The sequence below is a fragment of the Melanaphis sacchari genome, unplaced genomic scaffold (assembly GCF_002803265.2).
Source record: "Melanaphis sacchari strain LSU unplaced genomic scaffold, SCAv2.0 Contig0_pilon_pilon, whole genome shotgun sequence".
Classification (NCBI taxonomy): domain Eukaryota; kingdom Metazoa; phylum Arthropoda; class Insecta; order Hemiptera; family Aphididae; genus Melanaphis; species Melanaphis sacchari.
In genome coordinates, this window is record NW_020270366.1 from 23,486,128 (window position 1) to 23,558,216 (window position 72,089).

General features: G+C 26.9%; 3 protein-coding genes across 3 annotated transcripts in view; all 3 read right to left on the reverse strand.

Annotated features, from left to right (window-relative positions):
* Positions 1 to 664, reverse strand: part of LOC112590890 (dnaJ homolog dnj-5-like) — a 7,721-nt gene extending 7,057 nt beyond the window's left edge. The window contains exon 1 of the mRNA XM_025334486.1: positions 280 to 664. The gene's annotated coding sequence lies outside the window, so the exon portion shown is untranslated. The remainder of the gene's footprint in view (positions 1 to 279) is intronic.
* Positions 665 to 6,249: 5,585 nt separating this feature from the next.
* On the reverse strand, positions 6,250 to 11,974 carry LOC112591745 (probable serine/threonine-protein kinase yakA). The gene is made up of 3 exons (XM_025335666.1): positions 11,689 to 11,974; positions 7,015 to 10,190; positions 6,250 to 6,606 (listed from the first exon to the last, which is right to left on the reverse strand). The coding sequence occupies exons 1-3, from the start codon at positions 11,713 to 11,715 to the stop codon at positions 6,345 to 6,347; spliced, it is 3,465 nt and encodes a 1,154-aa protein (XP_025191451.1). The 5' UTR covers positions 11,716 to 11,974; the 3' UTR covers positions 6,250 to 6,344.
* A 20,593-nt stretch (positions 11,975 to 32,567) lies between these two features.
* LOC112596988 (hydroxymethylglutaryl-CoA lyase, mitochondrial) lies at positions 32,568 to 39,964 on the reverse strand. Its single transcript, XM_025342884.1, has 6 exons — positions 39,556 to 39,964; positions 35,048 to 35,214; positions 34,705 to 34,828; positions 34,418 to 34,630; positions 33,825 to 34,013; positions 32,568 to 33,162 (listed from the first exon to the last, which is right to left on the reverse strand). The coding sequence occupies exons 1-6, from the start codon at positions 39,622 to 39,624 to the stop codon at positions 32,881 to 32,883; spliced, it is 1,044 nt and encodes a 347-aa protein (XP_025198669.1). The 5' UTR covers positions 39,625 to 39,964; the 3' UTR covers positions 32,568 to 32,880.
* Positions 39,965 to 72,089: the final 32,125 nt, after the last annotated feature.

A 72,089-nucleotide genomic window follows, 5' to 3' on the forward strand; every position in this document is an offset into this window, starting at 1 on the left:
GCTGTGGGTAAGTATACAGGCCGGTATTACACAAGAGACACCAAGCGGAAACCTATCACAGCAAAGTCAGTGGCAAAGGTGCATAAGATGAAAAATAATTGAAAATTCAAAAGTAATCAAATTGACGATGACGAATGGGATTCGCGAATAATGTACGGTCGAACTGACCACTGTCGATTTTTTCATAACATTATCCTTTACACTTCCGTTATTGATAAGAAGCAAAAAAAAGAGCGTACACGACGGTCATCAGGCGGACTAACTATAGGTACTACTCACAAAGATTGTTTTCGATTGCGGCGGTGTGTATTACGTTGCAGCTGGCCGGTTGTCCGTCGCGTATTTACATTTTTGGCGAAGATGAAACGCGCACAAACGGAAAAGCGTGTACTAAGCGTCGTCGTTATAGAAATCGACGGGAAACGGAAGGTACACAGCGATCAACCAGCTGGAGCATCATCGGGGCCGAGTGAAACTCGGTGGTAAAAAATAATTCGTGTGAATAAAAAAAAACGAGTTACAAACTTAAAGAGTACAGACCCACACACGCACGACCGTGCGCGTACACACACGCAATTAGTGTGGTAAAATCAAAACAATGGTGTCGGCCATGTTTGCGATTTTGCACGGGTCATGTGCACGGCGAGTCATCGATGAGATCCCCCCACCACCGCCGCGCGATAATGAAGAACGCGACCGGAGAGCAGGCAGCAGCTGCTGCTGTTGCGGCGCACTAGGCGGCTGGTCGGAGCGCGATTACCGTACTGGGCGGCGCGTACCATAATTATTGTACGCAGTGTTCAATGTGTTCATGTTCCCTCGTCGTCGTCTAACGAATAACGTCTTCGTCCGACAACATTATTATTCGCATCGAAAAAAATATTATTAAAAATAAGCGAAGCGATCTAGTCCACGACGGTACGTCATGATTCAAGTGATTCAACGAGGTACTCGACAACTCGTCAACAACAACGTTGACGATAATATCGTAATAGCATAATGCCTAATAATAACAATATCGTTTTTAAATGTTTTTAATGTTTGTCGCGGTTGCGATAACAGCGTTACTGTTTTTAACTAGTATTTATGATGTATTGTTGTTATGCAAATCTATAAACTTACACGTGCCATTTGTGTATTTTACTTGGATCACATGATATTACATAATGGTACACGATCTAAGATTTTAAACGTAAACTGGTCATCGCCCATCGGCACGTTTACAACTTTTTATGTCCACGCATTCTCGGTCAACCGATATGCTCGTTGGTTGTTACCTGTAATCGACGTTCTGGTTGAAACCATAACGTTGGCTGCTGGTCGGTCGACTTATTACTTCACCTTACTGTCGAAGGTAACCGTTCTTCCGCTTTTAGAGGTTATGGTTTAGCGCGCGTAAGGACCGTGCCGACGATTGTGATTGCAGTAGCAGTGTTGCGTGCTGTGCACGTATGTTTTGTCACCTAATCTAGTCGATCTAAGGAGAAATACTAACCAGTATTTAAAAATTAAACTCCTTTTTGGATGTTTTTGTTTACGAGTAAAACAACAGTTTCAATTTTCGATTTTATGTAAATCCAACCACGACTGGGCAGAAGCGAACGGTTATAAATGATTAGTTGGAAAATCATTCAAGTAGACCCTTACAATAAGTAACTGATCTCATGACGCAGTTATAAATAGCTATGTAGTGTATGAGAGAGTTACAGCTAACAAAATAAAAAGCATGTGTGATGTGTTTTTTATTCGAATGAATTGATTTTTCTGATACTTTTGGTTTGGTAAATTTTATTTTTACTTCATTCGTATCTAAATATGTTTCACTTGTAATTTTTGCTTTATATACCAACTATATATTATAATTTTATCTTATTATGTCGAATATTATGCCTACTGCACTTGGTCAGTCGGCAGTACGAAATTTGAGCCATTTTAAGCGTTATTTAATACTGGTATAATTTCGTGACGGTTAATAGTATAATATTGTGTTTAAGACTTTGTGGATGAGAGATCATGTTTGAGTAGATTATTATTATTTTATTATAATAGCACTAATAGCACTATTGTCTATAAGTCAGAAAGCCGAGATTCGAAACTTCCTGTTTCTAGTTAACGCGGGTTTGCGCTTTATACTATTAAGTAGGCGTACAATAATTTCTAATAATTTCGTTCAATTTATTTTTTGCTATTATTTTTTAATAGAAATTGTTTAAAATTTGTTGTTCCAGTACTTCTATTAAGGCAAATATTTTATTTTATGTTTATATTATTACATGACATGCGTCAAGGTATGGCATTAATAATGTTAACGGAGATTTGCGTTTGATTTCCACGGGTTTCCTATTTTATTTTTATTTTTAATTCGGATCAGTCAACTGAATTGTTGTGACTTAAATAAATAAATGATATTAAAATTTGATATAATTATACTACTTAGTACTTTGGAGTTTGGAATCAATAAATACCTGCAGTTTTTTATTTTCAATGCGAAATGAACAACTATTGAAATAGATATAATACCTATTATACCTATTCATTCATGCATTTACTTCGCTTTCGGACAATCTTGTAAACCATAAAATAATATACATTTGTATTCGTAAAACGATTTATGAGAATATTAAATTAAAGTAAAACAAAATGAAAAAAGAACTCTATGAAAATACTAACTTTTTGGTGTTTATATAAATGTAATTATGAATAAGTATCAAATTATAAATATAACCAATAATAATTATATTGTTTTAGATTTGGTATTGCTATCAAATTAAAAACGTGTTTAAATTAATATTACTTAAACGATAAACACATCTAATAAATACATAACTAAATGTAATTACTAGTTGTGATTTGAAATATATAATTACATAAATATAATATTAATTATTAAAATATATTATAACATAATATAACATGAGGTTAACGTTGGTGGGACAGATAGGGCACTTGCCCCCCCCCCCGCGCTTCAAACTAAATTCTATTTCTTATACCAAACGTGTAAATTTTACTAAATCGAAAAACAAAAAAAAATTATCAATTGCCCCCCCTTCCTAATTATAAAATCCTAGTTACGCCCATGTAATACAATATTTTTTAATTTATACTTAAAAAATATAGATGATTTAAATAAGAAGATAAAGTTTTACATAAAAAATGTTTAAATAACACACATTTTATTATGTCATTAGACAAGATATTAAATTATTTTTAATGATTTGTGCTAAGTATTATTTAGGTATATTAACAGTTTATAAAAGTCTAGGATACCTAAAATATTATTTATAAAATCAAAAATTATGTATGCAAAGTAATGAGTACTATATTAAAATGTTAAAAAAGTCACAGCAATAGAATGATAATTATAATATACAAACATGATTGGTATCTACTATCTAGTATATAACTATCAAGCAAATATCGATAGGATTTCAATTTTGATAATTATTGCTATTATTATTGGTAAGTACCAAATAAGTATAGATATATAAATTTTATTATAGATTCTGACCGAAACGTTTGTAACATTTTTTTTCGAATATTACATGTAGATAAGACAAATTTGTAAATAGTTCGTAATTATAAGGTATTATATTAGAAAGTTTGAATTTTGTACCACAAAATAAATAATACCTAAACGACTAAATACAAGAATAAACATAATATTTTAATTATACTGAGAAAAATCCCACTATACACAGCCAAGAAATTATTTGTTTTACAAAATAACTTCTTTCATTTAATACTAATTAGTTTAGTATTCCACAGATACTTGGATTCTATGACTATATTTACGAATAATTGCAATATAATTTACGGGGAATAATTGTTTTATGCTACGATTACAGTGTTCAATCAAATTTAAATAAATAAAGTTAAATTTTTAATGGCTCAATATTGAATATATGAAAAGAATTAATTTCGTATCCATTTTTAGATTAATTTATTAATGTTGGTTACTCATTTTGAAGAAATCTGAACCTTAAGCTTTTAAAATGACAAACCATTAATCAGATATTAGAATACCTATTAAAAATGTTGAATGTAATTTGAAACAATTGGAATACACGTATATGAGTAATATACCCAAAAGTTAAACATTATTTTAATAAGTATATACTATTGAATGACGAACTTTTCTATGCTTGAGACAATTTTTACATAGTTACTATGAATATACTTATTTTAATTAGTTCACTATAACTGCAATATGTTTTTATTTATGAAATAATAATAAATAATTTACTTATTATTAACTGTGTTTTTTAAATAAATGATGTGCATTCCGTGAACATAATTGAATATGATAAAGAGTACTCTTTTATCGATTGGGCTGTTATACTACTGTGCATAAAAAATAAATAAATATTACGTGATTCATTCGCGCAATAATTTTTTTTTAATTAGAACTAGATATATTGGAATTTATAATTATTTTTTTTATACATTTTAATAGTAAAAATATTAATAATATTGATAATTTAAAAAAAAATTAATAGGAAAATCGGAGAATATATTATAAGTGAAATCAGCAATGGCTAATAGAAGTCATAATAATTTTTTTATTAAAATCTACAGATTTAAAGACCATAATGTATAATGAGGTATATATTTGTGTATAAAATATAAATATATTATAAAATTATGAAATAAATAATTAGATTCGCTTTAATACAAAGTGAAATGGTAAAAATAAAGAATAGTATCGTTTTGTAAATAAATACAATGAAATCGTTTTTATTCGAGTGAAACTATAAATATGAATAAAAATGTACATATTTAATCGATAACACTTCTTCCATGGCTTGTGTGTACCAGACATATTATGTAAGCAATTTTTTATGACCATGTATTTTATAACTGATCTACTATTCAATGAAACTAACTAATACCTGTATACATAATATTAAATAATCAATAAACTAAATAACTATACAGCTGAATAATATAACATTAATAACAGATGATAGTTTTATAATATTATGATTTTTGTTATTTACGTATCATAAATTTAGAAAAAATATTACAACGGTATTATTAAATTTGACGGAGATTTCGTTAATATATATCTCTATTATCATATAAATACTATATTTGGCTGAAACTCTCTGTAAATTATATTCAAAGGAATGCTTAATAGAACATTTGCTATTTTTGAGCTATAGGATTACACTTTTTTCTTACGAAGCATAAGAATTCGGTCTTTTCTAGGTCAATCATATCGTATACATTAGACACGTATTAAAATATATACCTATCTAAATACTTATATCGTGACTTTCTTTTTAAACCTTTAACTTTTTAAGTACGTTTAAAATTATTTAAATAGTGGCATGTTTACGATATATTTTACAGACCTATAAAAATAAAAATATGTTTGACATTAAAGTAGGAAATTATCCGCACATAAATTATGTACCTATTGGCTATTGTAAAATATTTACTTAATTTGTACTTATTATCATTTATCTATTTTATATGGTACATTGTACAAACCATAATATTATGTATGATAATGTTTCACAACAGGTATGTACATCTGTGATATTAATATAATGTTATATATATATAACATTATATTGCATACAATTTACAATATTAAAATCACATTTGTAAGTTGTAACCATATAATAGTGGATAGTATTGCAAGAATAATTGAAAAAAAATTATTAGTTTAATAGAAAAACAATAAATTGGTAAAATATATGAATTAACTACATGTCTTATTATATTGTATTAGGTAAATTATATATTATTATAATACCTACTACATTGTCAGAGTTAATTAATAGTAAATGCTGTGCATGTAGGTATACCGTTATATGTATGTTCTATGCGATACCTAGTAAAACGTAGGTATATTTACATAACCTAAGTATTTGTTTAATTTTTCAAATTTATGTATATATTTTTTTATAGAGAATATAAGGTACTGTATAGACTATTCTAATTAGTATCAATTATTTATAAATTAATACAAAAAATTCAATAATTTAAGCGTATAAAAAAATGTAATTTTTGTTTTATTAGAATACTATAAAATTTTGTTTTATATTCTATTTTATGTACACTTATTTCGAATTCGAAGCATGTTAAATATATTTTTAACTTAGAATATAAAATTTACAAGTAGTATATTATAAAAATATCTACCTTAATTCTTAATATTTTATGTAATCTATAATAATTACCTAATGTATAACTCATTAATAAAAATATTTATTTAAAAACAATAGAAAAATTTATTTGTAGTTCTTTTTTTTTTTTGTGTATAGTTTAGGAAATGATTAATAAAAAAATTGCGAGTTTAAATTAAACTTTAAGAATAACACGTTTAACAGATCAGTCTAATTATTGGCATTGGCAACAATTGAGCCCGAGAAGTCGTTCGTCTTGCTGTAACCGGATACGACAGGAGTATTATCAATAGTGCTATTTCCGGATACATCCACCTCCTCTTCGGACGATAGGTTGTCCAAATCGTGACTCTGTGAGTTTGACTCTGCTACATCTACGAAAGTCGCACTCAATTCGCCGGACAATTTGTTGACCTGATTGTGTGTCACGTCATACATGTAAATTTCCTTTCCATTTTCCTTACCATTTGGCCTGAAAAAATTATAGTTGATTTATTTATTATTAAAAATACGATTTATTGTAGGTTACCATTTAATAAATTTGTGTTTGAATGAATTAAAATAAAAGTTAAACAAAAACACAAACATTATGTACACCCCCGGACTATAATTTTGATCATCGGAGTTTGTACATCATACATCTTGTATAATACATATATATATATATATCATTATTATGTAGATATAGTGAATATTAATAAACATGATGTGTTGTGTGTTTATAAACAAAGATAATAATTAGTTGTTACAATTATTTTGGTACCTATATATGTTATAATAAAAATATATATACCTATTTAAATAACTTTTATTATTTCAAGGTTTTTATAAATTGAAAAAAAAAACGTCATATTTAAAAAAATGATGATAATATACTCACTTAGTGACCAAAAGGATGACTGACTGTTCATCAGAAGGTGTAATTTTTTCTTTCTCCAGCCAAGTCTTAAAATTTTCTCTATTTGGGTCTTTAACAAGATTTTTCACAATATCACCAACAACAAAATGAACTCCTTTCACTTTAACTGCGGTATTCCTAGATGGTCGGGACTGGTCTTCTGATAAATCGTAGCCCACTGGTGATAATATAACTACACTTCCGATGGATTTATTTTTCAATAACGGTGAATCTGGTATCGGGAAATGGTTACCGTTAATGTTCAATGGTAAAAAACGATTATATCCGGTGTCGTTTAAGACAACAGGGTCAAGAGTTTGAGACTTGGGTCTGTCGATGTATGTATTTTCAATTTTCCTTCCTTCTTCAGTTGAAGGGTCGTACTTGACGACTTTCATTTGGACATTGGATTTATTCGGAGGTAGGACTACCGACGGTATCGGAGCGCTGCCTTGGCCGTATAAATTTTCTAAAGCTTCAGGTGGTAAATTTTCGATTGGTATATCGCCAACTTTATCGTAGTCTAATATTTGAATGTCGGCGTTACCGAGAATTCCTGAAGAAAGGAGCTGCTCTCTTAATTCATCGGGAACTTCGTCCGGAAGCGATGCGATATTTTTTAAATCTGGTTTTTTAGTCTCATTTTTAGCAGCTTCAGTAGTAGTTGATTTGGGAGTTGCCATTGTAACAGCTGGTGTACTGCGTTCTTTGTACTGCGTCGTTACAAATGATGCTGGTTTTTCAGTTGTTTTTAAAATTGATTTACTTGTCGTGTCAATGGTATTCTTTATCGTACTTGGACTTAATTGTTCTTTGTACTCTTGCTGTTGAACATTAAACGAATTTTGTTGTTGGTTTGATACTTGCCATGGGCTATCATCGGGACGAAAATAATTTTGTTCTGTTTGTGTTGATGGTTGATACCTATTATATGTTTCGATAAATTGGCCAGATTGTGCTGTCTGCTGATTTGGCTGGAGTTCATAACTATGTGATGGAGTAATTTGAAGTTGTGGAATTTCTGACGGTTTTAAGTCAGGAATAAATTGCTGTTGTTTTACTGTCTGGTATTGTAAATTTTGAGAAGGTTTTATTTCTGGTGAAAATTGCTGTTGCTTAATTATTGGCTGTTGTTGGAACGACGTTGGATTATTGTTGACTAGTTGACGCGTCTCGGTGGGTTTAAACTGTTGCTGTTGCAACTGTTGTTGTTGAAATTGTTGTTGTTGAAATTGTTGGTGTTGCTGCTGTTGTTGTTGTGGAGAAAAAGCTAAATCAACTGAGTGTTTCGTACCGGTTGGATGAATGTTGAAATTGGGCGATTGAGGCGGTAATGGATTAGTTGGTCGTTTATCGACCGGTACAAATGATGGATTAGGATTTAAAGGTATATTATGTGGTGTTGGGGGCTTGCTTGGTCTATAATTAACAAAGCCTTGATTTTGTCTATTATCAAATGGTCTGCTTTGAATTGGCCGATTATTTTCAAAAGGTCTATCAAATATTGGTCGATTATCAAAATGACTGTCTTGGATAGGACGACTTTCAAACGGTTTGCTATCAAAAGGTCGACTCTCAAACGGTTTACTCTGAGGTGGACGACTTTCAAAAGGCTTATTTATAAATGGTCGTTCATTATTTGTTTTTATCTGTACAGGTCTTTCTTGGAAATTACCTGGATTTCTAAGTGGTGGATTTGGTTGAAAATCTGATGGTAGTCTTGGATGATTAATGAACTGTTGATGATTTTGTTGATTATTAAATTGTTGATTAATTAATTGTGGACCATTTTGTTGATTGTTTAATTGTTGATGGTTTTGATGGTTATTAAATTGTTGATGGTTTTGTGGGTTATTTAACTGTTGATGATGTTGTGGATTATTTGGTTGTTGATGATATTGTAGGTTATTTGGTTGTTGATGATTTGGTGAGTTACTTAATTGCTGATGATTTTGTTGATTAGTAAATTGTTGAATATTTGGTGGATTTGTCAACTGTTGGAAATTTGGTTGATTATTAGATTGTTGGTAATTTTGTTGATTTCGGAAATTATCTTTGAACTCTATTGGTCTTTGTTCAACAATACCTTCGAAATTATTTTGCTGAGGTTTAAATTGTCGATTTATGATTGGTATTTGACCTTGGAAATTTGGCCGAGGATTATCTTCACGGAAGTAGTTTTGTACTGACTGACTAGGTTTTCTCAATTGCTGTTGCGTATGGTCAATATTTGGCTTTGGAGTATTAAATCCGTTAAATTGAGGTTGATTAGCGATATGTGGCGTATCAAAATTATTATTACTCCGTTGATAGTCTGGTGTTGGTTGAACAAAGCTTCTTTTAAACTCTTGTTCGGTCGATTTTTTAACTTTATTTTGAATTTCGCTTGCTTCACTAATAGAATCTCTTTTTTGTGCTTCATTTATTGACGGGCTCCAGTCCGATTCAGTCTTTCCAAACGTTACTTTAAGACCCGTTCCGTGGTAAATTTCAGAATCTGGTTTTATAATTGTTCTATATGTAGTACTGGGAGGTGGAGGTCCCGTAACATAATTATAAAGAGGAGACGATTCCGTAGAAATTACTGTTTCACTTTCACTGACGGCCTCCGTACTAGGTGTTAATGCAGGTACAGGTGGTTCGTATATAATGTCTTCTTTATCACCATATGAATTTGGATTTTTTTTATATTTTACATAAAAAACTTGAACAGGTTCTTTCTGTGGTTTTGTTACAGGAACAGGTGGTGGTGTTGGTGGCGCTGGAAGTGATTCGTTAGATTCTTTTATAATTATTTCAATAATTGGTTCCGGTTCCTTGTAGTAGTCTGGTTGGTACGGTGCACCATACACAGCGTTAGGTGAACCATAATTTGACGATATACCAAATTCAGAACCACTTGCGTGACTATCAAAATCGATTTTTGGTGTGGCTGAATGATTTGCATTTAAGTAGAGTGGATCTTGTTGCGAGTAATGCACCATGGGCTCCATTTTTACGGCATATGGAGGAACAGAACTTTGTTTGTTTTTCCATAAGTTAGAATTTTGATCCCACGATACGGGCTTTTGGTGTTTAGGCCTGTCTGCTATAAGTCTTGTTTGGTCGACATTTTTCAAACATAGCGCACTGACCGTGAACGTGATCAGCAAGCAGACCTAAAAATATATTATATAATTACGTTATTATTAGCCAAAACAATAAGCAAGAGAAACGATTTGAGACTGACGCATTAATTATATAACAGATATTTTAACGGTCGTTCCATCGTTTAAACGACCGATTAAGATTATCTGGTGCAGTAACTACAATAATAAGGGAAGACAGCGAACAATGAAGGTGATCTATAGTGTGAATGATGAAAAAATTTCTTAAAAAAAAAAAATGGGCAAAAAGACAATGAGAGAAAACCGTGTGAATTCTTTACAACTCAAATTAACAATGGTCAAATTGTTGAAGTCCTGGAAAATATCTCTGACATCACTTGGAATAGTATTTCCCGTATTGTCATGATGGTGTAATTTTGATGATGTTACATTTACCCAAACTGGACATAATGCATTAAATAAAAATATAAACAATAGAGTAAAAGTATAAATAAAGTATTTATTTTTTTTTAAACGGTTAAATATTTAAACAGAACTAATTGTAAGTATTAAAAACGAATTCATTTATATTTTACAGTAATGAGTTAAACGAATAACTGAAATTAGAAATTTGTAAGTACACACTTTTATTTACATCAGTAATTTTAGTTACGTTTTTTAAGCTTACAAAAAAAAAAAAAAATTGTTTTCGATACTTTGACTATCCAATGAGTGTAGTTTATAAACAAATTAAAAAAAAATAAAATTTAATTAGTACCTACATCAACACAATAAAATATTAAATTGAATTATTGAATATTAATTTTATAAATTTCTTTAATGTACATATTTTGTTTAAGTAAAATAAAACTGTCATGATATTATTCAAAACGAAAAAAATTGACAAAATTACACTTTTTTGATGTTTAAAATTAGTTATGACTTAGTAATTAAACGTATTAAACTTACCGTGACATTTGGCAACATTTATAATTACTAACTATCCCTACTCCCTCTCATTTTAATTGATCTTGTATAATATATACAATAATAATTTTTAGTAAGTTCTATATGGAAATTTTTATAAACAATTAGATACTCAGTATTTATTATTTATAATAATAATATTACTAATTAGAGAGAAGTTTCTTTTTATTAAAATGTTATCTTATGAAACCATCAATTTCAAAAGTAATTTATAATATATTGAATCTATTAAGTAAATATAATATTTTTAGGAATTTTTATACTGTAGATACATAATGTACCTACATTTTACATATTTTTGTCTGCAGATAATTATTTTGTTAATTTTATTATAGTTTATTTATATTATTCTTAAGTATATTTTTTTTAACAAAAATAATTTACATATTTTATAGGTAGGTATTAAAGTTGTAACATTTACCTATATAATAACTATATTTTATTTTTCATTTTAAAAATCTCAAATTCAAAATATCTGAAAGCAATTTAAACATTGCTAAAATAGCATCACTACTCGTATATTATTATAATAAATTTGATATTGTCATAAAATATTATTAAATTTATTTAACAGTTGACTTACTTGCAGGAGTTGTTTTGGCTTGGCCATGATATATATCCAATGATTTGTCAAATTGATTTTAGATATTCTTTAAATACATAATTTTCAAAACATAAGATTATTTGAAAAAATGTATTAAAAAGCTTAAAGCAAAGATAGCATCGCACGGAACGCAACCGTTTGTCGTAATAGTTGGAAAGTGTATACGTAAAACAAAACACTGTTGTACGTATATTTAATAATACCGGTAACACAATTTGTTCACGGAAGGAGTTTTGACCTGTGCAACCGACTGTCGAAAACTGGCCACTTTCTTCTTGGGCGCGATGTTCACACCCGCTACCATGAGAGATGTCCACGGTCCCCTACCTAAACGACCTACACATTAATTTGATTTTTTCCTTGTATTGGATACTTTCGTTCGGAATGTTCACGGCTAATCCTCAATATTGTTTTCCTTCTTCTTCTTTTTCCCCTTCAACAGGTATATTTTCTGTGTATGGCGGCGGTGGTGGTGGTAGTTATATTTGATGGAGGATTTCTATACGGACAGATAATCACACATGAATGTGAATCTTTTTATCTTTTTGAAAGGCAAAGGGTCTGATTACTTTTTATTATTACACCCGATTGTTTCACGGACATCAACATGTCGTCGTCGTCGTAAACGATGCATTAATGGTCTTTCACTTTTTGTTTGGAACGACAATGCCATTCGAATCTTTCAATCATTTATCTTCTGTCTAAAAGCAATTTTAACGATAGGTATTCAGTTGATTTATTATATTAATTGTTTGGCCGGCGATCGTTCGGGGAGAAGGCAATAATAAGTCTACGGAATTCACTAATGCCAGCCGCGCGCAGCTGCTGCTTTCAGACACTATAGAAAAAGTTATTAAAACTCAAGATCTTATCATCGTATTTGTTAAATGGACTTTAAATTAATTAGAAACATAGATCAAAATATTATCAATGTACACTTTCTTCATAGTATCGCCATCAAAACAACAAATATATAATACGTGTATTTTATTTGTTATAATCGTTATAGATATTATTAAGTGTTAACTAATTGGTTTGAATGTTCATTATTGTTATATGTACCTATGGTCCTACGTTTAATTAATTCTTTTATATTATAGGCGAATATCTGCAATAAACGATTGATTAAATAAACCCTATTGAAACATTGAATGCGTTTCTGCGCCATTCCACGTGTTGCAGAACAACTGCAATAAAAATAAATAAATTAAAAAAGATACTATAGTATACCAATATAATAACTTTCAAATCATAATTGTACAAAAAAAATATTTATATAATATTGATGTACGGAGTCTTACGTAACAATTATTACGTTTTATTACAAGAATAAACAGCAAAAAAAAAGTTTGTTTAAATTATTAATAGTAAAAGTTAATACTACGTCAAGATTGACCGTAAAAACAAATACTGCCTATACAGCATATATACCGACAACTAAGCATATTATTTTCGACGATATGTTCAAAACATTTTGAATCAATCGTAATTAGTCGTATTTTCAAAATCTGTGATGAAAAACTACCAGTTACAAATATATCGTTGAAAGCATATTATATTATAGCCAAATTTGCAATTATTTATATTGCAATCTCTTCGATGAAAACCGCGATTATAGAATGTACGCTCACAAATGTATAGATACCTTATTCATATTGCGACAGTGGTAAATACGAAAATGTTGAAAGCAAGTAAACACAAGTACACAAAAAAGCAACATTGTAAATTTTCAAATTTTCATCTTATAGTATAGTAATGTATGTATAATACTAATGTATATAGTGTATGTCTGTATTAAAACACGCAATAGCTTGCATACACTTATATACCTATGTATAAAATGTATTGTACAGTCGGGACACAGACAGAAAAGTATAAAAAGTGATTAGCCATACACATACTATGTCAAAAACTTACTTATTAAACATCGAAGGATTATATACCTATATACTATGTAGTATATAGTGTACCTGTACGTACCTATTATTATTGTTGCTATTATGAAATAATCTATTAGTGTCAAATTATTATTATCACCGAACGAGCACCCAATTACATCATTATATTATTATATTATAATAATTTTTATGTTATTATTATGGCATCAGATTTTTTATTATCTAGTTATTACGTATGGCCTGTTCAATTATTTTGTCTATTAGTATATTATTATTATTTATTATTATATATTGAAATAATATATACGTAGCTCATTCAGTATAACAATCTGCGTTACGCAGTTGCGCGGTAGTGTCGAGTTTGGGGATTTAAACACCCCTTTTGTTGACCGTATCGTGTTTTAAATTCTATATGTAGGTTATAGCAATATAGCTATACTATATTAGCATAATACAAGTTTTATAGGGTAGCATTGGAAGAGCGCTTCTCGGAATGCCATAACGACTATCCACTCCCAAAACACGCTCTAAATCGAGATTATTTTTTTTTTACCATTATTTAAAATTCAAATATACATGAAAACATAGATACCACCAATCCAGCTATATTTTATGTAAGTGAAAATTTGATAATGTTATTTACTTGAGTAGTTTATTTTTCATTGTGAGCCAACAGTTTTTACATGGTATATACTATTGAAAATACTTTTAATGTGATTAAATATTATTGAATCTTTGCTGTCATTCCATATTATTGATTAGAAAACTTAACTATTTGTTAGATTTTATAATGATTTACTTTTTGTGAAATAAAAAATTTTAAATGCAGTACTTATAATATAATGTGACAAATTATAAACCTTTGTCAACATTTTATAAAAAAACAAATTTAGCTATACTGGATTACGGCTATTATCTATATCCATATCTTTATTGAAATTAAGTTTTTATATGGTACAATTTAACAGTATTCAATACGTATTTTATATCAATTTACTGAACTAGAGTGGAAACTGTATCTACCTAATCATGACCAATAAATTACTGAAATCATTGGCCTTAATTATTACTATTAGTCGTAACTATTTCTTACTTTAAATTAACCTAACATACCTATATGAATTTATAATTATTAATTATAATGCATAATTAAAATATCTATATTGTATGTTAATTAATTATAATTTACGAAGCTAGTTTGAAAGGTTTCACGATTCCTTGACTAATTATTTTCTATGTAACTTTTTGATAGTTATAAATTATTATAATTTTTTTAAATACAATTATATAAAAATGGAGTAAAAATGATATAGAAAAATAATGGTATATATATTTTTAGATTGTTTTTGAAGTTTATGAATATAATTTATTTTTATTTTTCCGGTGTAGTTTAAAAACCATACGTGAAACATATAAACATAGGAATTTATACTACCTCAGTATGAGATCTATAAATATTACATACAAAACACATTAATGTACAATATACTATCACTTTTAACTTTCAACAAAATCTTAATAATTTTGACCAACGATCTCTGATGAATACGATTGTTTATTATTCCGTTCTGATACCGGTACCTTTTAAAAATATAAGCCTTGCTTTCAATATCATAAATTATAATGTTTTAAATGTCTAGTTCAGAATTAATGATTCGATACAGAAGCCTGCACTGTATACCAATTACCGAGTAGCAGGGACAATATATTTATTTTAGTTTCAGATTCTATTCATTGATTCTCTAACGCAACGGGCGCTAAGATTTTTTTATCGTACTTACATGATTTTGGTTTATAATTATATTTTTTTCTTTTAAAAATAAAATATATTATTAATATACAAATAATAAATAATAATAATCGTTCGAAGTTTATATGGATATTGGGTATAATATATAATTAAAATTCATTACACCTCCCTTATTAACAAATTCCATTGTGATATTGCAGCAGTAGACAGCCAGTGTAATAAAATGTGTCTATATATTTAATTTTAATTTTTTAAGTATTTAGTATGTATAGGAACGCAATTAAAAATTATTAAATATCTATATGTCCTACATAGTAAATAAATATTATATTCTGTTGCCGAACAGGTAAAAAATTACATATTATTATATGAAAAATATGAAAAAAATAACCGAAGTTAATGTTCAGAACGTTTAGTTTTAAATTAAAAGTTACTAAAATAATGGCTTAACTTTTTTTTTTATCATCTAAATCATATAATAATGGTTATAAGACTTTCAATTTTGTATTAAATAACTAAGCATTTTATAATAAATGCAGCATATTATTATTCCTTCTGATTGCACATTTTATAGTAGTTTAGGTAGATTATAGGTTTCTGTCTATTAAATTATTCAATCGAGAAATACTATTTGTTTTTATTTGATTTAAAATTTTTGTTACATCTTGGCTGAATAATTTTTATTAATTCTAACTGACTTGAGTACTTGACTGTTATTTGCCAAACTAGCTAAAAAGTATAAATTATTACAATGGAAAATGTATAAATCTATAGTGAAATTTCTGTTTAAATTGCTATTTACTATTATCGATTGTCCTGATTTACTTAAACACTTAAATTAATTGTAAAAATAAAGTAATATTTATCACTCATTAATTAAAACAATATTGATTATATACTCTTCTGGAAATTTTTTTAATTTTAATGTTTACTGAAAATTTAAATAATAATATAAACTTATTCGATAACACATTATGTGATTTGTCATAAAATATTCTCTATTTTAAGTTTTTATTTTATTTAAATTTATTGTTTAATACTATCTAACTTTTAACTAATTTAAATAATATGTGCTAAATATTATTTTTTATTTTTTAAATTTATATACTTTACCATGGATAATTCTTGTACATTTAGAGATACCTAGGTACTTATATTTTATCTGTTACGTATACATACACTTATTATTTAAATATTTCATTATAATTTGAATTTATTTTCGTAAATAAAATTATTATGATTATTAAGTTAAAAAGTTTGATCAAAATTAATTTTTTAACTATATAGTTAATTTCTCAATGCTCACCCTTGTTATTATATTTGAGTAAAGGAAGTGCAGTTACTTATATATTTAAAACTACGCACGATATTGTTATATATTATATACTACAATATTATATGCCTAATATATAATATGGTAATAAGTACATTATTGTAAAGACTATAATAGTACGTGTGCTAAATAAATTTGGATTCACACGAGACGTATATAATTATTCACCGGTAACCGCGCACACTTCGTAACTATTATTATTTAGTTTTCTCATTATAATATTCCTGCAGCAGTCTGTACTAGCAAATGCAGGAGCTATTATATCATCAATGCAATACCCAAGATATTTCAAAATCTTTTTTCTTCCCGGACAAGCGTATTATTTAATTTTTTGTCCACTTGTATTCTAATATAATTTATAACTATAGCAGATAATATTATTACATATTATATGCGCATCGGCGCATCACGAGTTTTCATTATTATTTGCTCTATAAGACGAGCATTATCCGTTTCGCAGGATTTGCGTTTGGAATAAATTTTGTATAAAATGATGACCGTATAGTATATTCATACAGAAAAATAAATATTATAAAGACCATTTAGAAACAATAAATAAAAATAGTTATATGAACTATTTAAAAACAATCAAAAACCAAACTTATAAAATATTGATGACAATTAATTAAGTTGTATACCTACATAAATATTTAATATACTAAAAGGAATATTAAGGTAACTCGCCATAGTTATATACTTGCTATACCTGAATATTAATGGTGATGTGAATGGTACCTATGTATAATAAATTATATATATTAACGGACAGTTTATTTGCCGCTCGCGGTTTCTCAATACTTGATTTTTTTTCTATTTCTTTAGGACATGATGACATATCTAATAATAGAACATGACTATGATAATGACCGCAGTGAGGAATTCGTCCGTACCTACTGCAATTCCACGAGTAGATACATATTATTATAGTGATCTGAATTCGTTTTTATATTTTATTTGCACCTATATACACGGAAATTTGCAGTATCTGAATAGGTACGTTATACATTGTATACATTACAATATTTTGTCTTTGATGTATTTTTATTAATAGATAATTGTTGATTTTTTATGTACCTAACTTAAATTTATTTTATTTTTTACGCATTAAGATACCGGATAGTGGATACATGGCAAAATATATTATTTTTTTTTTTGGAATCTTAAAATTTATTGCAAGACTTTGCAGTGTATTTTGTGTTTAGTTACGAAAAAAAATCATTATTAAACATAGATAATGGTATATACTGTGTAGGCCGTTTAGGTAAGATGCATATGAACTAAATCATGCGTGAACAGTTAAACCCTTAATTAGTAGTTAAAATAAAATTTAAAAAATGGTATAGGTAATTGTTTTATTACTTATATGAAATTTTGACAAACTGCTGTTCTGATTTATCATCATTAATCTTATTTTTGAGTACCTACTAATATTATTAAAAGTTTAAGTATAGGTACAACTAAATGAATGACATTTGATTATTTTGCGCTTGATCGATTTTTCTTGTAAAATGATTGTTTTAAAAACAATGAACTTTGTTTCTATTAAAGTAAAAATATTAAGTGTTTAGTAGTATGTATCTACTATCTACTATCTAGTGACTATAGTATGTAGTATTTTTTAGAAAATATTATATAATATATATCTTGTATCTAAAATTTATAGATAGATTTTTTCAAGTATCACATCCGTCCCTGCATATACCTACCTATATATGTAAAACCTACGCATATTCTTTGCATACTTTTTAACTACATTCACTCGTCACTATCCAATATACATAAATATGCGCATGTATGCGTAATCGAGGTGCAATCTAATACCCATGTATGTATAAAATATTGTTACGAAGTAAACGTCGCGGGGCACTATCAGAATGATCGACGAAGCGATGACGACTATTCTCGCTGTTGAAACGATTACATGTACAAAGACGACGGACATTTTTAGATGCACGTATCGCAGATGCCGTGACGTAAATATGGGCGATAAATACGTTTTACGATCGGCGGAACGCTGTCGCGAATGACTATAATATGCGGTGCGATATTATAGCCAACAGTGGTGAAAGGGGAAATAACATCATAACTCACAATACGTGCCTGCCGCGAGTGTAAAGAAGAGCACCAGGATTCTGGGGAAAAAATCCGTGTATATAGTGTGTGTGAGCGTGCGGTGCGTGTACGTGTCTTTTAATAATATCATCGCGAGTCGATTAAATGGTCGTCGTGTATATATAATCTGAACGAGAAGAGAAATGAAAGTATTAAGGTCGTTGAGGTCAATCGTCAGTGTATATGTATATAAACATATATATATATATATATATGTGCATTTCGTACGGTCGTTCAGCGTGGGTACATATAGGTATGTAGATGTATATGAAAATACAAACAGTCACTGCTACTGCCGGCGGGAACCTTGGAATACGAGAAGAAAAGTGTGCACGGTTCCGTGTATAATATATAATAATAAAATTATGTGTACACACGCAAAATGAGAGATTCTGCACGCGTTAAGACAAAAAAACGACTCAGCCGACCGCGTCACAATGTTATATTTTACCATTATTATTATGATGTATTACTTTACGGAAAATTGGTGTACGTCACGTCCGCGATCTAGTTGTCCGATAATGCGCGCCACCTCGTAAATATATTATGTAGGCATCAGCTAGGTACGTCGTGTGCCTTGTAGTTTTTCGTGCATAATAAAATACGAGTAATAACAGTTGTAGGTACTGATAATATTATAATGTGTATATAATGGATGCGGGTGGGTAGGAGGCCCACGCGTAGTCAATGAAGTCGAATTAAATATTATAGTATAAAAGTGCTGTTGTGAACTGTGAACAGTTTTACACCGTCGCTTACGAGTAATAATGATGATCGCGATATTACCGCGGAACTTAGATTGGTGAACGCGACGAAATAAAAAAAAAAACACCGATTTTTGTGGGTCACACGGTACTTCCGATGTAATTATGTGTGTATGAACGATATGTGTTCGTAAGTCGCGATGACGAGCAGCAAAAACATGAAATATTAAAATGTAAAAAATGTAGACTTTCACTCGTAAAATTACATGTACAATACAAACGAATCGATTAGTCCCGATGTCCAGTGCCGCCATAGATATACATACGTGTACACATAATATCGTTGTAATGGCTATCATACGACGTATATATATATATACATATCAAATATTATGTATATTCAAATATATGTATGTGTGTTATGTATCGTGTGTTTTTGTAATCGTGAGTTGCGTCGTCGCCGGTCGGCAACAGTTTGACGACGCAGAGATCATCGTCACCGCGTCTCGCACACCGATGTTGTAATAATGATTACTATCGAATGAAAACTAGAAGTAAGCCACGTGTAATACATATAATATTATATTATGCGTTATGCATCATTTCTAATTTTTTACGAGTATACGGTCCGAGTACGAGGTAATACGTCTTCTCAAATATTGCAGAGTAAAGGGCGTTCTAAAGAAACAGAAAAATATGAAACGACTCTCAGAAAAGTAAAAAATGTATTAATAACCTTTTTAAAGAAAATTTCTACTTCATCAAGTTGCTATGAAATATACAAAGTGATTCAAAAGCCATGCTCATCCCCATTTTATCTATTCAATGAATTAATTTAAATTCTGATTTTTGTTATTTTTAAGTATATTTTTAGACTTTATTTTAAAAAAACTTTGATTTTTTTATAACTTGTATGTATCTGGGATAATAGATTTGGAAGATTAAGGTCTAAAATTATTTGAAAATTATAATAGGCATCTATACCTACCTAATAAGTATTAATCTATACTAATATTTTAATATTTGTAATATTTGTAAAATTTGTCAATATTGATTACCTATATAATAAGCTCTAGATACCTATATTAAATATGTTATATATTTTATATTTGTGTAAAAAAATTTTTAGAGACTATCAATTATTATCCTTGCTATATACATTTTGATAACTTAAAAACTACTAGTTCAAATTTTAATCTCGATATACTTATAAGTTATAGTAAAATTTTCAAAAAAATTATCTGCTTTATAATTTACAGAAAAGAGGTTGAATCAATACAGTTTGTATGACACTCCTTAAATGATTCAAATATATATTAAAAATTATGATCCTTAAATACTCGTAAGTATTTATATTTAAAAAATTCCAGAAATAAAAATTTTAATTAATTTATAATATTATACGAAAAAATGGGGGGGGGGGGGTGAGCATAGGTATGTATTATTACGCTCGATGAATCACCCTGAACACTATACACCTGTTTATACAACACAATGACAACGTATCATATGGATAGATATAGGTTTATCAACTGCAGCTGCAGAGACGGTTGACGATGTAATGAATTTTTCAATCTATGTGAAATCTCAGCGACAAAATTTCTTTCGTTGCAGTCGATTTAAATCGACGTAGACATATATATATATATATATATATATTATATATATAAACATATATATTTAATAATACGCGATTCCGGGCGTTAGGGAGTGCCGAACTGCAGCTGCAGCCGTTGTCTGTTGTGTAGTGGCCAATCTAGAAAACAATTACGTAGATATGAGTCATTATTATGTGTATAATATATAAATATGATTTTTATTTTTTCACTTTTACGCGGCGACTGACCAGACCGCCACTACTGTCGTTGCCACATGCGTGTGCTCATGATGACAAGTGTGACATATCGGACGAAACTATTGTTGTGCCGTGTTGTTGTGAACAACGTTTGAAAATTAATAATTCATTCACGTGTACATATATTTTGCAGTGAGCAGACACACATATCGCGCGTGCCGGCAAACAAGAGAGAAATAACTGCGAGCCTAAAAACGAATAACTACGATGATGCGTTATTATTTTTTTATAATTTTTTTTATATATATATACATACACATACATTTTATTTTTGCTTTCTTGCAAAACAATCGTTTTCACTTTTAAAACGACGGCCACTACACCCGCGTCAAGTGCGGAAGTGAAAACCAAATGGCACGTCCGCGGAGACTATATTAGACGCGAAAAGTTCGATGAGTCTTACACGCACATATACCTATCGGAAACTCGACGAGAAGAGAAAGGAATTCGGATAAATAGCCGCTAAAAATGCAGCACATGCGTGTAATAACTTATATTATGTTGATGACGGGCAACGATTATTAAATCCACGATGGAAATTGGTGTACCAATTATACTTACAGTGGTATGACCCGAGTCATCATTGGCTGCATCGTAAATCGTAATTATATTACAACCTTTACCGTAATAGAGCAAATGAAGAAGAACGGTTTTCGTAATAATTGTTGCTGGTCACCGCGAGTACTCACCATAATATAGTATAAGATCAGTAATGATAATAATAATAATAACACTATTACGCCTGATGAATTTAAAATATTTATTATTTCGATTGTAACGAAACAAAAATAACAGAAATCAAATAAATTAAAGTGAAAGTCGATATGATCAATTACAGTATTATTATTATCATTATTATTATTAAATTGTGTTTATCGATCGTTCTATTTTTCCTTTTTTTCTTGTCTCCCATCACACGTCATTGTTAAGAAGACGCATCATATACTCATCATACTCATCGTTTTACACATAATATTATACGACATAATGATAAATAAAACTGTTCGTTTATACGCATGGGAGAGTCCGAAACCGCGCTAATCGAATAACGAGCTTCATAACTGACTTTAATTTCTTTTACATAACAATAAAAACGAAAACGGAACTTATTAAAAACCATATATGGAAAACATTGCCAATTTTTGAAAAGATTATCTTTAACTAACTTTTTAAATAATAACTAAATGGAAATAATTTTTGTACATTATATTATATTATATGTAATTTAGTTTTTTTCTAAACATTTCTATTATAACTGGTGTTTCCATAATAATTACTATGTAGTTTATTATACCGAATAGTATAACGGACGCTTTTCAATTAAAACGGTCTGCTTTTATAATATTGAGTCATATATATAATAAATACTACTATACATGTGCAATACAGATATATACGCACATCACTTACCTAATGAATAAAAACGTGAGTAGGTGTATAGTAACGGTTTATTAAAATTTATTAGAGATTATTGCATGTGTCGGTAGTAAATTGATAATCATATATTCTGTGCGTTTTTATTTTTTCGGCAATATGATTAAATATATTATTGATTATTGTTATTTGAATTTCGAAGTAAATGAAAGTTTTAGAATTCAAATCACTATCTCTTCTCGTTTTTAATTTCCGTAAATACATTCTCGGTGTTGAAATCATTTACTTATAATAATATAATATTTATATAAATTTAATATTTCGATGAAATGTGAAATGTTAAGTTTGCTAATTGTTCGATCGTAATAGGTTATCATATTATAGATGCTTTATTTTTACAGTTATAGCTATAAAATATTACACTCGATTGAGCAGCAATAGTATTAATTATATGAAATACGTAATAAAAAAAGATCAAACGTTAGATTTACTTTAGCACCCAGTTCCCATCTATGTATATAATATTATGATGTATTCAATTTTATTTTTAATCAAATGAGATATTATTTAATTACCAATCAGCGTTTATTGACTTTGAATTGACTTTTATTATTATACACTGAAGATGCATAGTATATAGTTAATGTTATTATTTTAACATTATATTATGCACTCGAGTATAAAAATATCATAAACATTATACAATATAATAATTTATTTGTAATCGTTATAAGGTCCGTAAAGAACCGGATGTCAATTGATAAAAAAAATCTAATTGAAAATGAAGAAACTTTTTCAACATAATTTTTTTAATTCAAAAAACATATTAAGTTTTATTGGCGTTATTTTGTTGACCGAATTTTTTTTTTTATTATTGTTATTATTACCTATTGATGTTATGCAAATGTCATTTAAATTATAAACATTCACTATAAGTATATATTATTTTGTCCTTAAAATATTTGGGAAATATTGTCGCTGTACGCACGTACCTATAAAATGTGATATGTCCAATAATAATCTCCAACTTTAATATAAATTATATTACTTTCTAAAATGATTACTGACCATTTTCATTAATCCAATTATTTATTATGTCATGATATTTTTCTTTGTTCGATATTCTTTTTTTGCCTAGCCCATTTTAATTTAAAAATAGATTTTTTTTATCGAGTTTATACCTTTTACCTATATAAAAATATAATATACTCGTGATATATTAGTATTGAACAGCATTTAACTGATAAACAAAAAAAAAAAAAACAATATTTTACATTGATTATGACGTGAGGTCTGTGTCAAATGTTATTCAAACATAGGTAAAAATTATACCGTTTTATCAATGGAACTTGTACACACGATTTTATTTACCTATATATAGGCTATAATACGTATTTGGTTTCTCTCCAACGCGCATTACAATTAAATTTTCTGTTTGGATCAACTAGAAAGCTAATGCTTTGGCGATTGTACAAACATGGACATTACGTGTACTTAATTTCTAAAGAATGGAGACATTTTTCGTTATTATTATTTATTTCTAAACATTAAAAATGTATTTATCTTATCTGTACACGACGTACACGTGCTCCAATCCTTGTTAGTTTTACTGAAATTAATTAAAACGAAATATTGGATGAAGCATACTCTGAGATAGTTATCGAAATTTATTGTAAAATATTCGTATCACTCGGAAAAAAAGTACAGAAAATGATGTTGTTACTGCTGTTAGATTTCTATTCGATAACATTTCCATTCAACGTTCGTTATTTTTCGCGTGTAAAATTATTCCCAGTATAGTTAATACGGATCATAGAAAATAAAATACCGACAGCGTCGAATCGCCTAACTTTAACAATAAGTTTATAAGTATAAACGACGTGCGCATGTACACGGTTTATGAAATAACAACATGTATAATTGGTGCGAATTCCCGATGATTAAGTGTTTTTACATTTTTTACCGTGTACGATAAATTTAATAGATCATTTTTGGATCTCGTGTCTCGACATTTGAGCGGGAGATCATCCACGATATTGTGTTTTAAAATAAATCTTAAAAACCGTGAGAAAATGTATTTTTCGCAGACATAAGTACCATGTACTGCATAAGTAATAGTCCTATCTCCGTGTTACAATGTACCTTTAGGTGCTGTAAACTTGCACATAATAGTATAATAGTTGTATAATATATAATAATATATGGAATTCTCACAGAATATGTTATTCGGATTTGATTACGAGTGTTCTAAAACAATTGCTCCGGCAACATATGTAATGAAACAGATAACAATAAAATAAATGCTATTATAATTTTCTGTTTAGCGTTGCAGAATCGATTTTCATAAGCGGCCGTCCGACGCAAATTTCACTGCTACTCAACACCGCTATTCGTGTTTTACACAGTACACACGCAGACATGCAGTCTTCAGCGCATAAGTCACTCACCCATATTGTACTATATCGGAGGCACGTAGATAACGATCAATATAGGTACTTGTAAAGTTCACGTCACGAGAAACATATCCAACGAGCAAATTGCATAGGTTTATTGGTTTTTAAAACGTTCCTATAGAAAATTGTGTACATAAAGACCTATCTCATAAATATAAATATACGCAATGTATTATATTATTATATGCAGACAATTTCTAACAAATACTTCAATGATTTTCGAGATATAATAAAATATATAATATGCTAAAAAAATTCTTAAATTTGTATTAAAAAAATAAAACGGGTATAATGTATTAAACAATTTACGTGATATTATTTTACTTACAGAATTACGAATTTTCGTACATTTTTTCGATATATCACCGAATGGATTTTATTGTTTTAATTTTTATATTATTAACATAACAATTTTATTCTCAGAATATTTTTGTATTTATTTTTTTTTAACGAAAATCTCTTTTATTAATTTTTAGTATTTTCAGCATTATCTTTTCTACTTGCACAGAGGTTTAATTATACATATTAAATCCAAATACTATATTAATGGTATAATTAATTATTTTACAATTTCACTTATTGAATTAAGTATAATTTTTATATTTATTTTAGCAGTAGTTTAGCTAGATAATAATTAGATTGGTATACACATTATTTATGATTAATATTCTTAATATTTGTTGAATATTTTTGAACTCCGATACATATTGAAAGTGTTTTAACATTTTAAATAAAATCAGTAAAAAAAACTTTCATAAGATGAAAAAAAAAATTTACTATTTAAAAAGTATAGAGTAATTTGTAATTTTTAAGGACTTATAGAGTCAATTCATTGCTCTGAGAAGTAAATTTCTCCTCGCACAAAAATAAAAAGTAATATGATAAAAATAATAAGTGAAGATATAATGCCATATTAATAAGTATAAGTCTATGAGTACTCAATGAAATAGCCATCAAATTATTTTATGATATGGTCTTCCGTATTTCATTTTAATTTCCAGTAAGGTAATGACTTACTTTTTTAAAAATAAAAAATAAATACAATTATTTGGATGCAATTTTAAATGTATCTGAAAAATATTATTATCAACCTTTTTTTCTAGAAAATAATTAATGCTGTCATTTAGTTAAATAAAAATAAATTTAATAATTATGAACATCAAAATTTAACTATAAATACGAGTATAATATATTATAATAGTTCAGAACATAAAAATCAACACATTAATTTTATTTTCTATCAAAATTAACTTTTTGAAAATATTCATATAGCCTTAGTAACCTTGTACGACTTGTGCATAAATGTTAAGTTCTAATAAAATATTTTATATTCTATTCCTCACCTTTATTTTATTTTTCTATGTAATATAATAGCTATTTGGGTGCTAAATGCAATTATAGATTAAAAAGACTTTTATAAAATTATATTACTGCATATTTGTATATTAAATAGGCATATAAGTATAATTATAAAACATTTGATGATAAATAAATCAAGTACAAGTTTAAAATTTAGACTTCAAGTACAATTTTTTTGTTATCAGTATAATTTTTTAATTATAGACCGCTTTACAAAAAACAATTTGAACATCATATAGGAAATTATTATATAAGTATATGACACCTTCTTCCCATTCAATATTAATAATTACATTTTTGAATTTATGCTTTGCCTATCCGGCAGTCGCCTCATATAAAATGTTCTCTAAGTAAATATAAATAATTTGATTTTAGATAGTAAACCAGTTAATCAGTTAATTACTTTTTGAGATGAATATTTTCTATGTGATAAAAATTCGTTAGTAAATTTAAAATTTGATAGGTTGATAATTTAACTAATACTTTCACAGTTTGAAAAAAAAAAATAGTAAAGTATTGAGACGAAAAGATAAAACTAATTTAAACATCATAAACAGACTGTTTTATTTAAGTAATATATGTTCAATCATAATCTGATGAGTAAAAAACTTTCTAAAAATGTATGAAAATAAAATCTAAGAATTAACTATGTACTTTATTGCAGTATAAGTATTATCGTAATTATTTTCTTTTGTATACATTTGATTAAGTAATGAAATTAAATAATACATGTACATTATATGATTCTTATTTTGAAATATGTTCCTTTTCTATTTATAACTCAAAACTTGAAAAACAAATAATAACTGTAATTTACGTTGTCGATCAAACCTAGATTATAAGTAATAAAAAAGTGGATCTACGCGTTTTGGCAATTTTAACGCATTAGAGTAGACAGCATAAAAATAATACGGATTACAACTTAAATAATAATAAGGTTAATGACTTTGTACCTTATGCAACTGCAGTTCCATATTATAATTTATTAAATTAGCATAGATCACATTAAATACAGCTATAGCCTGTAGGTAGCAAAATTTATGTCACGATACATTAATTTATGTTTACTAATTATGTATATAAATATGTATAAGTATCTAAAGTTATACAAATGAATTTAGCACAACCTGAGCTATTATTGGTAATAAAGAGTCAAGTCATTAATTTGTACTATCTTGATATTTTATTTCTAATGTGTGAACATCTAATGTAAGTTATATTAATATTTCTTAAGTACCATGTCCGATCCGAGATTCAGTTCAATTCAAAGTCGAGTTGAAATGGTTCGTATATCGGATATTTGAACTTACTGTTCGGATCGTTTAAATTAATTCAAAATAAATATTTGGGCCAGATCAAAATCAGGCTATTTGTAAAAAAAATTTGGTCCTAATTGGGCTGAAAAATGTTTTTAAAAAAACAAATGCTCTTTGGTAAATTAATCTTTTTACCTTTAAACTAGCAAACAAATTAAAAAATCTTGCTTTTAATGTTATTAAAATAGACGATTTATGGGATCATTTGACTGATCATAATATGTGCTTGTGTGCGGTTGTAGTACGCTGTGAGATGGGAGCCCTTGAACAGCTGAACATTTGACGATATTTCTAATATTTATTATTTTTAATTGGTTAACAGTTTTTAACCACTTCTATTGAGCCAAACCAAATAAGTAATAATATAAGTTCATGATTGAACTAAGCAGTTGATATAGGTATATGTATTAAAAATTTAAAGGTTAATCTATAGAGACATGGATATATTCTTCATCTATGTTAATGAATTTAATCCGTGATAAATAGTAAAATTAATGTAATAAAACTTTTGATGAGAATATGTACTAGTGCGGAATTCAGATTGTTTATTTATGTTTATTCGAAAGCCAATTAACAACCATTTGTATATTAAATGCTATACATACTATATAGGTACTATTAAGTATTAAGAAATTTGTAAATATTTATTTCTTATAAAAACATTAATTGCTAAAAAAAAGTTTTATTTTTTTTATAAACTTAGTACCTATTAATTTGTTTTTAACAGGTTAAAGTTTTGGTATCAGCAGGTTTAGTAACAGTTATAATAGCTATAATAAGGTATTTGAATATTTTCAAAAGTCTTACAAGACGTTTAACTGTGTAAGTGAATTGAATTATAATATATTAAATAAACTAATAAAAACTAAAAAAGATAAGAAAACATTTCTTTGAAAAATCACTACCTAGATATATTAGAATACTGAGTCTGAGCACGTAAACCTCTCAAGTTTGAGTCCACTCCTAACAGCGTACTTGTATTATGTGTACGTTAAACTATTATAGATTTATGTAATAGCCATCATAGTCCATCACAGAATTTTTAAGTTACAATAGTATTAAGTTGATAAACTGAATAATAATTAATAATTGATATTGCGACCATTCTAACCACTGAGGTAACGCCACAAAATATTGGCTAAAAACAGAAATCACGTAGTCAGTTCGTAAGAAAATCTTTGATTTAATATGCTGTTTATAATAATTGTCGTATCGAATTAGATTCGATCAAACAACTTGTATATTTTTTCTGGTCAGATCGGCTTAATTTTTGGATTGTTGTATTTGAATAGGTGGTTAAAGCTGATTGGATCGGATTCATTTTTGTCGACCCGTGTAGACTTTTTAATTTCAATTTTTAATAAGTGTTCGAATTTTTTATTTTATACGAGTTTAATTTTACATAATAAATCAATTTATTTTTATTTTTATCTAATAAAATAATATTTATGATTTGTATTTTAGCACAATAAAAAAATAAGATCATTTTTTAATATATAATATAAGTAATATGTAATACATTTACAATAAAGATAAGCAACGAAATATAATGAGGAAGGAAACCATTCAGTGATAAAACCCAACATGATTTTTTTGTTTAATATTTATAATAGTATACATTTACTAGGTATTTTAGTTCAATAGTTTTCTACTGTATAAGTTCTAGAATATTTTATTTTTAGTCGATGTTCAGAATTTATATAGGTTATCGTGTAATGATTTTATTGTTTGTATAGTTTAATCATTTTAAAGTGGTGATTATTGGTTAATATCGGTAAACTGCTATAAGTTTAAAGCCAGTGTGGAAGTTGGATACTGACAAACCAAGGTGAATTAATTATCATGTGTAAATAAATCATTTGGAAAGCGTGTACATAAGTAATACAAACTTTGAATTACTTCATCCAAATTTGGACCGCATAAACTCAAATAAGTCTTAAGCTAATTAATTTATGCACAGTAAGTTTGGTGGGGATTGGAATTTTTAAAACTACTTAATATATATATATACTACAGAAATCTAAAATACAATTTTAATGTAAATCCGGAATGTTTTATTTATATACTCGACCTTGTGATAAACTGCATATTATTTTATAATAATAATCATTATTAAAACTAACAAATGATTAGTTTGCTCGAGAGTTTATTAATCTCACCTTAAACACATATTCTGATTGCGTATTTTCAACCGATAATTGTAATTTAAAATTCGTTAGAAATTAGAGATAAACGAACACAATATAATCATTCCACATATTAAAAGTTCATTATAACTGAGTGTCTGAGTAAAATATGTTGGCTTGACAAAAAGTAAAAATAATTAAATGATTGCTAAAGAAATGCAAGCTACATACTTACCAATTGGCAACTGTCATTTTTAAATGCTATTGTATTCACTAAACAGTTAGTAGTATATGTAGTGTATACCTTCCTCGAATGAAGGTAGTTAATACTATATTTTCGTTAGTGCTATTTTCCATATAAACTTATCTCACAATATGAAAAGTGGATTCTGTGGTAAACACAAAATGTGTTCTCACGAAATAGGAATAATTATTATTTTAATTTAGCATTCTAACAAGTGTTATAAATTTACTTTGTGACAGAACGGAAACACGTGGCCATACCTCATGTTATGAACTTTTGTATAATTACCTACTGCTAATTAGAAATAGTAATTATATTATATCACATAATATTTTTGCAGTATATTATATTATATATATATATATATATCAACAAAACTTCCAATAAGTAATAATATAATATTATATTAATTGTGTATTTTAATTTACTTTTAATGACATTTTCTCTTAGATTTAGGTAACAATTTAATTCATTCTATTGAGCTGTTGAGCAATAATATTCAGCAAACGCTGTGAATTTATAATGTATTCGTGTGGTTTTTTTTGTTACTCAGATAGAAGGAATAATTAAGTTTGGACAAATTATATTTTACATTACTATAGTTAGTTGTTACTACATAATGCATTGTATTGTGTACTTAATGTGTATAGTGTGAGTACAAAAATATATTTAACATATTTTAGGTCATTAGGACCTCTGGAAACTATGCTCATGTTTTTTAAACATTTTTATTTATAGTATTATAAGCAGCTTGGCCACTAAAACTAAAATTTTGTTTTCAAATAAAAGTTTATACTGATAAATTTGACTTTTATTTTTGGTACCATTTTATTGTTTATGTTTTTGTTTTCTGTAACTTTTGTTGATAAATATAAGTATTTATAAAGAATATAGTATGAGATAATAGTATGCACTGTTTAAATAACTAATTTTTATTGTAGAATAAATTGCATATATATTTAATAGATTTTTAATGCATTCAGTTCATAGAGTTTTCAACCGATCTAAAAAAACGAATTTATCGCACATATATAATGTTAAAAATTATAATTAGCGTAGTAAACACTTTTAAAGGTTTCAAGCTATTATTAGAGTTAACATTATTTTTATTTACGTCGAGGCCAAGTTGTTTAATAAAAATAAATAATAATTACGCTTTCACAGCATTAAATTAACATAATAAATATTTCTATTTTAAATTTCTTATATTAGATGCTTTTAAATTAAGTTTTGATTATTATTATTACTAAAAGATATATGAAATATTTACTTTATTATAAAAGTTGTAATTTTCTATATTGAACGCCAGAATTATTTAAAACCTATAGTGAACCTAATATAAGATATACCTAACCTATAATTGTAATACTCATACTTATATAAATAATATCTCAAAACTATTTTAATTATCTATTGACTATTAATACTTTTCTTTTTTTCTATTTATTTTCTTTTTCTCTACCAATATGTACTTTAAACAAGTGATTATTAAATGTAGATCATACAAATGTAATACTAATGGCTTTAATAGTTGAAACAAAAATTTTTAATTTCATGACCAACAAAAAAAAAATAAAATTCCATATTTTCAGATGCTACATCAAAAGACTGAATCATACATTTGTATATATAGATACACATACTATCTGCTTATTTGAGTTTTGTTTCTGCAATTTTTTAAATATTTTTGACAATAAACACTTTTTGTTTATTTAAAAACATTATTAATTAAATGTCTAAAACAAAAATGATAAATAAATAGCTCTATTTAATGAATAGAACAAAAATCAATGCAATTTGATTATTCAGACATATTTCTTTGTGTTTTTATTCTTCTATACTATAATTAACTACTTCGTCAATTGGATAATAAAAAGCTATCTATAATGTATTATCACACTTGTTTCCAAAACTTTAAAATCATTAAAATACACGATTTCGATTTTTTTTTTTTAGTTAAACGAATATTTGATGACTACTTAAATCGTATATAAACCAAAGCTAATTATTCACTTGCTCTTGCTCTTCAATTTTTTGGCCTAAATTTAAAAATAATTATTTTTCAATACATAAAAATAAGCAACTTCATCATGCATAGCAATACATAAATATGTAAAACTTATTGGTTTTAATTTTAACTTTATTAAAAATAATCGTTTATAAAAATATATTATATAATATTATGTACTACTTAATAATATCGCTCTAAAAAAATACATTCACGAATGGAAAACACAAATTGTTTTTAACAAAGAAGTTTATACTTATAAATCGTATAGTTTGGGTGATACAAATGGACGCAATTCGATGAAATAATTTAGAGGAGCGTATTTAAGAGCTAACCCTCTCATGATCCAAGTACATCTCTCTTTCACGAATTGTGCCTATTGTCAGATGATCGAGTACTTGTCCATGTGTAATGCATATGATAATGAATATAATAATACGGTAATAAAATAAAATATTATAAAAATCATCTATAAACGATAGTTAAATATAAAAAAAAATTACGTTTAAAGTCACATTCAAGACAAATGTAATAGATTCAGTCTTATATAAATAATTAAAAATTCACTAAATTACACAAGACGATAGAGATATTTCGAATGATAATAAGTGAAATAATTTATAGGTGTTAAGAAGATCGTTAGTTCTTGAGCGATGTTTGATTTTTGTAGGATTGCAAGAATTTCATAGGTTTTTCTTTTCCGGACAACGCTCTGGCCACTTTCGATTCTGTACTTTTTCCCAACTCCTCGCAAATATACCTGCCAGCACTCAATAAAAGGTCCATGTCCACACCAGTTTCGATTCCCATTCCTTGCAACATGTAAATCAAATCTTCAGTGGCCACGTTACCAGAAGCACCTCTGGCGTAAGGACAGCCGCCAAGACCAGCCACCGATGAGTCGAAGACTGAAACTCCCATCTGAAACAAGAAAAATAATGTTGTATTATAATATTATATGATACTATGAGGAATAATATACTGCTATTGATATTGTCAAATACAAATTAAGTGATGTGGCTAACCACTATATTTATTTATTAATTATTGGGGCTAAATATTTAATTATTTTTTGTTAAAATTCCCAACCACATAATCACCTACGTAGGTCTTGGATTGCATAAACCAAGGCTTACGTAGGAAACTGTAATTTTTTTCAATTACTTTTCATATTGTAACTATTCATTTTTATTCTACATCTGTTATCTGTATTACCGACTTATGTGTTTACCTACTAGTTTCCACGATATCAGAGATCTAATGCACCACTAGACAAATTTCTGGTGTAATAATAACATATCAATATGATAATGAAGTCTGTGAATTTAATCGATCGTGTTATTTCAATTATTTAACAAATTAAACTCTCTTCAAAAAGCACTTAGGATATAAGGTAAATATGTTTTAGAATAAGTCAATAAAAATATAGTTTTCCTGTGCGAACGTAATCATAAAATATAATATGTAATATTAAAGTGTATCCAAAAACTAGAAATTTTGGGATAGGTCAAGTCAAAGCATTGGAGTAAAGCTTTTGATTATTTTCACAGACTCGAGTAACAGCTAGCGTTTATTGTGCATACCTCGAGAGCAGTAAGTATGTTAGACAATGCTTGTCCATAAGTGTCATGACAATGGAGAGCCAAATTTTCAACAGGCACAATTTCCATGACTTCTTGTAACATTGCTCTTATTGAGCCCGGTGTGCCAATACCAATTGTATCTCCAAGAGAAATCTCATAACAGCCCATTTTGAACAACGCGTCGGATATCTAAATATTTACATAAATACAATTTTGTTAGTCAGATACTCGGATTTATAATTATAATTACTATACATATTCAATTAAATAATAACAAAACATATCAATAGGATTTATCGTTCAAAATTATCAATCCATTATTATATTTTGAATACCTACCTAGATATTGACTAATACAAGATAAATTTGAAATGTTTGAAAATTATTAAAAAACCAATAAAATATTGTGTTTAAATAGTGATCAGAGATACTTTCATACAAAAAATATAGTATTCGTTTTTAGGCATACGTTTTTTTTTTTTTTTTTTGTACTTTATTTAATAGATTGTTTAATTAAATAGATCAATTTTACTAAAATATTTTTCCTATCTAAAAAACAATTCATACATTTGTGTATAATGTATGTCAACTACCTTAGCGACGTCTTGAGGCGATACAGCCCCATCGTACGGACACCCACACACGCAAGAAATATATCCGCGAACTTTGATACCGTGGTCTAAAGCAGTGGAAACTACATCTTCGAATCTTTCCAGACTCTTAGCAATACTGCAGCCAATGTTTTTTTGACTAAATCCTTCAGAAGCGGAACCAAAGACGGCGATTTCTTTAACGTCGTGTTGCATCTGAAAACGATATCGAAACATTAAATCAGAACATACGAAATGCGTGCGTCGGATGAGTTCGTAAGTATACGTACGGCTGTGAGTAGACCTCGCATATTTGGTACCAGCACCGGATACGACACACCGTCCACTTTGTCGATCTTACTGTACACCTCTGAGTGGTCAGCCATTTGCGGCACCCATTTTGGTGAAACGAAACTAAAATCAAAATGAACCTTGGATATATTTCATATATAAGTATATTCATATAAATAAATAAATAAACGCAATTGCCAATAAGTAGTATCTACATATAGTATAAGTTATAATAATATGGTTAGCACCATTAGTGCTCGTAACAGCAGGTTACAAATAAAATGTACGTTACATTCTATACGATGACCGTGGCTATTATATTATTAAACATATGTCACTCACCTAGTAGCTTCAACGTTTTTAAGTCCTGTCGCAGACAGTCTGTTGATGAATTCTACTTTAACGTCCGTTGGAATGTTTTTAGATTCGTTCTGTAGACCGTCTCTCGGTCCTACTTCAACGACTCGAACTTTAGTCGGATACTTGTAAACGCTATTCACCGCATAGCTCTATAAAATAAAAACATATTTTTAAATTCGAACATATCAATATGTAATGCGGAAAAAAAAGAATTTTATCAATTAATGTATAATTTTATTACGCGACACTTAGGTCAATTTAATATTTCATAAAATCTATAAATTTCATACAATTGATATTAAATAATACTTCTACATAGACGGCTGGTGAACATATCATCAAAAGGAATAATTTAAGAGTCATTGACTCATAAATCAATTGTAAAATTATCTTACTTACAATTACAAGACGCGCGAATAATGTAACAGTACTGGTGCATTCCTATACAATTGTCAAACACAAGGAATAAACGATTTTCATATATTGTATTAAATATGTAAAATTGCAGATCGGTGTGTGTTGTTAAAATGAAGAAGTCATGAACTCGATCAGGGTCAACAGAACTTATTGAAAACATACCAAGTTACTTTTTAGAGGTCACGTGTTCGTTTTATTTGTTGTTGTAACCAAACTCCGTACGATTAACAGTATAAAATATTTACTTAAAATTCAGGAATTTAAATATTACTATATAATATGTTTACTGTATTAGATCTCGTCTACTCGTATCCGTTCAACGTACGAGTATAATGGCATTGACAGTTCTGAGTGAAATAAAAATATAACTAATATAACTATACAGTTGCTTTCATGGTCACATAAAATTAAAAATATATCCATAAGGTAATATCAGTCTATACAAAAATTCGTTATTTTTATTATTAATACAGTGGTACTTAATTGATCATTATTTCAAATAGATTTACAGTACCTATAAACGATGTGTAACAAATTTGATTTACAGGGTTAAGATAATAATAAGTCGATTCTTTAAAAAATGTATAACATACTTATTAGAAAATAATTGTAATTTGGCGCATTAAAAGTGTAATACACGTGAATACGTGAATATAATACCTAACTGATCGAAAGTATGATTTTTATTTTTTTATACTTTTAAGGTACGAGGTAAATAATATGCCTATAGTTAGCTATAGTATTTTTTAGGGTTAACGATATACACTTTTTTGAAGTTTAATAATGAAAAAATATAGGTACGTAGATATTTAATATAAGAATTATGTATGTTTGAAATTTTAGGTAAAAAAGCAATATATAACCATAGGTACTCACTAACATTACTCAATCTCTTATACGTGGAAAATATAATAATTTAAGTATGAAATTATGTGATATACTTGAATCATGTCATTTGAAGATAATATCAATATTTACATAATGACATCTACCAAACAGTTGTACTTAATAACAACCGCGTTTTAAAACTTTAGATGTAATCATCAAACTAGACGCAATATTACACTTTTTATTTTAAGTCAGTAACACTACTAAATGAAAGAAGTTTAGTAGTGTGTGTATAAGAAAACCGATTTTATGAATACACTATTTAATAGGCCATATGCCTGTATGAATATAATATTAAGATTATGCTTTACGAACAAAACTAATATTTTATTTTTCGATGGATACACGATTATATAATATTGTAACATTTAGCGATACGCTATTTTTAAAACATTTTATTAGTAAGAATATGAAATATTAATATGTTTACTAGAATGTAATTGTCATTTATCCTTTGCATAATAGAAATACAAAAATAATATCATAGAAATATATATATATATATATATATGATGGTTCAGTTTTTTCAATATTCATTTTCACAAAACTTTTTCGTTCTTGAAAGTATCTATTTAACCGTTTACAATCAAGTGGAGGTTCTGAAAAAAAAATGATATTGAAAGGATCGTTAAAACTTTCAAACAAATCAATGTTCAAAGAATTATTAATTCGTAATAAACGATTTGTTTTTAGTGTTTTTATGTATCAAGTCGAAAAGGTTATCTTGAAAAGCATATAATAATTTAAATGTAAAAATTTCCACTTAACTAATTATTAGTATTATTCATGTGTAAAGATGATACTTCAAAAATTCAAATACCTACTACTTTAATAACATAAAATATTAGAAATGCAGTACAAAACGTTTTTGAGAATACTAATGAGTATTTTATTGCTTATATCCTCAATGGTAAATTGGTACATGTTAATATTGTTAATTGACACACGATGACATGCTGATTACGTCAAATATGATCATAAGAGTTCTCGTTATAAGCATATTAGTAAGTATTAATAGTTTACAAAAAACGTATGACGTTATATTCTAATTCTAAATCATATTTATGATTTAAGAGTTTAGCACTTCTCAACAAACAAGACAATGAGACACTTTTAATACTCAAATAGCCGCTTGATAGATTATTGTTAAGAGAGCTTGTTAACTGCGGTGACTATTATTCTTAGTAAGTAAGTCTTTTTATTTTTTTGCAGGGTTGTAGATTGTCATAAGAAAAAAAGGTTGAGAAACACTGGAATACATGGTACATTAGCACATATTTATGGTTTCTGAAACTAACTTAACCTTTCAACTTTTTGACAAACTATAAATACCAAGTACTTTATTTTATTATCACGCACAAATAATTATTATTTTATCAAATTCGAAGAAAATAAAATCATCTGTACGATTGAAATAATATCAGTAAAGGCAGACCGCGGGTGTCCGAATAATTTTCAGTCAACTCTATATTTTTAGTATAAAACACAAATTACTTAAATATTATTGTCCAAAAAATATATATAGTGTTAAATTTGATGCAAATATTTAATGAATTGCAAAACCAACCATAAAACAAAAATTATTATATATATATTTAATAAAAAGGAATAAAAAAATTTAATAAATATTATTAATGAGGAAATGTTAGATCAAACGAAGAAACGATAACGACGCAACGGTTTAATAGTATTTACCTAATAACTATCTTACATCAGTTAAGATTGGATTAACCTTGACGAAAGCCAAATCTACTTGAAACATTTCCAAATTCATGGGCATAATATTTTTCTTTAGGCAGGAAGTACAAACAATTTAAGTATATTTTAGTGACTTGTTCAGAACATATTTTGATAAGCAATCCTGTGCAAATAATAACCAATAGATATAAACTATGAACATTATACCTATTTAATATGTCAATTGTTAATATCCTAGTTTTTTGATTGAGTACCAGGTATAATCCTTGTTATCTTAATGACGATTCGCATAACAATAGGTAAAAATGTATGTAACAAAAAATGATTATTATTTATTATGCCTGTATATTTTATAATATAGGTACATAATATATAGATTGATGTGAATAGGTCATAAGCGTGTGAACAAAACTACTGTCTAAATATGTAAAGAAGTATGAATACTGTGTACATATAATTGAAATTTCGATAATATAATATAATTTCTATATAATGTTTTTATGCGACTATAAATTTAAAAAGAACAATAATACGAACATGGAATATATTTTTGTTTAATTATCCAATCGTAACTGCACTGATACACAAACACAAAACGTTATTTTATATCGATCAGTCAAGGTCCGTATAAATTCTAAATAATCCTATTCACCGGTGACCACGACGCTTGTATAATTACTACTATTCCTATATTATTATATTATACTTTGTCCAAGGATTAAGACACACATATACACACGCAGAGCAAATCTGTCATTAATATAACTAATAATTATGGATTTGGGCGATCTTGAGAAAAAGACGTACTCGTGCGAAGGAGAAATCATAGAGGTATACACGGCAATCTGCATCGGTCAAACCCAAGGATTATGGTAGCTCAACGTAAATAATAAAATAACCTGTTGATATACATATACTTGATGGTCATTGAAAAAGATATTGTGTGGCGCATAACTACAATCTAATAAGAGTAATGACATTTATGTATGTACAAGGAATAATAACATTAACTTCGATCGCATTAACCTTACCGACAACAATACGTCGTACACAATTCGTATAGCACACGCGTTTTGTTCAGTATAGTGTGGGTGGTTCGCAAATGGTCGGAATAAATAATGAACTATAACGATATTGTACCGTCATAATTACGGTTCGTGGCTATTACGAGTGGTGAAATGTGGAGCGCGGGAAAACAGTAAATATTGCAATAGTCGTCGGCGGACAATAACCCTGGAACTTACACCTTTCTACGTACCCCATCGGCCATTAAACCCGTCGACGGGTTTCGGATAAAATATTCGCGTTTTTCGGATATCGGTGGGCAAGATTTAGGCGACAAAAAAACAACAAAAAGCCAATTCAAATGAAGGCTAATTTATAAATCGTACGAGTACATAACTGAAAATCAAATCCCACATGAACATTGCATACTCGCGATATAGTATAGGAATGCGTATGAGCAGGTCGCTGGACGAGATACGTACCCTGAGCCTGCTCGATTCGTTCTTGAGACTGCTGTAAAGGAACTTGGACACGTCGTTGACGAAATGCATTGCGGTGTATGCACCGTTGGTTTTCTCGCACCGGGTTGGCAAAAATCGAGCGCCGGGTTCCACGAAGAACTTTATTTATTATAATATAGTCTTAAAACGCAGGAATGGTATTTATTATATTGTTATTATATTCAATATAAAACCTTATACACCGGAAATGATATTATTACTGTTCTGCAATATTTATAACACTGTCGCGTGCGCGCACGTCTTACTACACACACACACACCGGTGGAATAAAACGATGATAATAACTATTGGAAAAACAAATAACAGCTATGATGCAAGTCAGAACTGGGGCCGTGCACGAGCAGCGCCCTACAAACAACAGCTAAGCGAACACTGTTACTGGCAGCCGGTCGACCGGCCGTTAGGTCTATAACACCGTGCGCCGGTGCGCGCGGGGGGTAGGAGGGCTCTCGACGTAATCGCGGAGAAGGGGATCTCGGCGCCGCCGACGAGGTTCCGCGGAAATGTGAATAACAATACCGCCTGTGCACTATAATAATAATATGTACATCGATAAGAGGACGGGTAAGACGTATCGTACAGGTATAACGATTATACCCGTAAATTTCAAGTATATCGTATTTTTTTCGTTATTTTATTATTATTATTATTATGTTTATTCGTATTTTGTATTTTGTGCATTATGCGACGATAGTGTGTGGCGTGATGCGTTGAACGGTACACGCGAACTCTGTTAGAGATCGCTGCTAACGCCGCCCAAGGTCGATAAAAGAATGATAATGTATTATGTATATAAACAACAACAACAATAATAATAACAATAAAAAAAAAAATACAAAGACATAATATTATATTATATTATATCATATTGTTGCAACCGATCATAAAGTCGTCTAACGCAAAAAAAAAAACTGCTTTCCAGACAAAATCAGTCTACGTGTCTACATAATATAATGAGATATTTTTATTTTAGATTCTGAACGTATTGATTTTACAATGATAGTGTATTTTTTATTTTTGTGTGTAAAACCGTATTTTTGGCAGTAAAAATGCTTTGAATTTCTGCTTTGAAGGTATTCCTGGTAGAAAATTGAATCTAATTGATAATATGAAGGGTTAGAACTTAAAAGAAAGTATTCCTAATATATTTTAAAATAACTGTAAAAAACTAAGTAATTAAAAAAAAAAGATATTTTTATTCAATTCCTGTTTTAGACGAAATCGACATTGTCGTTATAGAGTAACTCAAAAAAAAATAATTCGTCAAATGTTTATACGTATTATCTTTTCCTATAAATATAATATTAAATACTTTATAAAATTTGAATATATTTTTTTGTTTATAAGATATTAAACGTTTTTAATTTATTTTAGTTTTTTATTAATACGCCAATAAAAATATTTTCTTGCTGCAGGATTAAAATGCTTGAAAATTTAATATGTTTCTCATAAATTTATCTTTTTGTATTATTTTTATCATTATAAAACTCTTTGATTTATAATTTTATATTCAACTGCAAAAAATTTACGAATTTTTGACTTCAAAACTAATAAAAATAAATTGTGTCTATGGATTTGAAATATTTTTACACATCGATAAGAGCAACTAACATGGAATCTAGACGATCTAGTATTAAGTTGAAAATTTAACTAAACCAAAAACTTTTATCAAAATTTATAGAAATAAAATTTAAATAATTTAAACAATTTAAATATTTATAAATATCTATTAATAGTCGAAATATTTTGAAAATTTTATTATATATTAAAAATGATTACACAAACATTTAGTGAACATTTCAAGTATTTATGGATTATTTTTACACAGATGTAATAATAGAGCTTCCATTTTTTGTGTTAACTTGTAAGTTTTAATTTTATTTAACATTTTTCGTTATACAATAAACATATTTTTTTAAATATCTCTAGTTCTAATCGCTTATAATTAGATATTAAAGATTTTTCTTTAATTAAAAATTTATTTTTAGTTTTTGCATAAATTAAATTTTATGAAATATTAAGACTCCGCTCTAGACCAATAATGGTTTAAATTAGCAAAACTTATTAGAAAATCTATCAGAATATCAGTTACATAATAATTATAATATGATAACTGATGATATAAAAATATAAAATAATATATCAGAGAAGAGAAAATCATAAAATTCATTTTTATTGTAAATGATAAGTATTTAAGTACACTTGTCTTAGTACATTATATTTTATTCGATTAACTTAAGGTTATCATGATAATCAGTAACCGATAATCTCGCAGCTATATCTAATAAACTTAATGTTATATTACTCAATTTCGACGAAAAAAAAAAAAAAAAACTGCGCTTCTGATTATTTTTATTCGACTGCTTGCGACTTACGTGCTCTATACATAATAATTAATAACAATATTATTTCTATCTACGTGTCTGACATTTAATATTTCACAATTATTACACCATCAGGGCTCTTAAAGTCTTAGTAATTGAAAGTTCACTTTTGAATAGTTTTTACGAAGGTATTTACAAAAATCATCCTTATAGGTTAGCAAACTCGTATCTTTGGAAAAATACACATAAGGACTAACCACTACCACATATCTTTATAGTAATAGTTGTACAAATTATAATTTTTTAAAAACCTTATTTCAAAAATATTGTACTGGAAAAATTATTATTAACGGGCTGTGCAGTATAGATGTGCAGGATAAATGTGACAAGACGACAGCTATAAAATAAAATTGTATTATGGTCTATACACGTCGTCACGTCCCCGCGATCGATCGAAGTGTCTTGGTTCGGCTGCACTCGCATTATATAATATTTTGCGGTCCAGACTAAGGCTGCAATGTTCGTGACGACGAAATATCGTAGTTTCCTAGCATTGCGACAGTGTCGGTCGACCGAAACTAAATTCACGCTACATTATGTCGTTTTAAAACTTCGAAAATTCACTGTTTCAGTCGTAGGCATACACGCAAAGGCGTATCGTCAATAAATTGTTTTTTTTATTATTTATTTATATTTTCTATAGATTATGACAATTTTAAAATACAACCACTAAGTTTATATCCCTATGTATATTGTATATTCTACATACATTATACATATCAAGTTGGTATATACTATACAATATACATATTTAACACTGCCTAAAAAATAAATAGTTCTCATAATTCCAAATATTTTAACCACTGATGGAATTCATTCGTATCAACGTATAGATAATATTATTTGTTAATGAAATTCCTCGTATAAGCACGAATGCTCGATTTCTATGTATTATTTTTAATCGCTTCAGTTATTTTTTCCTTCACGTCAGCAAAAGGCACTATTTAAGTATATTTACTCGAAAAATTGTTCCGTATTATCATTGATTATAGAATAGTCTATTCTATAATCAATGGTATTATTAAAACTGCCAAAATTAAAATGATTTTATTATTAATACTAAATATTATGTATACCTTCATATATTCAATAATATAATATTAAGTACATATTGCACATATTATTATAATATTATATTACATAGATACAAATATAAATGAAAAATATTAAATTTAATAAGATATCTATAGCGTGTCATTGTAATGGTTGTATTAAATTTGAAATCAAATATCTACTTAATGGTAAAAATAAAAATAAAAAAACGATTCTGACCAAAATAGACGAGTATATTTATTAATCTTGTGTTATTAGAGGTTTTTTAATAATTTGGTAAGTTAACTAATATTGTCGAGGCACCTTTGTGAGAATATTTAGTTAAAATAAAGGAAAATTTTAAATTGTATTTTAACGATTCGTACACACAATGCCTTTTTATTTTTATATATTTTTTTTACTTTAACCACATCAGTTATATTTAATCAAAAGACGGTTTGGATTTACTATTTGACAGTTGAAAAAACACCACAATGAGTCTACACTAAAGTTGACGGTAAACTGAAGATAAAACGACTCGGCACGGCGACGCCGACCGATATCGACTTATCTCAATATTTTTATTACCTATATCAAGTATTGAACAAATATTTTTACATAAAATAAATTGTAATCAAGACCGTAACTAGGGATTTATACCCCTTCTCTATAAACATTTTCAAAAGTAGAAAAATATTAAATAATTAACTATTGTATTATGTAACGTAAGTTTTAAAAAAAATTTAACCCTCTCCCCATCTCAAAATTCGTTTTTAACTAAGTTCTTGATTAAAATATGTATACTGACGACAGACGTGTCATAAATAGTATGGAAAGATCTTTGACATTCATAGTGTTTTCATAAGATTTACTACTATATGAATGTCCACAGTATGGTAAATGCTGATAATCATCGGTGAATGTCCAAAATATAACCTGAATTGTGGAAAATAATTATGTCAACATATTTTACATGATCAGTTTAGTATATATTTATAAATGTTTCAATAAACATGGGTTGTGTAATGTGTTAATGTTAATATAAATACATATGTTTTTAACAAAATATTTTAATACTATATAAAATAATACCAATTTTATTGAACAATAAAAGTATATAATAACTATAATTATATATTTATTTAGCTTTTACTATTAAGTAGATTTATTATTATATATTTTATTTGCTTACAAATTGTTATTTTAAAAAATGGTGAGAATATTATAAATTAATTATAGTTTCAGTTATTGCAACAATGAAATTAAAAAAAAAAAATATAATATCTATATATATTTATATTTATAATACAAATACAACTATGATATTTTATATCACACAAATAATGTCAATATTTTTACTATCTATACATTTTTTTTGGTGCACTTCGTTTTGAATTGCAACGCGTGTATACCTATTACCTCTTCCCAATTAGGTACTTTTTAAATTAGAAGCGAATGTTCATCGCATTGAAATTTCTTGGTTAACTAAGACTTATTAATTTATGTTAAATTTTCTTTACACACTAAAACTGATTTCTGATGTTAACATAGATACGTAGGTAATTGAGAGTGGTAATACCTGCATTTCATTAAAATTATCAACCAGTATGTTATAATATAGTACAGATACTACGAAATATTTTAAATAATATTGTAAAATGTATTAATAATTTTGATAAATGTAAACATTCACCAGTGGCTACTACTTGCCAGCATTCACCGACTGTGACCATTCACAATAACATGTTATACAATAAATCTAAATAAAATTACTTAATTTATAATTTATAAGTATGAAATTATATCAAAAATTTTGACTGTTCGAGGAGAAACTATTAAGTGATGAAATATTAACAAAATTTAATGTTTTTTTGAATTTGTGTCTTAATTAATTTTATCATAACCTAATAACGCGAATTTTAAACAATTTAAAAAAAAAAACTGTCTTTATGTATTACTTATAAGAAAAATTGAATATTAAATTTCAAGCCTTAAAACTAAGAAAAAAAATGTTGTCCAAAAAAATTTTAATTAATTGAAAGTTTTTAAGATCCTATAAAACACTCTACAAATTCATGTTTATAAAATACTATTATTATAATTTTTTGTTATTTTTGTTAGTTTTTCTAAACTATAAAAAAAAAAAAAAAACAATTAAGATTTTTATATTTTAAGATATTTTGCTTTTTCTCTTCCAAATGTAACTATACAACCATACTTATACCTACCTAATCAAATTAAAAATTAAAAGTGTAATCAAATTTTTGGATTCAAAATTTTATAAAAAATAAATAAATAAATAATAAATCATTGTAAAACCAATATAATGGAATTTCAACTCAGAAAACGAATTTTTTATAAATGTAATATACGGTTCACTTGTGATTAAGACCTAAATGACATGAATAAAAATCAAATTCATTTTTATTGTGACAATAAATAAAACTATAAACAAAGCCATTACTCAATTCCTTTTTTAAATAGGTAAGTATTAGTTTAATAATATTCATAATAAAATATAAAATGGTTATGTACGAGTAGATATCTAATTACATGAAAAGTAAATGTATGGCATTCCATATTCTTCAACTAACCGAATTAATATTGGAGTAATAATTATATTATTATAATAAATTATAATATTATGTAAATCATATTAAGCATGCATAGTATTAAATAAAATTCACAGCTCGTTGAATGATTTCACTGATAATATCACACTATGCAGATTATACTATTATGTCTATTATCCCTATACATAATTCATGCTTCGAATTACAATAAGTTTTGGTTAATGAAAAAATTGTATAATTTCGATCGAACCACATTTGACATTATACTAAAATGTAATAATGTTTATGCATTGTAGATAACTAATTCTAAAGTTTCACTTACAAACAGTGACGTATAACAAGAATGAACAATGAACATGAAGGCCACTTGTATTGTCGTAGGCCTATACAATATTCATTATCGACCATTTGTGGACACTAAATTATATACTATTATACATTTATACCTTTTGTTTAACGATTTTTATTTTTTATCTAATGGTACTTTAATCTTACATACTTAGTTAAGAGATCTGTACCTAACCTTACCTATTCCATAATTCTAGATTTATCCGTTGTGTTTTGAAGCTATGTATTTATAAATCGTCCTCTTGTACTTATACGTATAAATATTAAATTGTGACAGCAAAATAAGCGAGTAATCTACGTACGAGCTCAAGTATTTTAATATGCTTACCAAACATGTAGTACCTACCTAAGAAGTACGTTATTATTTTAAAATATCTATTTACCGAAATCTAAAGCCATAAAATCAATATGTTATTGTTGATCGAAATTTTTGTAAAAGTCAACAACAAGATCGCATGCTGTTGAGAATTAACCTATGAAAATTATTAAGTGAAATGTTTTTTTAATAGTATAATAATTATTATATGTATATACAAATCAACAACATTATAATTTATAATTGATCCGTATAAATACGCATCCTGAATACTTGTATTACAAAAATATGAAAAATATGTTATTATACTGTATTTATTAATAAAATTAAAAATACATTTATTAGAAAACATTTTTTTAACAACAACATTTATTGATGATTAAATAATATCTAATCAAAATATACATTGACGTGAGATTATAATATACCAAATTACAGTACTGTATACGCAGTTATAGACGTGAATAATAATGAGCCGTTAATCGTCATAATACCTGTATCAGTTCACATGCGTCTAATATTGGATGAATATAATAAAATAGAAAAGGTAAAATGAAATAAAAGTATAATTATTTATTAATTATCATATTTTAAGATTAAGACATCGTCCGTTATACTGCGTTTATGTAAAATAATTAATGGTTTATTGAATTTTAAATAGAATTAGTCAGATTTGTTATATAATTATGGTAAACGTTCGTATACTATGTACTATTTTTTAATGATATCCTCGAATCTATATATTTTGTATGAATATACAAATATAAAATGCCAATGAAAAGTACACCGTATTTCAGTGTACGGTAAACAGGAAAGTGTTCTAACTACGTGTGTCAGGGCTGATTAGAACAGGTTTTTTAAATTTAAAATAAAACTATTTTTAATAATCCTAATATACCATAGGTAGTTTTATAATGTGGTCTACGTATATCAGTCACATTGTACAACTGGAGCTTATAAATTAAAATTATATTTGTTATATTTTGATAAAATTTACAAAACAACATAGCACGCAAATAGTCTTAAAATATTATAAATACCTATAGCATTTGAGTATTTCTATATAAATTACAAACTTAAGTAAACTTAAAGATATTACTATCGGACAAATCATTATTTACAATATTTAATTTAAAAATTGGCTAAATATTACCTACATAACATCATGTCTAAAGTTGATAGTCCAAGTACTCGAAGTTGGCAATATAAATAAATTTATTAATATATTACTTAGTACCTAATTATATTGAAAAAACTATAAGTTGTACTTCTTAAGTACTATTATAAACATGTAGAAGTATAATAATATTATATTTTTTTTTTATTTCATTCATTTTTCAAGGCAAACTGCTTGGCACTTTGAATACATACATGTCCCGACTATCTGTTTTAAAATTTTCAAATATTTTTTTTAAAAATATTTAGCAATATCATTAGCATGTATTTGTAATATTTTACATATTATCGACATTAGCGTTTTAAAAAAAAAATAGTTATTTTAGTTTATTGTCACATTCGCAAAAAAATTTTTTTAATTCGCACATGTCTTTAACTCCCCTCCTCTTAAAAAAAAAAAATATGATATAAGTAGCAATCATGGGGTTAGGTAAATTTTTAAGATTAAAATATGATAAATGCCATTAACGAAATATATCAGTCAATTTTGGAAATATGCACCGACCGTCCATAATTATTGGTAATCACCATATGACTGACTTAATCAAGTCGTTCCTAAATAGCTACATTGACGAGATATCCGACACTGGCGGTAAAATTATTCAGAACGAAGGATTCTTGTAAATTTTAACAACCATTTACAGATCTCGATTAACCATCTTAAACGAGACAAAAGAATGACAGATAATTTAATTAGAGTTAGACGGATTAAAGAAAAAAATAATTTTTATATTTATAATTATTATATCCATACTAATTTTAATATTATACGTGTTAGAGTATGCAATGATAAAAAAAAAAATAGTTATTTTAGTTTATTTACGGGAATCCCAAGCTTTTATCGTAAATAAGTTTTTTTATTTTTCTACAGCTACATTATACCTACGTCACCCATTATCTGGACATGCAATATTCTATTTATGATTTACTATACTATTATGACGATGGATGACGTATAACAGAAGTTGACGGATGCCTAGCCACTGTTCACAATTTTCAAACATTTTGGGCAATGTAAGAATGTTTTTTTTAATAGGTACTTCAATTTTTCCTACATAAGCCAGGAACTGTAAAAAAATTCCTGAGGAAAATGTATACACTGCCCTGATTCAAATGGGCAAAATTAATTAAATACAGTACACTGCGTATATTCATATCAAATAAAATTCGTATACATAACAATTAACTACACCTACATATTTTATTCGTTTGATACTACGACTTACGAGGTACCTATTTAATTTAGAAACGAATATACGTGTAATAGGACAGCCGGAATCAACTATCGATATACAAAGATGTTTATCTAGGTTAATTAAGTATTATCAACATACATTTCTCAGAGAGAAACGGCAAAAAAATATTCTTATTCGGGTGACCAAATGTACGATAATTATATTGCAATAAATTATGTAAGACCGACCGGTATAAATGCAAAAATCTGATCGATATTGTAACTCAAAATGTCCTAATAGTGGTAAATAATAAATAAAAATAATATAACACTATATGTATCTAAAACATTATATTTTACTAATAATTAATTAGAATAACTATAATTTAATAGTAAATAATATTAATTTTATTCATGTCAAACCATCTTTGGATAATGATATTATTTTTTCATAGTAATTAGTAAATGTATAAAAATGATTCGATTGACAATATATTTAAAAATTATTAATAGCTAACTAATATTTGAGGCATCTATTTCAAGTTTTTTTTATGCTTAATAAAACGCCCATTACCCAGTAAGATTTTTAATTAATTTTTATATTTTCAATATTTAACCTACAGTATCCAATTAAATTTGGGCACTGTAAACAATACCCGGACAATGAAAACTAATTACAACTTTGTCCTCGAGAATCGAGCATTATTCAGTATGCACCATACCCAACTTCCACTGTCCGTAACATATATACCTATATAATTCCATATGGTTTTAAATTCGATGTCTGCATACTGAAAAGTATGATTAAGCAAAACATATTGAGTAATTTTTATAACATATCTATACTTTGCTGTTTTTTAAAATAACATTTTGAAAAAACGATTTTATTTTACACTGTACATTGGTGAACTCATTGTACTTAATATTCTGACCGAGACTAAAACATCGAATTTTTTTCATTTGACGGCAATATTATCAACTGTCAAAAATTTATAAACTTATTTTTAGAATCTAAATTATATTTTTTCAAAAAACGTTTTATTTAAACATTATTTTGTCGAAACATAGATCATTTTATAACAATAACAATTAAAAATAGAAAAACCTTGAAAATACTTTTCTACACCTCGATTATAATGAATAACTTGAAATATTTATCAATTTTTCAAATTAATATTTTATTTTTATAAATATAGTCTTATTACTACTAATATATAAAGTGAGTGAGAATAGTAAAATTTTCTTGTATTCAAACATTATCATCAGTCGTTTTGAAAATCATATTAATTTCCACACTTGTCCAATATATATATTTGTATCATTTTCTTCGGTACAAATTTTATTACGTAAATATTAAAAGTATAAAGACTAAAGATCAAAATTGTAAATTAATGTATTTACCTTTCTTCAGACATAAATAAACAAGATTTAAGTGATGAAAAAGTAGTGTAAATTTTTTTTTTATATCAAGATTGAAAAAATTAAGATTGTTTACTAATTTTTTTTTCTGACTGGTTGTGATATAAGGACTGTTACACTTCTTCTGTCAAATGATAAATAATTATTATGATAGTAACCATTATCCTATTCAATATTATCTTTCTAATTGCTATATCATCTATATTATGTACGTACTATAAAGCCTTACAGAATTTATTCTAATTGTAAACTTATAAATGGTAATTTAAAAAAAAGTAAAAGTAAAAGTAAAGAATATGTTTACAGTAATTTATTACGTTATATACTCGTACAATAGCATAGCAGTATGAAGTTTATTACAGTTTATAACTTCCAATTACAAAGTCATGTAAAATTATTTTATTTTAACCTGTGAAGTAAGTACTTATACGTATAGGTAATTTTTTCCTACTATTAGATTCTGAACACTCTACAGATGACAGTCAAGTCCTATTCTTTATTCTAGCTTGATATAATAACTGTAATTAAAATTATTTGACATTGACATATTTTTAGAATTATTAACAAACCAAATGGGCAGATAAAAAGAAATTTCCTGACAATAGCTGAAGATAAAATACCGAGAAAATGGATACTCATCGCGACAAATTTCATAATTCTATTGAAATTAACGAATTAAAATATATAAATAATTATGGAGAGGTTTAAACTTTAGATGATCGATAAAACTACATAATAGACAACTACTTTAAATAGGTATCTCATTTTTATTATTACTTATAGTAGTTTTTACTATAAAAAAAAATATCACTTAAACCAACTCAGAGATACTTATACTATTGTGTAGTTTTTTTTTTTTCAGGTTCATTATAAATTCAACTAGCTGATAATAATATTTATCGATTGACTTGCACTAGTTCTAGGTACACCTAATATGGTCTGGCAAAATTAGTTTAAGTTAACAAATCCAAAAGGATGAAGAAATTTAGAAACCCAATATGTTTGTATTGGGGTCAACCAGATTATTTGATCACGGATCATGTAATGTATAATATACTTACGCATTGTTTCGTCATAAAAGAAAATATTATTTTCATTGCACCTGCAGTGCCTAAAAATGGCATTTTAGTACAACGCATTAATAGGTGGTTAAGTAAATACGATTAAAGCTTTATTCTATCAAAGCATTAAATAAAAGTAAAAGTGAGTGTAACATTTATTTATAAATAATATAATACAAGAATAATTGCTAAATTTTACTCTTCAGCTACCTATCTACTATGAAAAAGGCACTTGATTAAGAGATATCTATGTAAGACGTACGTATCATGTACCTAAATATAAGTTGTACCCATCTTCCTCAGGAACACCGGATATGACAAACATAATTCATTTTTATTAAAATACTATGTGAATAATGTAATATTTATACATATTTATGTTTATTATGCAGACTAATAGCGTTAACAGATGAAAACATTTTCTTTGTTTACGTAAAAAAATAAGTTCATTTTATTTGTATACCTAATCATAATTTATAGAGTACATACGTTTACATTTTAAATTATGAATTTATTGTATGTATTAATGATATTGTACGACAATAAACATATGTATAAAATACGTCGAAAAGCTTCACATATAGTACACGTGAGTTAAGATTTTCGATTAATCGATGTATAAATATTATAGTTACCGATTGGCGATTTCGCTTGGGTTGAAATAAATAAATTTTTTTATTGTCTCTTGTTTTACTTTAGTTGAAATATATCAAACTGGAATCAGATTTAACAAATACTTAGGAAAAATTCGATGAAAATCTAATACCGTTATTGATATTTGTCTTTATGTGTTGACATGCAAAATTGCAAAATATAACAGAAAATTATGATTTTAAATCATAAAATAGACTTGATAGTCTATAGATTATAAAGCATAAAGAAAGAAACATTAATTTGTATATTTATATATAGATAGATAATTAATATTTAAATTATTTAATAGATAATGATAAATCATAATTGTTTCTTAACTATTCCATGTAATGTTGATAACAATTAGTTGTTTAAGTTTATTTTACAAAGACTTTATTAGTCAGCAAAATGTCTATTACAAAATTGCACTTGTAATATTTTTATAAGTATTATGTAGGTAATGTTCTAATACCTCAATTAAAATTCTCAGATATACTTATTCAATGTATTAAGATGTCTATAAAGTAGTTAATACGATTCTAAAAATATTAAAAATAGTAGTTCAAGTTTGTTTAATGTCTATATTATAAATAACTATAGTCAATATTGGATATAGTTACTGAATCGAATCATCGCCTATAATATAAAGTATGATGATAAAATTAATAAAGTAATAAACAGTACAACAAGATTACTATTTTGTTTCATTAGGTACAAAGAAATTTCACATTTAAACAAAGACATTAAGTGTTAATATTCGTGTATTTACTATTTAATGTATGTATATAAAGCCAAATAAATATCTGTTTTTAAGAGTTTACTGCAGCAGCTTTATACAGGTATAATTTATTATGTAAATATGTATGAATTGTTTATAGCAGTATTTATCACAGGTGTTTCATTTATTATTTATCAAATGACAAATATACAATACTAATATAATTGCAGCTGACTAGAGTGAGTTAATGTAAAAAAAGAACCTGTCACGTTTTATGAAAATTAATTTTAATCATATTTACATAATTTACTTTTATTTAATACTGCAAAATTCAAATGTTATTTTAGACTTAAATTATAAATATGCTAGAAAAAGTATACAAAAAGATTTACTGAGAGGTTTAGATTTAGAAATCACGAGTTTGAGCATGATAAAGGTGTCCACTGAAAAGCATTGATAAATTATTATCGCATTCGAAAAACAAGACTTAGAATAAATTGATTTTTAATACGGTTTAATGAAAGGTAAAGACATTTTAAAGTCTTCTCACCTATAATAATATGTGTAAGCTATAAGTATTAAATACTTACAATTACAAGAGTTGTTTAATAAAAATTGCAATTATATAATTATAAGTACTGTATAAAACGATAATAACAATAACTTACAATTAACTAAAATTTTAGACATTTAAAAAAATGATAAACGATGAAATATTATTTAAAATTTTATTAGTAGGTAATATCTATTAATCAATTAAATTATTTTTGAAAATATTAATTCATTATAACCACATAGGTAATTTTTAAAATGTGAACAGAACTGCACTCAAAATCGATTTTTGAGGGAAGTTATGTATTTTTCAATAGTACAACTACAAATTCTATGGTACAACATAGACTTGTACCAATTGGAGCTAAACTAACCAAATCTCTATACTTCGGATTCCTGTTTTTACTACGTTATAATTTAATGAAGATAATTTGATTAAAAATTCAAAATGTAAGGTTCAAGGTCGAGTCACTGAACACAGCAAGTTTGTAGTTTTAAATTATTAAAAAAAACACCAACAAAAAATACTTATACAAAACAGGTAAATTTTAAATAAAATATGCTTTAATCTTTACAATTTCAGGAATTTACAAGTTATAAATATTAATTTAAAATATTTATCTTTGTATAGATCATCTGTCTGTATAGACCTTTATTGGGTATAAACTTAAAAAATTGAAAAACTTAAAAATTTTTGGTTGGATAAAACTATAAAAGTGTAATTGCTATTTGTTATTCACTTTGAAAAAGTTATACGTTTGACCATAATTATATAATTACATATTTACATTCATGATTATTACAAAATGTAATTACCTATGCAATTTTTTAAATAGGCAATGTACAACTATTTTAGTTATCATTCGTTTAATAGTTACGAAAAATGTTATATAGGTAATACGATTTTATTAGTTACCAACTATAACTATATTGTTATCAATAAACTTTATGCCAATTCCAAGTTATTTTTAAAATAAACAAAAAAAAAATTAAGCACATACCTATGAATATAATATGTATTTAAGATTTTAAACATGGAGCCGTGGACTCTAGAAATATGTTGTGTATATAGTAGTTATATGTATTAAATGCCAATATATGCGACCATTACCATACATTTGCAATGTCAAACGACTTATTACCTAAATACCTATGTGATATTTTTAACATTATAAAAATCATTTAAGATATTATATTAAAATATATTTTATCAAGTTAGGAATAACTGTTTTCATAAATATTTATATTATTTATACTTTAAAATTGTTATTATACTTATTATGATTATTTATTTATAATTATACACTTATAAGTTATAATATATAATGATTTTGTCATACCTATACATAAATATAGATTACTACAGGTTAAACTCGAGTATTGAACGACTAATCTATTTCTTATCTAATTAAGCATAAAATGATGAGTAATGACGTCAAATGCAGTACTTACATAAGTTACTTTAAAATATTTATACTAAATCAAGATAACGTTCTTAAAATGTAATTATTATTATAACTTAACATATGTATAAAGCACGTAAATAAGTTAATTAAAATTTGATTATCTCTTTTTATGCGTTAACTAAAACTATTTTATTATTTACAAACTATATGTATCTGTAAATTATATTTTAAGTTTTAACCAAAACATATAATAATTAATTTATTGTGTTCATATCAATTGGTCGTATAAAATTAGTCGTGGTAAAATCGGTCGTCTGAAATTGGTTGTGATATATTTTCGTCGCGAAACGTGAATCCTGGTTTAAGAAAGTTATCTAAGTACAAATTAACAAAAATCATTATTATATTATAATTATATGCACCTGCTTATTCATTTTGCATACATTATCGTGATAACTTGACCGTTTTGAAGAAACATTGGTTAGTATAATGGATAGAAATAAGGAAAGGAAAATCCAAAATTTTCAATTACAATTTGAAATTGCTATGTTAATGAATACGACTTTCTAAAAACCAATAATTCGGTAGAGAGATGACATAATGGATTTTCATCAATATTAAATGTTATTACTTAACACATGGAAATGTATAACAACTCTACAAAAAGAAAAAAAAAGTTAATCCGTCTGAAAATGGTTCAATATTGTATGAAGCAGAAACCCCTATAGAAAACAGAAGAAAAATAATAATACCGCTGAGAGAATAAATAAAATATATAAAACATTTAATAGTAGAAAATTTAATGGATATAATATATCAGGGATAGCTCATAAAATCATAACTTATTATTATTTTTTCATAATTTATAATAACTTTTAACACGCATGTTAATTTGAAAACAACCAAACCAATTTTTAGGCTTTCTTTGTTTGATTATAACCGTATTGTAAATAAATACAATATAACCATAAGAAATCAAATATCAAAGAATTTTAAGATCGAAAAATATACAACCTTATAATACATACATATCACACACATTTTTAATATTTATAAATTATAATAAATAATTTATACATATTTATAATATGGTCTGGTTTACAAGTACACTCAACGCACCGCATATATGTTATTAATATTATTCCAAAATGAATTGGAGGCTGATCAATTGAGTAGGTATTTAAAATACTTAACTATAGGACTCATACTAAAGAATTTGATTAATATAAAATAAAATAATTATAAATGTATCTAATTAATAATAACTTACATTTTTTTTACTCAAACGCACCATATGTCCATATAAATCGTTCACAACAACCTCATAGTATAACGTATAATGTATAAATAACTTGAATAATAATGAACATTCATCTTTTTATTGATAGATCGATATTTCTTTTTTAAATTTAAAAAATATACGTGTGCAGTGTGCGCAATTTAATACCTTGATATTTACAATAAAAAAATTTAAAAAAATTAAAAGCAAGAGAAAGAAATATATATGATAATAATAATACAACTAAACATTATTATTTATTTTATTGTTGATTATTTCAATTTTTTTGTGTATAAGACGTACAAATATGTTACGTTGAATCAAATTTAAATGTTTTTATATAATTACTATTAACATTTGGCCTAGACCTAACACGTTTTATGCGATATTGCTTGTATACCTACGTCATTAATCGAATGCAGGTCAGTTAATATTATATGGAAAATGATAATATAAGTTTCAATTATAAAAATCAAAAACTTTCTGACACGTGTGATAAATAATAACCAATAAATATTAATTATAAGTATAAATATATACAAAATATACATACTGTTAGTACGAATAACAAACAAGATGTTAAATACTAGTGGTGACCTATATTTAATGAGAAAATATGTAAATACATAAATATGTTATTTAAAACCATTAACTGAAAATCGAACAAAAAAATCAACAATTTCATTAATATTCCATTAATACGAAACATATATTTCCACATGATCACATGTGGTGCGTGCAATGTATGTATTGGTTTTATAAGAGAAAAAATAACTGTGATAAATGACAACACAGCAAAAATGAAATAAACAGACATTTTTATCTAATAACGACAAACGAAAAACATATATGGTTCTCAACAATTAAGGTTTCTCCAAGTTTGAAAATAAAATACACCTATATGTAAATTAAAAGTAATTACAAAATTTTGGAACTAAGACTTGATTACAAGTTACAACTGAATTCGACAAAAATAAAAACAAGTTTAGAATGTGTAGATTGTTAATAGATTAAATTATTTTACGATAAATATCAATAAATTTGATTAATTTGAATTTTAGTAATAAAACAAGCAATTTCTGTTAAAGATAGAATAATTATTTCAATAAACTTGTTGGGACAAATAACTCATAATTTCGTTTAATAATTAAGTGTATCCAACAATAATATGAAGCGACAACGTGCTGTGTAATTTTTCTATCTTAGGTTGATAGCCTAAGGAAAACATTTTTTCGATAAAAATAATGTAAACGCTCTAATACATACCATATTAAACCATATTTTATTATAGTCGTAAATTAACTATTAAACATGCATGTTTGAAATGCCTTAATAATAATTCAAACGTGTATGTCCAATTATTTGGAAGTTTTTTGACATATGAAATTAATATTTATTCACGGCTCAGTTAAAGAAATTCGATTAGCTTGTAATAATTTCTTCACAATTTTTATGTTGTAAGGATTTTTTTTATAAAATCCCTAACAAAGCAGCACATTGGCTTCTGAAATAACTTCATAATATAATCTATATCTATTGTCAAGTTTCACAATACAAACGTGTTCAATTTAACCATGTGACTATGTGAATAATTATATTTAATGTACAATATTTTGTTAAGTTTAAGTTTTTAATTAATTTGTGTAATAATGTGTAGCAAAATCGTTTAAAAATAATGATTAACGAATATCAATATTTACATTTTTACTTTTAAATTATACAAGTCTTTATAATATATTGATGATACAATAAGCATGAGCTCTAAACAATTAATAAAAGAATATCGACATTAGTTGAAGAAATCATTCAGCAATGGCACTTTGGCATGTGTTTATATTGGGTATGTATATATTTATCTGGTCACTAGGGCTTGAGATTTCTCGCAAGATTTCTAGTGAGTGATTTGATAGATTTTTTTTATAAGTGGGTTTGAGTGGCTGTGAAATTTTTGTTAGTTTATTTTTTTCCATTTATTTCATCGTGGGTATATGCACGTCAGTATTGAAAGTATAAGAATCTTTTAATAAATAACAGTGACCGATGATAATAAGATAGAGTATTTTTGATTGAAAGATTTAGATCTTTTTATTTCTTGATATCTACATTTACAATTATTTAATTCATACCACGCATTACGTCTTTACGTGAATATAATATGATACCTATGAGTCGCATGTAGGTATATCATATATATATATATATAAAATCTTATTCGTCAATGAATTAAAATATTTGTATTATTATTCACTTATCTCCATTTATACAAATATATTTTATGAATATATTAATAGTTAAAATTTTTAACTTTTCTATTTTTATTTATTAATTTTTTTTTTACATGTAAGTACTTGACTATGCAGTTTAATTATATAGTTTTAAATAATCAAAACTAATTGCAAAATGTTTACACTAGTCATTATATTACTTATTGTTATGAAAACGTCATATTACAAATAATGACTATTGCAGTATTTCGTCTATTTACTCATTTGAAAATGATTATTATCCACTTAAATTTCACTGAGAATCGTTAAATTAATTCTACAAATGTACAATATTCATATAATTAACAGTATTTACGCAAATATTAAAGTAAAGATGGCACTTAAAAGCCTAAATTTTGATTTTCATATGCATTACTTCTCGTGTAATAATTAATGAATAATTATTCTCAAATATCACTAAATCAGTTAACCTTTTATTAGCTTTGTTTTAATTGATAAACATAACTATAATTTATATTTATAAATTAATCTCTGACATATAATACTAACGTACTTACTAAAAATTATCTTACCCCTTGTCACCAAAAACGTTAACAATTTTATGACTAACTCAAATAACTATGATATACCAGTAATTTTTTTTCTTAATTTAACAATGGTATATTTTTTTTTAATATTTAATATTTTTTCTGAGATTTAATAAACTTAAGATCTTAAATTTAATATAAATCTTATTTAAAAAAAAGATGCTGTCATACAGATAACTCTATTCGAGTAGACGAAATCGACAACAACGGCAAGCAAATATATTTCTATGTACTTATTCATTATCTATAACGAAAAAGACACATATTAAATATTTTGAAAATCAACGTATAACAATATTTATATAGTATTTTTTTTTCTATAAAAACTAAAATCGAAGCAATTAGTAAAACAGGCTTATGCAAATATACTATACGGACATCGAGCATACAAAATAATTAATTATTTAACAAATTCTAGCGTGGATAGACCCGCCGGAGTCATTGGGTTATAGGCAAATAATCGTGCATGGATGCAAAACCTACTTAACATTAATCGTGATACGGCACGCTAAATATAATAAAAAATGTTACAAGGGCATGATAGTTATCTTTAAGTAGTCAATTATTGTCGTTGTCACGAATTTACGTGACGTTTGTTATACAGAAGGGGCAAACGTGAAACAGCAATGATGTATCGGTCCGGATGACTTGTCTACCGGAACTATTATAATCGTTAAATAGTATTATTTAAATTATATGTAATATATAATATAGTTAGTGTAAAACCTCGGTTCGAATTCCACCATTTAAAATTACTCGAATAGTCAAATCTATGAACCGAACCGCAACGCTTAATGGTTAAGAAACAATATTATTATACACTTTTTTACGCGTCTTTTATATTTTAATGTTTTGCTATATACGCCACTATAACTTACGAGATCGTTCACGACAACGTTATGGGCTACACTGTCAACTTCTCGTTCAATTTTTAGGAGCCGTGAAAACAAAGATAACTTAAACATAGGAAATATGGAAATCAGCCTTCCCAACCTGTTTTTGTATTTTTGTCAAAATATTTATCTTTAAGTGATAATATTCTTGCGTTGCAAACCAAAAAAAATAAACACGGAATTTATAAATTCGAAAGCTTTAAATATTAGTAGATATATAAGCAAATAGGTATATTAAAACATTTTAAAATTATAAAACACAGTTAAAAATCTAATGCTAAATATAGTGGACTACAGATTATACACACTTGCAATAAGTCATTATGAAATGCTATCTAATATAGTTGGTACGAATTTTCTATATGTATATAATAGTGATAATACATACCTAGCTAGATTAAATTATGGTCACGAATAAAATAAAAAAACATACATTTATCATAAACCAAGAGACATACTTGCATATCTTGATTCGTGGTTTTTGCTAGTTAAAAACGTGCTAATAAAAAAATTTAATTTTAATTTAGTTTTAAAATAAAATACCTTACTATAAAAATATCAAGAGGATAAGACAGTATTGTGCTAAAAAGTCATCGCTATAATTTGGACCCAAGAAATTAGAATGGCTCTATGGCATCTCTCGTGAGACTGGTTAAGGTCAGTATACACCACTAAATATTGAGTATAATAGTAATTGACTTTTAATTCAAAAATATTCATTTATGTTAACCATTATCATTGAATGTAGACCATATATATACTGATATTTTTACTATATAGACAATTAATTCTCATTTTGTGAATCATGATAATGATGAATCAATTTGAAAAGCTAAAGTGTTATTTTATTTTTTTATTAATTCTCCAATTATATTAATAATATTAATATTATTTTATAATTATTGATCCTCGTCCAAAAACTGCAGTTTATAACTGCATTTGATAAGAACTATATCCACGGGTATTTATAAAGCATAATATAACGGTAAGCAGTACGACATTTTTATGAGGTACTCATGGGCAAAATTCAGTAAGGTCGGTGTGGAGTGGGTGATTTAGAACCACTAGCGCCTCCATATTTGAATTTAACACCTTTATAATTAATTTCATTCGTGAATTATCTAAAAAAACAAGAAGGCTCATAGCATTCCTAATTTATTCATTTAAATTGTACCCTACTGGTAGTATTATATTTTAGCCGCACTATTTGGATTTTGGGTATATCTTTACGCGCATTGTAAAAATGTCATTTTTTCGATATCATTTGTGATCGATGCACACCATACAATGAGAGGACAGTGGCGACTCTATCGCGTCCCATGGACGTCCGGTCCAGCCGACCGACGTCCGTTTACGCGCGTGCGAAACCCAAGGCCGTCCTACGACAGAAATAATGCACACGACTTGCACAGCGCAACGTATATTGAACGCGAGAACGCGCGACAAGGACATGATTTATTTCCAATTACTTACAATGCAACGACGTTTCCGTTCGAATAAGGAGAAGAAGAAATATCGACTATATATAGTTACGCGAGTCCGACTCTTTCGGCCGCTACTGCTGCCGCCGTTCACTTTACGCGTGGATGAAATATCTGGGATGTCATATTACATAAGGTACTTTAAAGAAAATCATAAATCGACACAGTCGGAAACGGAGCGAATCCGACGTTTTAAAACTCATGGACATAATATTACCAGCCGGCAGCCAAGCATAGTAACATATTATATTATAGATTATAGGTAGATACATTTTATGGTCATGAACGTTTGACTGTATGCCCAGTGGGCGAAGGTGCCTAGTATAGGTATAGGTATATACTGCAGAAAAAAAACCATCAAAAAAGTTTTCGGAAATTTCTATTATGACATCCAACTCATCATTCTTGCAAAGTGTATAGACACTGATGATGTCGATATTTTGTAAACGCGCCAAGTACAGTGAAGTAATTACCGCCTATATGCGATTCACGCGATTCAGCGACATAAATAGAAAAAAAATCTATTAAAACGTTTAAAATACGTGTAATCAGTAACATAACTCGTAGTCGAACAATCGACTTATATTCTAATAATCGGTCGATTACGAATGCATTTAATGAATGTCGCGTTTAATATTGGTATTGAATATCTTATAAAGTTATAAATATTCTTAATAGACGCGCACTGTTACATATTATGCTATCGTCGTTTACTCGTACAGAAAATAAATAAATATGAAAAATGAATACGCTTCCACGAAATACAATAATAAATAACGCTCGTACAGTGTGCGTCATGCAAAATGTAAGAAACAACGACGTTCGGTTGTAACGCGTGAATGATTTGTTCGACATTCCATACTACGCGTCTAGCGGAGTAAATACAAAAAAAAAATTTGGGAAGAGGTAGTGATTTCAATCTTCTGATTTTTTTTCAAAGTTTAGCCCTATAAGAAATAATCATTAAATCTATATTAGGTACATGCATTTCAATCGGGTATTGTTATAGTGGTGAGGGCTTGTCAAATTTTTTGAAGAATAATAGCCTATCCAAGCCCCCTTTTATGTGTAATAAAATTTAACATCCAATTATTTAAATTGAACATACCACTATAATACAAGTGTATACGGAAGACGTATGACGCATATTTAGTGATATTAATTTTACTTTTGCCTATGGATTGAGGAAATAATTAGAAATTGATTTAGGATATTTGAGTAGATTTAATTAGTCTTAATTTCGACGCTCAAGAGTTGTGCCCAAGTAGCACGTAGTTGTTACCTAAATATACACATACTGCGCTCAAAATAGCCGGTACTCGGTAGAATGAACTAATTTACATGAATTGCGCTCAAAATAAGTTTTAATTAAAAATTAGTTGTGATAAAAGTAGAAATGTAGAATATAAATGCATTAAAAAAAAAAAAAAACAAATATTATTATAAAAATTAAGAATATTTGTATTTATTATTATTCGCTGCAATGTCAATTGTTTTTCATTAACTAATCACTTTTTTCGTACAATCAACACAATCACCTTTTGAAAAGTCTAAAAATTAATAAATTAATACATATAATATTTAAATGCTTAAAAAGTTTTAAAAGCTAATATATTCATATAAATTGCATTTTTAAAATATTTTGATTATTCAACTTTTAAATTTAATTACCAATGAATAAAAAGTTACCTGCTTCTTTAAACCTTCTAATTTTCACGTATTTTGTTACAAAAAGTTGTACTTAGTTAAACACTTACACCACAACTTTTGATCCAAATATTAGTTTGAAGTTTTTGTTTAGATTTTTTTTTTTTAAGTACTTACTAAAACATCTTATGCGTGTTTATTTCATAATATAATTAAAAAAAAAAAAAACGATATCCTTTGAATTTATTTAATCCGAGCGAAAATTGAACAATAATAATTAGTTTATATATCTAAAAATGGAACTTTTTTAAGGGGAGAGGGGAAACTCGCCTATTTTAAAATATTCGTTAACCCCGGTCGTATTTCGTCTGTAAACGCCGCGCCGGGAGTCGTGGAAAAAGCACTTTTCACCGGTCGTGGATATAACGAAATATAAACTCCGTCCGCTGAATCCGGATATAAATAAACGCGGCTCGAGGACTCGAGTTCTTATTTCGCACGAACACTGCACGCCGTGCCACCGGCGTAGAATCGCATTATATCTTTTATTTATAGTCGACATGAACAGCAGTGTTTCCGTACGGTGATGCTCTGCAAACAACAAATTATTAATCACGTTTGTTTGTCGAACACGTCATTATTATTACGTTATAATATGGGTGTCTAGTTTTGTATTATCATGTGTGCGCGAATAATTGCAAATAATCATCGCGAACGCACCACTCGTCGACGACGGCGGCGGTTTCGCGGCTTTTTCCGTGACTCAGCAGCAGCAGACTGACGTGCGCGTTTTACTATTCTGTGTTCAAAAATAAACCAATACACCGTTTTTATACACATTTCTATCGCAGTATATTATGCTTTAATATACTATAATAATATGTCATAATATTAGGTAATGCGTACAGCGACTGACGACTGAAAACCACCAGAGCGTGTCGTTATTAATATATTATAAACGTATTATATCTATGCGTACGTGCATATTTTTATATAATAACAATATTATGTATATAGTATACTAGTATATTATTATACTTAGACTTGGGTGATTATGATGATGTTATGTAGCTACTGAAAAACTTCTATCTGTCTTATTTACGCATTTACAAACAAAACGATTCGTGGTCGCTTGCAGAAAAATATTTTTACTTTTTACTCCGTTTCGACATACATTTTTTAATAATGTACGATAAATGAGAATACTATTTTTCGATAATGAACTTTTCTCATTCGAATTCTGTTTGTTTGAAATATAACGGGTGCAACACTCTATTTAATATTATATAATATAATACTATATGCGACGTCTATATCATCGTAATTTTAAAAGCGTACACTAAAAGAGTTATAATAAAGCATTTGACATACATTGATAATTTGATCGTAAACTGGACAGACCTAGTATTACATATGCAAGGATATAAGGTGATTCATCAATCGTACTCACCTTTTTTTTTTTAGTAATAAATGTATTCAAATTTTTATTTAAAAAAATTTTAAAATTACATTTGTAAGTATCACATTTTTAATTATTTAAACTATGTATACTATTTCCTGAGTGTTTTGTGGCAATACAAAAAAATGTTTTGCGATAAATTATTGAGGAGATTATTTTTATTTTTTTTTTTTTTTTGAAAATGTTGATATTATGTTGAAATCAATATACGAAAAAATAGATTCAGATTTATTAAAATACAGATAATATTTACAGACGATAATAGTCCTTATGAATTATTTCACTAAAACATAAAATAGTAAATAGTATAATAATAGATCACTTATTTATTATACTCGAACAATTTGTACAAATTATTACATGGATAGATTAATATTAATTACTAAAGTGTTTAAATTATCATAGCCTACATATCTTCCAAGTTTATTATCGAATAAACTTATTAATTCATAGCTCAGAAAATTAAATAACTAGATAAATATTACCTTATTGTTTGAATTTTGATCTAGATACATTTTTAAAAGAGTCATCCGATTAAGAAATTGAAATTTGAAAACAAGAAGTTATTGATATTGCCACAAAATATTCTTTAAATTTTGTACAAAAATCTAAAAATTTGAAGCTTAAGTATATTTCAAAGTTTCAAAAATCAGAATTTGAATTAACGGAAAAATTTGGCGATATGGCGAGTTAAGCATACTCGGCGAATCGCTCTGTATTGTAATATTATAATAATCATTATTTATTATGGCAGAAAAATAAATAACAAATTACACGCGATATGTTGAATAATATGCTTATGTACATCGTGCATGTTTAAAGCGCACAATTATAATTTTAATTATTAAATAGGGTCATAGTCTTATAAGATAAACACCATACCATTGACTCTATTGATATTATTTTTACACAGACAATATTACAGTATCACATACAAGCATAGAGAATCCAAAACATTCAAAATGTTTTAATTATTACTAAATGACTATTTAGTCATGGTTTTTTAATATTTTTAATAATATAATATTAATGCATGTATTTATCTGAATTATTTAGTCTAAATGCATAGAAAACTGACTTATCGAGATAACGGAATTTAAAAAAGTCGTTACCATACAAAATGTTGTATAAATATTATGAACAATTATTTTGTTAGAGCGAAAAATTCCAGTTGGACGTCACTCAATAGTCGATAACCAGTACAGCAATATTTCGAATTTGTGACTTAATGTTACGCGACTCACACAATTTACGAGACGAACCTGGAATACCATCCAAAATTATATTATGATATCGGTCAACCGGGTGATCGAACGTTTTGCGGCGAGCGCAAAGAGAAAACGTCGGAAAAGAAATATTTATATAATAAACAATAATATAATACTTCACGGGTACCTATTGTAATTGTTAGAACAATATACTAGCATGCAAAAAAAAAAATAAAAAAATAAAAGTAACTCAAATGGTCTTTTATTTATTTTTATTTGTAAAAAAACTGTACTTTATGGCTTATATTAACACGTCATACAAAAACTGTTTTTCGGGACTATAATATATTATAATGAAATATTAACATATTATCATTAAAATGTTTATTGTTTATCGACTTTACGTTAGTACCTAATTATCTTAATAATTATTTTATTATTTAAGTTGATATATTCATAATATTTCCGTAATAATTATATCTATAGAAAATAATCGCTTTTATAGTAATTTATAAAAGTGCAATCTGTGACCTTCGACTTAATGACATAACTGATGTCTGATAGTATGGCATAATAAATGTATTTCCCGTTTGTTTTAATATTACCTTTACAATATATATATATATATATCCATAAATTGTATGTATTATACGTAGCGTATGTAATTCACCTAAATAGTAATATTTATTTGCATATCTTATTACAAAATTAAGTAAGAACGCTGTTTCGATTATTTTTTCGAATTTATGTTTTTGGCTTAAATTTCTTATTGAATTAAGTTATTTGTTTATTAATATCATTTAATTAAATAAAACGATGAACTGATGCCCCACAAAATTTATAAGGCGGTGGCCAGATAGAGTATGATTACGATTATTTTGTCAATATATTATATATAGTTATTATAGTTACCTATAATATTATTTTATTAGAATTTTAATGAATAAAATATTTACAGTTATTAATCGCATCCGAATGTCAACAGGATATCGCTAAATAAACTCATGCCTATTGTCTATAATATGGTAGGTATATATTAACATCAATAACTATGAAAATGGCTTAATACGTATTAAATTATAACGCATAGTTATTGATAACAATGGTTGAATCTCATTAACAGATTTGCTTAGGTACCTACCTACCTAAGAAATATTTTAAATTTTTAAATAAATTATTCAAATTATTCAAACCGTGTGTGATAAAATTGAAGATCTTAATGATTTTATTTCTCATTCCTGTTATCGCGTATTTCTAGTATTCATAACAAATATTTATTATATGTATATATATAGATTTATATGTATACAGAGAGAGAGAGAGATTTTCAGTCTTTCTGATTAATCATCAACTGCTATTTGTTTAATCTAAATAATTTCATTGTAAATTCGTTGTGATTGTTGTGTAGAAGATGGATCAATGATGTCATCGTACATTAAAATACTTAAAAATATTTATTACAAATCTATAATAATTTTAAGTATCTGTATGGAATTAGAGTCTATTTATTTGTTACATGCGTCACACATATGACACATATAGACTAAAAACTAAATATTTACAAGTATAATGTAGATGGTAGATATATAGTACAAGTAAACTGCAGTCTTTAAGATTAACGTCGGATTGGCGAGGAATTGGCCTACAAGTTTTAGGATTTTTAACATTTGATTACAGTTACAGCTACCGTACTGTTAAATAATTCGATTCAATTAAAATTTCTACTAATACTAGTACCAATTTATCATTATTACAAAAGAATATAATTACAACTTAAAACTCATAATCGGCCCATATTTGAGCGACCTACCGAGTTTTATTCGGTAGCTCGTCGCGCCAATTCGGCTCTGCCTAAGCCCCAGATATCCACAAAGTTTATAAAGCAAAGTTTTAAGTTTTTATTAGTAATATGCACTTAAAAAACAAAATTATAATCATTTGAAGATGTCTGGACGTTTGTAACATATAAATTAGTTTTACAAATTATATTGTAATCAGCGTGTAAATTAACAAATAAAGCATACAACGATTCATTTATGTACACCTATGTACGAAATAATAAATGAAAACAAAATATTGGCATTGATTGTAATATAATTTACCGGCAAGTTACTGGTAATCACTTTTAAATAGGTACAAACAAAATGAACGGAAATCAGTTTGGCGATGGTGGAAAAAGTATAGAAAAAATGCATATACAATTATTTAACTTGTTAAAAATATAAAATAAAAATGTGGGCACAAAAGTGTCCGAAAACAAATGCATTTTGAAAAGTGTAAAAAAATAATTTAAAAAAAAAACATAAGAAATTGAAGCATAATGTGAAAGATTAAAAATATTGAAAAAGATCCACGAGTACTTGCAGATATATGCATTTTAAGAATCAAAAAAGAAATATTAACTTTAAAATTATGTGTATCATCTATTTGTGAAATCATGTAGAGATCATTGTCTATTTTAAGTAACAAATCAAATTTATTAAATATTAATACGAATAAAAAGAAATCATCAAAATTAGTAAACTTGATGGTAGATGGTAGATCACACTGCGTACCAATGCCAAAATATTTTTAAGGACAAATTAATCGAATTTCTAACACTATTTATGACTTAACGAGTACATACTGTTTTATTTAGTTTTTAAAATTTCAACATCTAAGGTAATGAAGCTCACAATTATGGTCATGGTAACTACGGATATTATTATTTACGATAGAAAATAACAGTTTTCAGTTTTCACTTATAAATTAACATTTCAAGATAATATTTAAAGCCTTTTTTCTGTACATACAAGTATAGAACGATTATTTAATTTACTGTACACTTCACAATTTTTTTTTTCTCATATGACATTATCGGACTTCACAATGATTTTAGTTTAGATATTAATTGATTATAGTTTATAAAATAAATAGACTTTCGTTTATAAATGAAAATATTAATTTATCTTTTATTATTAATAGAGTTATCTATACATATAAGTTATTAACGTTTGTAAATTTTTTAAATTTTGTTTTACATATTTAATCAATTTTTCATTCATAAATGCATATTTGACTAGTTTTAATCTATGAGTGTATTTAGTAAACATACTTTTACTAATACTTATGTATCAATAACATCATTGTCAAACGACAAAACTCCAATCTTATGTTTTTAAACAATTAAAAAATTATATTATAATGAGTCAAGAATTATTAAATAATTTTATAACAGTAACCTTAATATCAACTATTTTTGTGTAAAAATGTATAGACACGATGTCAATCTATCATCTTTATTCATATATTCGTGTGTACTTACTATTTTGATTTAAATAAGTTAGTAAGTATATTAAAAAAAATACATATTCAATAATATGTTTCAGTTTTGCACAGTAGAGACAAGTTTTTCCTTTCAGGACAAAAGTTACTTTATAAATTGTATTATTCATATTTTAAGAGGATACTTGAAATTATTTAGTGCAATAGCGTATTTAATATCGCAAGCTATTTAGAATATCGTCTAGATATACGTACCTATAAAAACATATTAATATTACATAAATGAAACAATAATTTATAATATCATTATTTTATGTAGAGAATCACGCTATATACAAATAAGTGCCTCTTTTACAAACCCATTTTTAGTTTTTGTAAAATAGCTTGTGCAACTTTTTTTACATAATTATCTTACTATCCGCCACCTAATCTAAAAATCAAATCGAAGTTTAACGTTAAAATCGCGTTAATACAATTTTTTTCAACTGACTAACTTTTATATAATAATAAGACATTTTGTTTGTATTAAAAAAATTCATGCTGAATTATATTTTTGCCTAAAATAATATAATAATTATAATATTATATAATATGTTTGTCATGTATTATTATTATTATTTATAAGGTATATATTTTAAGTCAATAGGTACTGATGTAGAATGATGTAAATACTTAACAGGCGAGTGAAATAACCACTGAGTATCTATAAATGGAATATTCAATGTCTTAAGCTTTTCATATCTTAATACATTACACTCAATTATCGAAACTTGTACGATTATTCATTCGATAGTACCTATCTTAAAATAATCGATTTTGATTTTGGTGCAAATTACACATGTTGTAAATATTTATGTTCAATTTTAATGCAAATTGACTACGTTCAAATATTAAATATATCTAAAAAAATACTATTAATGTGTTAAAATGTTAATTAATACGGATATGTATACGTCTGTGTTCGGATGACGCCGCCGCTGTGATTGAAATATTTAGCGTATCATTTATAACGATCTACAAATTATGAATTGAAGAAAATTACTTTAACGTATCACATCGCTATTAGTGGTTATACTTACAAGTTACAGCTTTTGTCAATGAGTAATACCGTTTAAAATAAACAACGACGCAAGAGGCATTTTAACCGCACGCACCGCCTCACAACGGTTGTATATATTTATCATTTTGATACAATAGAAAAGGCTATAATATGACAAACACTCTTTGAACTAATCCCGTTATTTTAAGACATTCACAACTATATACCTATACCGATATACATCTTCTTCTGCTGCTGTTGCAGTAAAGTGATTTGCACCACTGTAAAAGTATGCATTTAAAAATTATACTGTACCCAGTCACACTATACAGTATACCAACAATAACTTGGTTAGTTGATTACCTACATAAATATTTAATATTGTTTTAAGTGATACCTTGTTTAATTGATATTAATGTTATTCTTTGGCATTAGTGATAAATTAATGATAAATAAAATATAAATAGTTAATTTAATGTAAGTATCCAGAAAAAGTGAACGTAGAGGTGGTTGGGGCAGTTGTGCATAATTTTATCTAGATAATTATTTGAATAAATATATATTCAATAAATTTTTTTATAACTATTTAAATAATTTAAAAAATTGTCATTTGAATAATTTTCATATATAATTCTGTAATACACAAAATATGAATTATAGAATGATTATAATTCTTTTAGAAGTCTACATTTATGAAGTATGTACCTCAGTAATAGATAATTATGTAGCAACGTTGAAGTCCGAAGACATCATTATTGTGCCTAGTACAGAGATAAGAACAAAGTTTTATCTAGATAATTATTCCAATGGTAATATATTTGAGTAATTTTTTATACGATTAATTGTGAAAAAATCATCCAAATGATAATTTAATCGGATAAAATTTTATCTAAGTACAATTTCATTCGAATCATGCCCTACTATCTGGTTGAGGGACAGGTACTCCACCGTTGTTATCGTCAATTATCATTTTTAAATTGTAGATTATATATTTATATGCTACGATCAAGTATAAAATAATATTTTGAAGAATGAATGTATTATATTACATTTTTTAAATGGTCATCACGTTTTTCAATTTTTGTTCATGTAATTGCTGTTATGAAAATACATTTTTGGAGACAAATATTGTGTTAAGTAGGTATTATACCGATTATAAAATTGAGTAACCATTGAAGTAATATATTACCGATCTAGATAACTGTGATTTTAGTCTATTGAATTATTTGAATTTCGATGAGATAACCCACCTCGAGTACCAGATAATTATTTGTCAAATACCTACTCGGTTTCGTGTGATAAGAAATAATTTATTTCCGAATTTTGGTTAAAAATTGACAATATTGAATTTGAAAGAGAAAAACTTTTTTAATGTTTCCGGTTGCATTGTAGTCATTTAAGTCATTGGACTATGATTAATTTGAATTAGAATATTAATAACTTTAAGTAAATATAATCTATTATTTTGGGAATAATAATAACGGTAGGCGGTACTTGAAAATCCATGACCAAAAGAAATCATTGTTTAAAATTTAAATTATTATATTATTGCAATAATTATTGTTAAGTGTTTAAAAGATAAGATACATAGAATATAGATAATATTTATATATTTATTATTTTGGTAGTGGTGTCGTGACCTGCTGATATGAATATCTTATAGGTACATAATACATCAGTTATTATATATATATATATATAAAAAAAATGTAAATATAAACGCGTATCAGTTAGCAATAACTAGGTATTTATTGACGAAGTATCTACCTCCATTGGGAGGTCTCTTTACTCTATATTTCCTACGAATAATACATAATTATATCAATTAAGCTTATTGTTAAATTATTGTTAACAAATTGTCTAATAAAAAAAAAAAAGATGTTAAAAAAAATATAGGTATATATTTATTAGTTAAATAATAGCTTAACAAAAAATATTTATTTATATTTTCCCAGTTCAATAAAATCAAAAAAAATTAAGCTTATTACTAATTTAATTTTAGAATTCAATAAGAAACCTAAACACTAAAAATCAACTTCTCTTATTAGTAATTACATACAAATCATTATTAATTTAGATTTTAATGATTTTTTTTTTATAGGTCAACAAAATCTGAATTGTACTCAAATTTATAGTTCAATACCTGATGTCCTAGATATGTACTACCTATTACTTATTGTATAGACTGAAGATGATCGTGCTCTGTCATTTACAAATGTAGTACCTAATTGTACAAAGATGTATTTTTAAGTTAATACTGTTTTACAGTCGCTTCACACGAACTAAACACTGCAATAATAATATTGTCAAACACTATGGTAACGAGAATTCTAGGTGGTAAATGTAGATCTCCACAATTAAGACATGAAAATCACTAATCAACTGGAACGATAACTTTCCAAACACCGTCAGACGTCAGTAGTACAATAAGTGCAGAGGGGTGCCAAGAGCTCTAAAGTCCCCTCTTTAAAATTATTTTTGGATTTTTAGTCTTTAATTTCTATTGGTTGTAACATTGGTAACATGACTATTAAACCATTTAGTTAAGTTGAGAAAAAATTATTTTGATGATAAACCAGATTTTAATTTTGTGGTAGATACGACTTTTCGAGTAAAAGTA

What these genes read in the sequence shown, in the direction of transcription:
- LOC112591745 (XM_025335666.1), bottom strand. Translation starts at nt 11,715, where the DNA reads ATGGCCAAGCCAAAACAACTCCTGCAA. An exon ending in AGCCAAAACAACTCCTGCAA is followed by an intron (nt 10,191 to 11,688) that starts GTAAGTCAACTG and finishes ATATATTTTTAG; the next exon opens with GTCTGCTTGCTGATCACGTT. An exon ending in GTCATCCTTTTGGTCACTAA is followed by an intron (nt 6,607 to 7,014) that starts GTGAGTATATTA and finishes TAATTTTTTCAG; the next exon opens with GCCAAATGGTAAGGAAAATG.
- LOC112596988 (XM_025342884.1), bottom strand. Translation starts at nt 39,624, where the DNA reads ATGCATTTCGTCAACGACGTGTCCAAGTTCCTTTACAGCAGTCTCAAG. An exon ending in ACGAATCGAGCAGGCTCAGG is followed by an intron (nt 35,215 to 39,555) that starts GTACGTATCTCG and finishes TTTATTTTATAG; the next exon opens with AGCTATGCGGTGAATAGCGT. An exon ending in ACATACTTACTGCTCTCGAG is followed by an intron (nt 33,163 to 33,824) that starts GTATGCACAATA and finishes TTCTTGTTTCAG; the next exon opens with ATGGGAGTTTCAGTCTTCGA.